Below are 72,089 nucleotides of genomic sequence, written 5' to 3' on the forward strand. Positions count from 1 at the left end.
GGGATAGTGAGGAGAGAGGAGGTAAATGGGCAGGTATTACATCTCCTGCGATTGCAAGGGAAGGTGCCCTGGGACGGGGACGAGGTGGTGGGGGTAATGGAGGAGTGGACCAGGGTGTCGCGGAGGGAACGATCCCTTCGGAATGCTGACAGGGGAAGGGAGGGGAAGATGCGACTGGTAGTGGCATCACGCTGGAGGTGGCGAAAATGGCGGAGGATGATCCTTTGGATATGGAGGCTGGTGGGATGAAAAGTGAGGACAAGGGGAACCCTGTCACGGTTCTGGGAGGGAGGGGAAGGGGTGAGGGTAGAGGTGCGGGGAATGGGTCGGACACGGTTGAGGGCCCTGTCAACCACAGTGGGGGGAAATCCTCGGTTGAGGAAAAAGGAGGTCATATCAGAAGCACTGTCATGGAAGGTAGCATCATCAGAGCAGATGCGTCGGAGACGGAGAAACTGGGAGAATGGAATGGAGTCCTTACAGGAGGTAGGGTGTGAAGAAGTGTAGTCGAGGTAGCTGTGGGAGTCAGTGGGCTTATAATGGATATTGGTAGACAACCTATTCCCGGAGATGGAGACAGAGAAGTCGAGGAAGGGAAGGGAAGTGTCAGAGATGGACCATGTAAAGGTGAGAGAAGGGTGGAAATTGGAAGCACCTTAAAACTTATGGAATTATGGTCACTGTTCCCGAAATGCTTCCCTACTGAAACTTCGACCACCTGGCTGGGCTCATTCCCCAATACAAGGTCCAGTACGGCCCCATCCCTAGTTGGCCTATCTACGTATTGTTTCAAGAAGCCCTCCTGGATGCTCCTTACAAATTCTGCCCCATCCAAGCCCCTAGCACTATGTGAGTCCCAGTCAATATAGGGGAAGTTAAAATCACCCACCACTACAACCCTGTTACCTTTACATCTTTCCAAAATCTGTCTACATATCTGCTCCTCTACCTCCCGCTGGCTGTTGGGAGGCCTGTAGTAAACCCCCAACATCGTGACTGCACCCTTCCTATTCCTGAGCTCCACCCATATTGCCTCGCTGCATGACCCCTCCGAGGGGTCCTCCCGCAGTACAGCTGTGATATTCTCCTTAACCAGTAATGCAACTCCCCCACCCCTTTTACATCCCCCTCTATCCCGCCTGAAGCTCGAGGTTCTGTTTTTTAACTTTCTACCTAACTCCCTAAACTCCCCCTGCTGGACCTCATCACTCTTCCTGCCTATGTCGTTGGTACCGATGGTGGTACCACAACCTCTGGCTGTTCACCCTCCCCCTTCAGAATGCCCCCTGTCCGTTCAGAGACATCCTTGACTCTGGCACCAGGGAGGCAACATACCATCCTGGAGTCTCTTTCACGTCCACAGAAGCGCCTATCTGTGCCCCTGACTATAGAGTCCCCTATAATTATTGTTCTTCTGCGCTTTGTCCCTCCCTGCTGAACAACAGTGCCAGCCGTGGTGCCACTGCTCTGGTTGCTGCTGTTTTTCCCTGAAAGGCCATCTCCCCCAACAGTATCCAAAACGGTATACTTGTTAGAGAGGGGAATAGCCACAAGGGATTCCTGCACTGACTGCCTGCCCCTTCTAGCGGTCACCCATCTATCTGCCTGCACCTTGGGTGTAACCACGTCTCTAAAACTCCTGTCTATGAAGCTTTCTGCCACCTGCATGCTCCTAAGTGCCTCCAGTTGCCGCTCCAACCGATCCATGCGGTCTGTGAGGAGCTGCAAATGGGTACACTTCCTGCAGATGTAGTCCTCCGGAACGCTAGAAGCATCACGGACTTCCCACATCTCACAGGTGAAGCACTTCAACCCTCTAACTGTCATTTCTAATACTAATTAGTTAATTAATATAAAATAAATAAATACTTATTAAATCCTTACTAAATTGTTATAATTAACTATATGGTCCCTAGTGCTAGATTTCTACTATCAATATTAAATGCTAACTAAATACAGTAATCTCCTCCCTCTGGTTTAGTTACTCTACTTATTAATTAGTTAATTCGTGCTTTAATCAATTTTTATCAGTTTTATTTTCAAATTCGGTACAGATTCCCTACCAGCCAATCAGGTCACAGCTTTCCTGTGACATCACATTTTCAGGTTTTTTTTCCCACCCGAGGTAACTTACCGCTCCGGACCTCCGCCCTCCGAGTCTGCTCCGAGAATCCCCGAGGTAAGTCTTTGCTTTAACAATAACTGAGAATTTACCAGCAACAGTACAGAAATGGATTGAAATCAGAAATTTGCAGAAAGAAGCCGAAATATGCAAAAGTATAAGAGAATACTGTCAAAATGGTTGGCCAGAATATATGCCACACAATCCAGTTTTAAGGAAATGTCATGAGCAAAGGAGTCATCTAAGTATTGTGGATGATTTGTTAGTCCATGATGAAGGATTGGTCATCCCAAGAGCATTAAGACTGGATATACTGGAGAAATTGCACCAAGGTCATTTAGGAATCACTAACTGTAGAGCAAGAGCCAGAAACTCAGTATGGTGGCCTGGTATGTTAAAAGAGATCAAAGAAATTATATCCAAATGCATCACATGTGCTACTACCAGACAAGAGAAGAGAGAGCCATTCATGTCATCTTCGTTTCCTTCTAGACCGTGGAGTGTCTCGGAATGGATCTTTTTCAGCATAAAGGGAAGATGTTCCTTACTGTCGTTGACTATTACTCAAGATGGGTTGAAGTTAAACTATTACATGGCCAGAGTTCAGAGGCTGTGATCAAATCTTTGAGAGAAATGTTTGCTACGCATGGCATTCCAGATATTATGATATCTGACAATGGGCCGCAATTTGCAAACAAAAGTTTCCAAGAGTTGACTGAAACATACTAATTTGTTCATGTCATCAGTACATCAAGGTACCCTCAGGTCAATGGAGAAGGAGATAGAGGTATCTGAACTGTGAAGATATTATTGAAGAAAAACAAAGATTTTCAACTGGCACGGTTAAGCTATTGATCTACACCAATTCCCATGTGAGCCGCATGGAAGATGGCAGGATCCCCAACGACACATTGTACAGTGACCTCGTCACTGGTATCAGACCCACTGGCCGTCCATGTCTCCGCTTTAAAGAAGTCTGCAAACGCGACATGAAGTCCTGTGACATTGACCATAAGTCGTGGGAGTCAGTTGCCAGTGATTGCCAGAGCTGGCGGACAGGCGGGGCTAAAGAGTGGCGAGTCGAAGAGACTTAGCTGTTGGCAGGAAAAAAGACAGCAGCGCAAGGAAAGAGCCAACTGTGTAACAGCCCCGACAACCAATTTTATCTGCAGTGCCTGTGGAAGAGTCTGTCACTCTAGAATTGGCCTTGATACCCAGTCCAGGCGCTGCTTCACAAACCACTGACCACCTCTAGGCACTTACCCATTGTCTCCCGAGACAAGGAGGCCAAAGAAAGACACCAATTCAGAATGGGTTATCCCCATGCGAATTGTTAATGGGAAGAAGGTTGAAGACACAACTTCCTATACTCCCAAGTACACTAAAGCCACAAATTAGTGCAGAAGACTTGGAAAAGGTGAGGGAAAGAGAGAATAGAGAGCGATCAATTCAAGCAGAGAATTATGATAAACACTACAGAGTGAGAAATCTGCCAGACATCCAACCTAGAGAATCTGTTTGGGTTAAAGACCAGAGTCGTTAGGGAGAAGTGATAGAGGAATTACCATATCCATGATCATACATTGTCCAGACTGATCAGGGGATGATAAGAAGGAACAGAAGATCTGGCACTGGCACCCAGAAGAAACAAATGGAAGAAAGGCAAGACAATCAGTCATCGGAGAGACTTGATGAACCAGTGATGCTGTAATCAACAGATAACCCAGAGGACAACAGGAATGGAGAACCTGAGTCATCAAATAGTTCCACTCAAACACAAGAAAGTGAGGAAGAACTAAAAGACTCAAAATCTCAAACATTTTCAAGTGAAAGGAGAATGAATTGCGACGGAGTTGTGAAAACGCCACAGCATTACTTAATTTGATGAAGTCAGAGACTTGGGGGTCGGGGGGTGGGGGGGGGGGGGGTTGTTGGGAGATGTAGTGCAATGTGGTACTGGCTGTTGCTGGGTAGATTATGTAAATAGACTGTAAGCATCTTTACAGGATGTGGTGTCATGGATTGGGCATAACCTCCTGTGAGTATTGTCGTGGAAGACCAGATGCTAGATGGTTGTAAATAAACTCCAGTTACCATAACCCACAGACTAATATCTTTATTCAGGACAAAGAGTCTGGAAACCCGGATATTACAGTCAGCATGACCTCAAATTGTCCTGAGACCACCTCCTGGCAGGGTTGCCCACTGCTGGGGCATCAAATTGGTATCTGACACATTTAAAACTGTTTTGCCTTGATATCTAAGTGGCAGCATAACTGCAGCCTAAAACACAGATCCAATAAATATTTGGTGCAATTAAGTAATGGCTATGAATTTAAACCCCCAGAAAATGTCCTGTAAACTAACCCAATGCAGCGATGTTAGTTGTACAGTTAGTGGAGAAAATATCATAACGAATTCTGATCTTCCAACTTTTAAAAAAGTGATGTTGAAGACTCAACTAAGTGTCGTTGGTGCCAGATGTAGCCACATATGCAGAGGATTCAGCGCAAGGATTTAGAGCTGAGAGACCCCTTTAAACAACTGGATTGTGGAATTCGTAATTTACTGTATTTAACAATAAATTAACTAGTGAACTCAGCAGCAAGTGCGCGTCCAATAATATTGCGTGTGATTGTCTCAAAAGATAGTTAGCTGGAAGGGCAGTGAAGGAAAATAGGAACATAGAGGAAACAGGAGCAGGAGTAGGCCATTCCGCCCCTCGATCCTGCTCCGCCGCTCAACTAGACCATGGCTGAAAACACCACATCAAAGCAGTTTATATCCGTTCAAATTAAGTGTGCCGGGGAAAATAACTTAAAAGTTACGCACACAGCATTCTGCTTCGTATGTGAAGTCGAGTAAACTTAATTGCTGCCAAAATATCGCAAATTAAAAAAAAACAATTTTGAAGGTTACAATACAATTGATGACCTCCCCAAAACAAAATGACAGTTGGACCAAAAGCTGTGTTGGGGCATTTTTCTGCTGTTGTTTTTAAATGGCGGGATATTTGGTTTTCCTTGGAAGTGTTAGGTTTGCAGCAAATGTGCTGCTGCCAGATTACTTTTATCTCGCGCTGAAGGCCAGCTCGCGGGGGAGGCGGGGCTTGGTGGAATGCCCACCCAGCTGGGGTTGCCATGGCGAGGGGCAGCGGCGGCGGCGGGCGGGCGGCCCGTGCTCACAGAAGATGGAGACAGGCGCGGCCCGGAGCGGCTTCCAATGGAGATAATAACCCATCGCCACTCCAACTTGTGCACTCGCTGATCCGGCCCGGCCTCTTATCCATCGCCAAAAAAACAAAAACATGGCGGATAACGACAACTCATCATCTGTAAGTCTTCTCAACTTTTTTTAATGATTAAAAAGTGCAAAATAGCTGGGGTTAGTCATTTTTTTTACAAAAATGTGGTAACTTTGACACGATTGTATCTCTCCCCCCCCCCCCCCCCCAACTACCCGATCATCTAAACTGCGGTCGTTTACTTTTCGATCACCTGGTTATTAAAGCGCGGAAAATACTTTCTGCAAACTGCTGATTCCCATTCAAACGCTTGACATTTAAGCTGAGCTTTCGCGGCAGACTCAGCGATCGCTGCTGCACTTTGCTGCGGAATCTACCCACTTACAGCTCTCTGCCAGCTAAATTTAAATTCCTGCTATTGCTCCTTTATTCAAAAAAAGACAGATTGTAAACTTAGCACGTGTTCGTATTTGGTTGTATCTGTTGCTGACCGGAAAATTGGTTTGTGATCGAATATCGCTATGAATATAACTGATATATATTCAGTTTGTTTATCTACGTTTGTCTCAGTTGGGGCAAAGCCAATGTAAATGGGAGATCTTAACCAGTTGCTGCAATAAGGCGGCTGTGTTTACCTTTTGCACGTTGCAGGTTCCTTTACAACCGTCAGATTGTTCCTTTAAAGAGAGTATTTTAAAGGCGATCATAGCCAACCCTGAATCAATTAAAATGCACTGAAATATTGTTGAGTTTGATGTTGCTTTTCAAATTGACATTGTCGGTTGCAATTTACAGGCTAAGCCCTTTGTCGGTGAGATCAAAAGTGGGCTGAAACCGTCCATGAAGATGAGCATTATGGGGATGGTTCATTCACACCCTAACAGGTAGAGTGAGCTGGAACACCTCTTTGACACGCCACTTTGGACTCGGTAATTCTCGTACATGTTTGTCCTGCAGCTCAGCATTGCTGCATAAACAGTGCACTGGCTGGATCCCGTACATTGATTGTTAATCATTTCAGCCCCAGAAGGAGTAATGTGTTGCTCTCGACCTCTTATCAGAGATCCATACAATGGGAGTGGATATTTAGATGCAAAAATGTGGTTTGGGCAACAAGGGTTTAACTGGTTAAAAATTAAACTACCCTTTTGCAAAACAGAATAGTAAAGGAGCTGAAAACAAGTGTTGTAAATAACGAATGGAGCCTGTGTCAAAGTTAGGGACCAGAAATACTTGAAATGTTTTCGCGAAGTCCAATGTCTAAAAATATTCTGTAAAATGATGTAAACAGCAATACATTACACACACACACCCTTTGGTCACTGCACTACCTGAGATTGTGGTTCAATCAAGGCATTCAAGAGGGAATTGGATTGTTATCTGAAAAGGAAGAATGTGCAGGGCTAGGGGGAGAAGGTGGGAGTGGCACTAGGTAATTTGATCTTTCGGAGAGCCAACACAGGCACGGCTGGCCAAATGGCCTTCTTCTGTGCAGCAACACTTCTGTGATTCTTTCTTATGAAAATAATTTTAGTTGGTCCTTTAATGGTTTTGATCTTTGGCTCCAAGAGTTAATTTGTGAGCCAGTCACGTGGAGTGCTGCAGTTCACTGTGAGTCCTAGAGTAACTGGACAGGAATGTTTTCAGGGAAACAAGCTTTGAGGCAATTATTTAAAGAGCACAAACATTATACTTTTAAGAGTTTCTCATTTTGTTGCATACATTGTTTAAGTCCTTTAACAGAAAATGGTTGCTATTGTGCAGAGGAAAAGAGTGGATCTTTTTAATTCCAGTACAAAGAACAATGAAAGATGACAGACAGATAGTAAGGGTTACAAAAAGGGAGCTTAAAAAGAAACTTGCAAGCGGTATCAATGTTTCTTTTTACAATTACACTGGGAAAATGAGGGTGTTGGGGCGGCGCAGTGGTTAGCACCGCAGCCTCACAGCTCCAGTGACCCGGGTTCAATTCTGGGTACTGCCTGTGTGGAGTTTGCAAGTTCTCCCTGTGTCTGCGTGGGTTTCCTCCGGGTGCTCCGGTTTCCTCCCACAAACCAAAAGACTTGCAGGATGGTAGGTAAATTGGCCATTTTAAATTGCCACTAGTATAGGTAGGTGGTAGGGAAATATAGGGACAGGTGGGGATGTTTGGTAGGAATATGGGATTAGTGTAGGATTAGAATAATTGGGTGGTTGATGGTCGGCACAGACTCGGTGGGCCGAAGGGCCTGTTTCAGTGCTGTATCTCTAAACTAAACTAAGAGCTGTGAACTATGTGGGCCCCTTAAATAATGGTGATATTGTAAGTGAAAATAAGGAAATGTTGAATATGTTAAATAATTATTTTGCATTAGTATTTACAGTAGAGGAAGAGGATAGTATGTCAAACATTCAAGAAAATTAATTTTGAATCAGGGACATGGAACTCACCATAATTAACGCAAGGAAAATAACAATAAAGAAAATAATGGCACTAAAGAGTGACAAATCCCCAGGACCAGATCGTTTCCATCAAGGTTTTAAAGGAAGTAGGTGACAACATTGTAGATGCCAACATTGTAGATGCCCTATAATCTTCCAAAGTTCTCTTGATTCATGAACTGTTTCATTTAAGTTTGGAAAATTTCATATCACCCTGCTATATCAGGAAGGTGAGAGAGGGAAACCAGGGAATTATAGATCAGTTAGTCTTTCATCTGTTGTCAGGAAATAATTAAGGATAGAATGACTGAGCACCTTGAAAATTTTAAACTGATCAGAGAGCTGATGAACGTCATTGAATCTTTTTTAAAGAGGTGCCTAAATTAGTGGACTTGGGAATGTCTATGCATATTACTTAAATGGACTTCCAGAAGCCATTTGATAAAGTTCCCAATAAGAGGTCATGACCTGGTTACAGAATTGGTTCACAGCTGGAGACAGAGTAGGGATAATTGGCAGGATGCGGCTAATGGTGTCCCACAGGGATCCGAGTTGGGGCCTCAACTGTTCACCATATTGTTTAACGACTTAGATGATATGATTGAGAGCCACATGTTCAAATTTGCTGATGACAAAGATAGACAACATTGTAAGCAATGTAGATGGAAACATAAAATTACAAAGGGATATTAATAATGTTACGGCCACATGGTGTGACGTGGGTGGTTCCCACTGTTCAACTCCCCAGCAGCAAGTGTATTTGTGTTGGAGTTTAGCTTTGTTTTATATTACAAATAAACAGACAGTGACAGGTTTTCTTGTAGGTTTTTAAAAACAAAGTCAATTGTTTATTAATCAACACGCCTTATCCCGAAATTATCACAAACGCGTCCATTCACGCCTTACCTTGTACACACACACACACATACACGAAGAAACAGATAGAGAAGGGAAAGAGGAAGGTGATTTTTAGGGCAGAAAGGTTACGATAAACCTGTTGAATTCTCTTGAGAATCAAGTTCTACATGGATGCAGGCCTGAGATGATTGTAGATTTCTCTCTTGATTGAAGGTTCTGTTGAAGATGGTGGGTTACTTCTAGTTGTTACTGCTGTATACTATAGTTGTCAGATTTTTTTCAGCAAGGCACTGTGCTTCCTGGCTTGGCTGGAACTCAAGCTGTTACAAGTAGCTTCACCTTCTGGCTTTCTTTTTTAAGGTAAAACTATGTCACCTCTCACCTCCTGGTAGGAGATATTTTCCTCTCATCCCCATGGTGATTGCGCAATGGTTCAGGACGTGGCTATTTCACACCTCCTTTGTTTCAGAAGAAGACATTCAATTCTGGAATGTTTCTAGGATAGATGTAAGATGGTTTCCATTAACATCTTTTGGCTTTGAAGATTTGTCCTATGTCTTTGTTAGACAGTTCGAATACACAAAAGGTCAATCCCCTTTTCTTTGGGGGCCATTTTGGGCCATTGTTCACTTTTTAAAACAAAAGTTATTTTTTGAAGACAAAATCTGTTTTTCATAACTCTTTCAGAGTTAGTCCATGATTGTTGTATCATCGCACTTCTGGTGTGCGTGACAATAGATTAAATGACTGCACAAAACTGTGGCAAATGGATTTCAGTATAGTCAAGTATGTGGTCATCCACTTTGGACCTAAAAAGGATAGATTGGAGTACTTTCTAAATTGTGGAAAGCTAGAAAAAGTGGTTGTCCAAAAAGACTTAGGTCTTTCATGTACAGAGATTGTTAAAATGGCATGGGCAGTTACTGAAAATCCAGAGGACGAGAATATAAAGGCGTAGAAGTCATGCTTCAGCTATACAAGGCCCTGGTTAGACCACACCTGGAGTGCTATGAGCTGGGCAGCACACTTTAGGAAGGATATGGCCTTGGAGGGAGTACAGCGTTAATTTACTAGAATGACACCTGGACACCAAGCATTAAATTATGAGGAGAAATTATGCAAACTATATATTGCCTGGAATTTAAGCTTAAGAGATGATTTTAACAAATTTTTCAAGATATTAAGGAAACTGAAGGGTAGATAGAGAAACTATGTCTGCTAGTTGAGGAGTCTCAGACTAGGGGGACATAGCCTAAAAATTAGAGCCAACCTTTTCAGGAGTGAAGTTAGAAAATACTTGTACACAGAAACGGTAGAAGAAGTTTGGAACTTTCTTCTCCAAACAGCAGTTGATGCTCAAACAATTGTTAGATCTATCAATTTCAGATTTAAAATTTTGTTAACAAAAATATTAAAGGGATATGGGACAATGGTGGGTATGTGAAGTTAGGTCAGGGATCAGCTGTGATCTTATTGAATGGTGGAAAAAGCTCGAAGGGCCCTACTCCTGTTCCTAGGATTGGGCTGTGGTTGAGGAGAGCCTTGTCCTTGAGATAGCGAACATTTCAATGGGTGATGTGGAGTGGGAAGGTTGTCGAAGATTTGTTAGATGGATGAAAGAGCGAGTGAAGGAGAGTGGAATGGAGTGGACCTTTATGAGCTGCCCCAGAGGAGCATGACTGATGGGAAAAGTATTGGGAGATGGGAACGAGACAGATGGGTAACCACTGGAGAAAAGGTCGATGGTGTACGCCACTTTGAACAAGACAGGATTCCCAGATTGAGGCAGAGAGAGAGATTATGAATGAGTCCAGTAGAAAAGAGGGCCTAAGGTGGCAAAAGCATTGGAGTTTTTTTTTACAGAGAAGTAATAGTGACTAGGGCTGGAACAATTTGGATGGCGAAGGAGAAGAGGAAAGATATCGAGTGCTGAGGATCTAGTCCAGTCCTCACCAGATATCCACATATATGCATATTCAACAAAGGATTGGAATCAGAGCAGGAACCAAGTTAGTTTATCACAGCTAAATGGTCGGTAAGCTATCTCAGCACAAAATAAGTACCACACCTGAAACCTTCCTAGTCCTTGTGGCTCAGCTACTCACTGGATATATTCACTGAGCGATAGGGGAAACCACTTTAAATATCCATTCTTGCTCCAAGAGACAATTTCACAAATTGGACATAGAGATAAGTGGGAAGTAGCTGGACAATTTTGCCATTCTGACTAAGTCAGCAAAAAAATTCTTCATGTGGGCCAAATTGAAGCATTCCAGTGTACAACAAGGCTGCTAATAAGATTAAGTAGAAACTTAATCTCAACTAACAAATTTGGGAATGAAATGCTACTTGCTGCAGGAATAGAGGGTAAGGGGCCAGGAGGAAACAGTAGCGATTTCTTCATCTCTATTGCACTGTGAAAAACAGGCAACAAAAAATGACAAGAATCAAAGAGGAAAACAATGCTCACATGTGATGTTGGAGTTCTTGGCACAGGAAGAATTAGCATTCCCCATTCTTTTGTAAACATGCCATGTATATCGTAGTTTACTTTCTCATGGCCCTGGGGAAGAGGATAGTTCATAGCAAGAAAGCACAACATTCCCAAGGCTTGATCACTAACTATTTAAAAACTGGTGATTCATCTTCAGTCAAAAATCTTATATTTCTCCTCATTTCCAATTTTTATTTATACTCTTTTACAACAGCAGCACAAGTTCTCACCAAATATAGGTTAATGCAAAACTAGCAGAGACCTGCAAAATATCTGTGGTGAAATTGGTATTTTTATTACAACAGTATTTCTTTAAATCCCTATCTCATGCCATTCCATTCTTCCCATGCCATCCCTCTCATGCTATACCCATCCCATTCCTTGCATATCAGCTCCATCCTATCCCCCATCCCACCCCTTCTTCCTATGCCATTGCCACTCCCATTCCATCCCTCCCACACCATCCCATCCCCATCCCACGCCTCCCATGCCATGTCCCCCACTCCCCACCATGCTGCCACCCCCATCGTTCCCTCCCCCTCCCATGCCGTCGTTCTCCCCTTTCATATGCCATCCAATGACCGCCCTCCATGCCATCTCCCCCGCTGCTCCCACCCATGCTGTTGTCCCTCCTTTCACATGCCATAACCCCCCAACAGGCTGTCCCTCCTCCCACCGCAATGCTGTTTTCGCGGCCCCCCCCCCCCCCCCACCCTGCCTAATGTAGAATGTAGAAGGATTTGATAGGGTTGAAAGAGACTAATTATTTCAGCAGGTGGAGGAGGCCAGAACAAGGGGGCATAACCTTAAAATTAGATCTGGGCCATTCTGGGGTCACTTACTCATAGGTGTTATGACCAAGGTGTGAATAATGCACTGTTAATTCAGTCCCACTACTCCACAGGTCACAGCATATTAGTAAAGTTTCCCACCTACCAGAGAACAGTCAAATTAAACACTCCATTTGTTCCCCAGAATAAATCACACCAAACCAGGTTTCTTTAAACTACATTAACTATTTATTAATAAACTAAGTCTTAAACAATAATTAGATAACTCTATGTGTGAAAAGATTCTTTTTAAACTTCTTATTCGTCCTAACCCTCATGCACACACACATATATTTTTAAAAACTGGTTAACCAGGGAAAAAGGCTTTTTCGGTTTACAACTGTTTCTTAGGAATAAAATAAATGGGTTGTCATGGTCTGGTATGATATTTCCGGGTCAGTGAGGTATCCCAGAGTCAAATAGTCGGATGCCATTCAAAGTTTCTCCAGATTGATGAACAGTCTGTGATGGGTAGGCTTTCAAGGCAATTTGTCTGCAGCAGGCATCACACAGGTCTTTCAGCAAAGGGGTGTAGCAACACGTCTACTTGGGTTTTGAAGTAGCAGTCTAGCAATTGAAGCTTTCTTGAGATTTCAGGATCACCCAAAACACAAGAGGCCACAGGAATCACTCTTGAGGCAGGGACTTTTCAGAGACTGGAGGCAACAGGAATCTGCTACCTTTAAAATGAAGGGCTTCCTCTCTGCAAAGCAATTTTCCTCCACAGAGAGCAGCAACTCCTCTTTTCCTGGGTCCTTTCTCTCCCCAGGGGTCTATTTCTCTCTCCACGCAGACCACAGCAACACTTCAAATGTAGGATTTCATTCCAAGAGATGCAAGTCTTCCTTTTTAGAGAGAGTTCTTTTTCTCTGGTCTGCAAGCAACTCCCAACCAGTTTTTAACTGCCTCCTGTCTGTCTAGCCCACTGGTCTCACAATGCAGAAGTGAAACCAAAACTGTAACTAAGACATGTGACCTGTCATTTCCCTCTGCTGAGTTGTTTGGAACAGGTGTCTTGCAGTCTGTCCCACTCATGTCAAACACCAAGTTTCAGCATTCAATGTCCATAGAAAAACGTTTTTCTCAGTTTTTAAACACACACAGAATTCTTAGTTTTCAAATAAAAAAACAAAGGCTAGTGGACATCTGGAACTCTTGCCCCCAAAAAAGCTGTTCAGGCTGGGGGGTCAATTGAAAATTTCAAAACTAAGCTTGATAGATTTTTGGTGATGAGGGTATTAGGGATGTGGAACCAAGGCTAATGGAGTTAAGATACAGATCAGCCATGATCTAATTGAATGGTGGAACAGGCTCAAGGGGCTGAATGGCCTATTATTTCTGTGTACATACACTTTGTCTTCTGTTTGTCACTTCCCAGTAAAGGATGGACAGAAACAAATGACCTGCTCCCTGGTATGTGCCACGAGTGAGGACATGTGTAAGTGCATGTGAGCAGCCCAGTTTGAAGTTCCTCACATTTTACTTAAAATTCTGGCAGCCTTGCCACAATTAGGAATTTGTTATGCTGGAAATTACATGTACAAACTCTTAAGTCTTATAACCCCAAAATATACCATTATATTGTGCCAGTAAACAATTTGCTACAGCAACAGTTTTTGATTCATCTACATGGCCAACAATTAGACATTATGTTGATTTTTTTTTAAAAACATGAGAAATCTGCAGGACAAATCAACCTTCATGAACTTGGATGTTGCATTTTGTACCTTCATGAAAATACCCTGCTGCAGAATATTATGTAAATAAGCTTTTTCTATAAGAGGATATAAATCTGCAGGGGGGAATAATGCAAAATTCAAAAGTACTTAAAAAGATTAAACAAAATGCAGAGCAAACATGTGCATGAGGCCAGCTGAGATTGCTTACTCTGTTAGAGGTTTTTAAAGTATCACAACATTTTCCTAAACATCCGTTTTTCTTTTATCCATTCTTGGGATATGAGCGTCACTAGCAAGACCAGCATTTATTGCCCATCCCTCATTGCCCTTGAGCTGGTGGTGGTGAGTCGCATTTTTGAAATACTGCAGTCCATGTGGTGTCGATACACCTACAATGCTGTCAGGAAGGGAGTTCCAGGATTTTGACCCAGTGATGGTGAAGGAACGGTGATATAGTTCCAAGTCAGGATGGTGTGTAACTTGGAGAGGAACTTGCAGGTGTTGATTTTCCCATGCATCTGCCACCCTTGTTCTTTATGTGGTAGAGTTTGCAGGTTTGGAAGGTGCTGTGGAAGGAGCCTTGGCAAGTTGCTGCAGTGCATCTTGGAGATGGTACACACTGCTGCCACTGTGCGCCGGTGGTGGAGGGAGTGAATGTATAACATGGTGGATGGTCAGGTGGGCTTCTTTGTCCTGGATGGTGTCGACCTTCTTGAGTGTTGCTGGCGCTGCATTCATCCAGACAAGTGGAGAGCATTCCATCAGACTCCTGACTCCATTTTGGAGCACTGTACTTTGTTGTAATAGAGGTTCCTGCCAACTCCCTTATTCATCACTCTGAAGCTTTCTTCTACACGATTTTAAAAAAAAATAAGGAACCTGTGCTCTAGTAATCTCCTCAATGCAGTTTCAATTTCACTACAGAATTTAGGCCAGTCTTGACAGAAAGTCTTCCACCCATAAAATGTCCTTTACAAATGAGACTGAATGAAGCATTTAGTGATGGCAGGAGCAAATACGCCTTGAACAGAACTGGGAAATTTAAAGTTGAGATGTCCAGATATTAGTAATTCATTGACCTGGTCTCAGAATGCTGCAACTTCTGAAAAAAATTTGTGAGAAGGCGGATTTGTGGCTCCTCATCTAAAAATATATACTGAGTGATTCAACAAGTGGAATTATCTTGTGACAGTGTGGTGCTAATTGTTCCAGCATGTAGCAGTCCTTCCATTTTAAAACACTACTTTGTTGTAATGGAGACTCCTGCCAACTCCCTTATGCATCATCCCCAAGCTTTCTTTTCTGTTCACCTCCTGCTTCTGCATGATTTTTTAAAAATAAGGGAACCTGTGACCTTGTAATTTCCTATTTTTTCAGCTTAAGCTACATCCTTAGGAGCTGACCTGAACAACCCATTTAGAATAATCAAAGGGTTTCTGAATGTAGTTAATGTTCAGTTTACCAAAGAGTGGGCTACAGAAATTAAGCATTCGCTCTCTACTTCTAGAGTAGTTATATGTTAGGATAACTTGAGGCCCTGTCTACCCGTTAAGGCGAATGTAAAAGATTTCACAGCATTATTTGAAGAAGAGCAGGGGAGTTCTCCCAATATCCTGGCCAATATTTATTGGCTAATATAACCAAAAACAGTTTAGTTGGTCGTTTACCTAATTTCTGCTTGTGTAAACTTGCAATGCACAAATTGGTTGTTACCTTTGGGTATCATGAGCATGTGAAAGCAAGTTTGTTCTTTGTAGTACATGTGAATTAGATTTTAGTATTTAGTGTAAATTTCTAGAAGGTTGTGTTTTAATGCATGAAAGAAAACCATCTCAGATCACTCCCCTTGTCAGAGGGTCAAGCCAATATTGAATTCCCTCTCACCCTCCTTCATTGTTTTACATTCATCATTTTCAGGCGAGGGGAGGAGGATTTGTATACTGGCACCTCCATAAATGTTATGAATGATTCTGGTTAAAATCATAAATTTTCTTACCTGAAATATCAGCCTGAATTTTACCACGACCATCAGGACCCCGATGTTGGGGTGAAAAGCGGGTCCCGAGCCTGCAGTTACTGGCAGAGTGATTGGCTCGGCAATTTTACCACAGGTGGCCTCCTAATTGGCTGCCTGCAGGTCCACCGTCCAATTAAGAACGACAGGCAGGCTCCTGATATTGCCAGCCCGGTGGTCAGAGGAGAAACCCCTCCAGGGCGATTGTTGGGGCTGCGGGGACTGCCTTCCCTGCCCACGGGCCACTCTTTGGGCCATCAAGCCTCCAGCTCCAACCGCCCCTCTGGGCATCCAAAGGAAGACCACCTCCATTAAGCTGGCAGATTCACCACATGGTGGAGAATCGCCCCCATCATTGGCAAAATGCCAGCAGCCTCCCAGCCCACTACCCGGGGGCCATTAAAATTCTGCCCATCAAGTGAGTGGCAAGGGATGCAAGTTCAATCCCCACAGCACTAAGCTTCCAACTTTAGCTACCTGTGGCGTGCAAAAAAGAGAAAGGGAGAGTGCCCACACCATGGCCTCCACTAAGTGCCACTCGTCAGTCATCCCAACCTTACTGACCTACATTCCCCACACCCCACCATTGAATCTAAAATTCTTAAACTATATATTTTTCCATTGCCTTGCTCCACTTACTGCTGACCTCCAGTAGCCTTAGGTGCCCACTGACTTGTCTTCTGTATATTCCTCCTCTGCTGTACTTTTGGTACCAGGGCCTTCAGTTCTCTTAGTCCTACTCTTGGGAATACCCCAAAAATACAGAGTTTTTGTACTCTTTCCACCTTCAAAAGTCTCCTGAAAACCTCCCTCTTCAACCAAGCCTTTGGTCATCTCTCAATGGCTCAGCCTCAGTTCTTTTGTTTCTCTGAAGCACCATCGAATGTTTTATCTACATGCTATGTGAATGTAAGTTATTGCTACTGTTGTTGACAGAGAGAGAAATCTGTTGTGTGTCTATTTGTAGACAGCTCATTATAGCACTCATGGGCAGCTCACTTCCCCTCTTAGCTACAGTAGAAATAAGAGGGATTCATAGCACATAAGAACGCAAGTAATAGGAACAGGAGTAGAGCATATGGCCCATCAATACGATCATGGCTGATCTTCTGCCTCAACTCCACTTTCCCACCCACTCGCCATATCCCTTGATTCCCCGAGAGACTAAAAATCTGTCTATCCTAGTCTTAAATGTTTTCAACAATGGAACATCCACAGCCCTCTGGTATAGAGAATTTGAAAGATGCATAACCCTTTGAGTGAAGTAATTTCTCCTCATCTCACTCCTAAATAATCAGCCCCTTATCCTGAGACTGTGCCCCATGTTTTAGATTCCCCAACCCAGTGGAAACAATCTCTCCGCGTCTACCCGATCCAACCCCTTCAAAATCTTGTATGTTTCAATGAGATCACCTCTCATTCTTCTAAACTCCAGAAAATATAGGCCCAATTTACTCAGCCTCTCATTAGAGGAAACCCCCCACATCCCAGAGACCTATTTAGTGAACCTTCACTGCACTGCCTCCAATGCAAGTATATCCTTTCTTAAATGTGGAGACCAAAACTGCACACAGTATTCCAGATGTGCCTCACATCATAAAAATTTATATCTTCCTCTGCATTGATTTCAACTAATTCATAAATGTGTTGTTTGTAAACAAATTTATGATTTTGCTAAGACTGACATGTTTTTGAATCACTTAAAACTCATGCATTAAGGACAATATTAAAATATACACAACTTTTTCCTTCTGCCACACTTGGGTTGTCATTGTTACACATGCAAGCTTATGTCACACTTGCCTTTATTTTTATATATAAAACTTTATTTAATCAGACTTCTGGTTCACCTGAGGTTCACATGAGGATCTGCTTAAGAGCGATTAGTCTCTTATTGACCTCAGGCAGGCACAGCAATTAGACCTGCTGCCCTTAAAGTAACTCACAGCCCAACTTCAGCAGCAAAACACATTTATATTTTATATACTAATACAATACTCCTGCTATCTCCAGAAAACAGCAGATTAATTGATTTATTGTGAGCAACAACATGGGAGATCCACTAGTGCATATAAAAGTTTTGGAATGCGTCTGTCATACATGTAAATTTCTATGCCATATTGGAAATACAATAGATAATAAAGCAGTAATTTCCTGAATTTATGGACCCTCATCAGTGACTGAGCTTTCAACCCGTGGTCAACATCAGGTGCTGAGGTGTGTTAGCCCTCCCATTTCAATGCAGTGCACCATCTAATGGATTGAGGAGCAGTTTGAAAATATGATCAGCCAGAAGTACAAGGTCCTTATTGTTGAGAACAAATTCAAGATTAAGGCTGAATTTTACCGGCCCCTCGATGCCGCGGGTCGTGGCGCAGGGGCCGGTAAAATCATGTGGGGAGAGGCCTGCCTTGACCTGCAACGTCGAGAAGGGCCCGCCGCATATTACTGGCAGCGGGGGAACCTTGGTGCAGCCCCACCCCCCCTAGGCGGCGGGCCCTTCATATACATATGCAAATCGTACCAAATGAGACACAAATAAACATAGCTGCAGGCGGCGGCCATCCCATGCCAATATTACAGTATTCATGCTCCACACGCCTTCAGAACTCCGCACAGAATTCCAGGCGAGAACCTGGTGGGGAGGGGATAGCAATAGAATTTTCAGGGAGGGGTGGAGGAGCGGGGAAATCAATTTTAATTGGATGTGGGGATGGCGGGAAGGGCAAAAGATTGAAGGTTGGGGGGTAAAGTTCGGGTATTTGTAAAATCAATGGATGGTCATTTCGGGCAATGAAATGACCATTGGGGAGGGGGGGGGGGGAGTTGGGGAAGGGCCTCCATCACTTATTTTTGCGTTTAATAACACTTGACTACATTTTGCCTTTAAACATTGAAATTATTGTAAGGGCTTAAAGCCCTTTAAAATGGCGCTGGCACCTGCGCGGTGGTGCCAGACGCCATTGCCAGGGACACAGCAGCCACCCCCTTATGTCATTGGGGGCGGCCACTTCGCCCCCTCTATTTAAATGAGCCCCCACGCGTAATATTGCAGGGGCTCAGGGACGGCGCATCTGCAAGGGAAGCACGCTGTTTTTAGAGTGTGCAGCTGCGAACTACAGCGTACTCGTAAAATTCAGCCTTGAATGTGTGGAGGAGAACCCTGGAGAATTTCAGAAAATGATGGCACAAAAAATGTAACATCCCTTTTCACCGACTTGAAAAACAAGGAATTAATGCTAGTTACTAGCAGAATTTTTTGTAGCCAAAGGAAGAGAGCCTTGCCTCTACATCAAATCAGCCTTACTGGATTGGTCTAGCTGGCTAGAGCAGCTAATCATCATGGGATACCTAGCCTAGTCTTCCTGGAAAAGGCAAATGAGTTTGTCAAATCAGATCTGACCCAGTTTCTGCATCACAAATCAGTGACTTCAAAAACTGCCATGCATTCAACCACCGGCGGAGAGGCAAAGCAGCAGTCCCACATATGGCAGAGGTCGAAGAGCCAGCCCCAAGAACAACCATGGCATCCCCCACTATCAACATCCTGGGGGCTTACCATTGACCAGAAACTGAACTGGAGTAGCCATATAAATAACATGGCTACAAGAACAGGTCAGTTGTGAGGAATCCTGTGGTGAGTAACTCACCTGCTGACTCCCCAAAGCCTGTCCACCATCTACAAGGCACAAGTCAGGAGTGTGATGGAATACTCTCCACTTGCCTGGATGGGTGCAGCTCCAACAACACTCAAGAAGCTCAACACCATCCAGGACAAAGCAGCCCACTTGATTGGCACCCCATCCACAAACATTCACTCCCCCCACCACTGATGCACAGTGGCAGCAGTGTGTACCATCTACGAGATGCACTGCAGCAACGCACCAAGGCTGCTTAGACAGCACCTTCCAAACCCGCGACCTCTACCACCTAGAAGGACAGGGGAAGCAGATGCATGGGAACCTGCAAGTTCCCCTCCAAGCCACACACCATCCTGACTTGGAACTATATCGCCGTTCATTCACTGTTGTTGGGTCAAAATCCTGGAATCCCTTCCTAACAGCACTGTGGGTATACCTACCCCACATAGACTGCAGCTGTTCAAGAAGGCAGCTCACCACCACCTCTCAAGGGCAATTAGGGATGGGCAATAAATGCTGCCCCAGCCAGCGACGCCCACATCCCAGGAACGAATAAAATAAAATTATGTGCATATGTTAAGGAGGACAGCCAAGCTAGGTGTCCTGATGGAACATTTCTCTGCTCTAAATAGAATGGACAATTGTGTTGTCAGCAGAGAGCATACCCAATCCAAATATTTCACAAATATCTGAGCTTGCGCAGCTTGTACGGTGCTCAAGTTACTGTCATTTGCATTGATGTTCAATACCATTGTTCGTGTTCTTGCAGTGTTTTGGCATGCTGTTTTATATAAAATTGCTTAATTTATACATAATTCCATCTTTTGCAGTAAAATAGTGGTTTTGAATTAAGAGGAGTAGATTGTGGTGACAGAGATGCATCACTTCAAACTTATGTGTGTTATGTTTCATCTGTCATGTGCCTTCCCCTGGCAGAAATGCAAAAATTTTGATTCCATTATTATTAAATTTTAATTTTTAGGGTAGTATGTCCTTGATGAGTACCTAACTAGACAATTTCAAAACCTTTTTTGGTGTAAAATAGATTCTATGCACTTAAGAGTACTAGTAATTAGAAATTCTGGTCTATTCAATTTTAATTAGTGTTTATTGGTGAGTTAATATTCATTATAGTAATAATGGTGTCAGTACCCTTTAGCATCCATCTGCTCATATACTGAGAACATGTAAGGTATAGTGGAATACTTCAATTAAATTACCTTTGACTCATTCAGGATAGACCCTCATATACGCACTAACAGTATGAGTTGGTAGCTGAGACCTAAGGCTGAATTTTACCAGTCCCTCAATGCCAGGGGTCGTGGCTGGAGGGCCCGTAAAATTCTGCTGGGAGAGGGCCGCCATGATGCCCGACGTCGAGAAGGCCCCGCCGCAAGGCGAGACACTGGTAAGGGGGGGGAGAGGAATAAAATTATCAGGACGGAGGTGGTGGGGGGGTGGTGGAGGGGAGTGGGGAAATTATCCCTATTGGTTGCAGGGATGTTGGGAAGGGGTCAAAGGGAATAAATTCCGAGGGGGAAAGTTCGGTATATAAATAAAAGTTTTTTCTGGGAGGAGAGGGCAATTTATATATAGATTACCCATTGTGGGGTGGGATTTAAAGTTGTATTAAAATTTCATTTTTATTTCCTGGAGAACGGGACCTTTAAAAATTTAAATGTCACTGAAGGGCTTGAAGCCCTTTAAAAATGGCACCTGCGTGGTGGCAGCGGATGGCGTTGCCAGGGACGTGGCGGCCACCCCCTCTACGTCATCAGGGGCAGATACTCCACTCCCTCCATTTAAATCAACCCCCACGCGTAATATCATGGGGGCTGTGCGGTGGCACTTCCATGTCGGAAGGCTGCTGCCTTCACAGCGCGCCACCACGGAGAGCGGCACGCTGATAAAATTCATCCCCTAGTTTTAATGCACTGGAATTGGTTTTATCCTGATCACAACTAATGTTTCCTCTAATCTGCACGACCGTGCAGCAACTGGACATTCCCACGCTGGCCAAGCGCAAGTGGACCTCTAGGTTACCGTGCATGCGCAGCCGTGCAAAAAAAATAAAGATCCCACACATTTTAAATGAATAGGCTGCGCACAACAAAAAAAATTAGAGGAAACATTGATCACAACCCTCAACCATCGTAAACTTTTAATAATCTCCTATTTTGATATATTAATAACATGGACTTTGGTGTACAGAGCCTGATTTCAAAGTTTGCAGATGACACGAAATTCAGAAATATGGTAAACAATGAGGAGAATAGTAACAGATTTCAGGAAATGGGCAGATACAGATTGGTGAAATGTGCAGACAAAGATTGGTGAAATGAACAGGCAGGCGACAGATGAAACCTAATGCAGAGCAGCGTGAAATGATACATTTTGGGAGGAAGAATGAGGAGAGACAATATAAAGTAAGTGGTAAAATTCTAAAGGAGATACATAAACAGAGGTATATGTGCATAAATCTTTGAACGTGGCAGGACAACTTGAGAATGCTGTTAAAAAAGTATCTGGGATCCTTGGCTTTATTAATAGAGCCGTAGAATACACAAGCAAGGAAGTTAAACTGAAGCTTTATCAAACACTGGTTAGGCCTCAACTGGAGTATGGCGCTGGAATTTTGTAAGCTCGCTGCCAATCCCGGCGGTGAGCTTCAAAAATGGCGGACCGCACGACGCAGAGCCGCCGCGATATTCAGCGCGGCACCTCATTTAAATGGCCGGGGCAGACCGTTTCCACCCCCCCGATGACGTGGAGGGGGCAGGCAGTCTGTCCCCGGCAACGGCATCAGGTGCCACTGCGCAGGCACCAACGCCATTTTTAAAGGGCTTTGAGCCCTATTACTTACAATTTAAATTTTTAAAGGGATATGGGTTGTAAAAAATTTAATCAATTGATCTAGCCCCTCTCTCACCCCACCCCCAACAACCATAGATTTAAGTCTTTGCTCTCTTCCCCCCAAAATACTTAACTTGTGCACCTGACCTTCCCCCCCCAAAGTTTACAAACTTTAATCTTTAACCCTTCCCACCATCCCATGCACCAATCAGATTAGTTTGACCCCATTACTCCCCCACCCCCGCACTGAGACACTTACCTGCTCCCCCCTCCCCACCAGTGTCCCGCATCCGATCTCCAGACGGAGATCTGAAGGCGCGGGAGTAATGGCCACTGGCACCAGTATTGGAGCGGGACGGATGACGGGAGCGGGTAAGTGATTAATTCATTTATTTGCATTTTTTTGAATATGTAACTTCTGTTCCCGTCACCGAGCAGCGGGGGTGGGGTGTGGGGGGGGGGAGGTGGGGTGGTGCCGCCATGAGGCCTTACTGCCGCCGGCAATATCGGGCTGGGCTTTCCCGGTATCAAGGCCCATGGCGGGCATCTGCCGGAGACATTTTCTGGCGCCCCCCCCCCCCCCCCCAGCCAAGACCCCAGACTTCGGGAGGGGCTGTAAAATCCAGCCCATTGTGTTCGGTTCTGGGCACTACACTATTGGAAGAATGTTAAGGACTTAGAGAGGGTGCAGAAGAGATTGACTAAAATAGTACCAGTGCTGAGAGACTTCAGTTATGTGTCGATGCTGTGGTTGATCTCCTTAGATCAGAGAACGTTAAGAGGAGATTTACTAAAGATGTTGAGAATTATGAATGGTTTTGATAGAGTAAATAGAAAGAAACTCGTTCCAGTGGCTGGAGAGTTGATGACAAGAAGACACAGATTTAAGGTGATTGGCAAAAGAACCAGAGGAGACAGAAGGGAAAAATTTATACAGTGAGATGTTGTGATCTGGAATGCACTGCCTGAAGGGGTGCCGGAAGCAGATTCAACAACTTTCAAAAGGGAATTGAATAAATACTTGAAGTGAAAAGGAAAATACAGCCCTGTGGGAAAAAAGCAGGTGAATGGGACTAATTAGATAGCTCTACCAAACAGCTGGCACAGGCATGATAGGCGGAATGATCATCTTGTGTGCTGTATCAAAAGTGCCATTCTGTGATTACTTTCAAATTGAAATTTTCATCTATTGTGATTCAAAAAAGTCATGGTTAGAATACTTTAACATCCACCTGATGTTTTCATCGAATCACAGAGTACATCATAGAAACAGGCCATTTTTAGTTTTACTCCAGCACAGTGACTGCAGCAGAGCCCCAGCTGTCTTGATCCTGCCTTGATCCTAAATGTTGTGTGGTACTAAAAAAGACAGACGAGGACGATCCCAAGTTCAAGCCTTGATCTGTGCACGGTTGACTGATCACAGGGGTTGCTATAATTATTCTCACTGGCCCTGGTTAGGGAAGGAAACATTTAGTCAGGACTTTCACTGTTAGCAATAGCAGCTGAAAATGTATCTGCCAGTTGAGGCTAGAATGAGATTTTGCCATTTGTGGACCAGTAATCCAGCATGACTTGCTGCTTGGAACTGCAGTTCAAAGAGAAAGTGAGTAGAAAACAAAACGACTTTTCAAGTGTGACTTTGTGATCACGTGTGGTTAATGCTTGTACTTGTCATCATCCAACAGCTTTGTACTAAGTCTCATCAGCAACCCTTCGGAACCAGAGACAGACATAGGCCTTGAAGTGACTATTAACTTCCGGGATCGCTCAGTTGTACGGAATGCCAAAGTTTCAGGAAAATGGGGAAAAGAAGAGAAAAACATACCTTATTTCCCATTCACTCCTATGCAGCATTTCAAGGTGAGTGTTAAGTAAAACTACATAAAACCTGCACCATCTTTAGGTAGAATCCTAATGAAATGTGAAAAACAAGACAGTATAGATAGGCAATTTGTTTTAAAGTATGTTACGAACAGGTGAGGAGGGTTTGCAAGGCTCTCCTCTTGTCCTTCCTCTTGTTTGACCGCAGCAGGTTTTATTCTTTTTGGTAACGGTGGCTGTGCTTACAACTTCAGTGAGTGTTTCACCTTTTACCTTTGTTGTGATCGTAAAAGAACCAATCAGGCAGGTTCTCTTGAGTTTAAACAAGAGGTGAGTTTATTGTACCCAACCAAAAAAACCAGATCTAAATAAAATAATAAAATTACGCGACACTTTCACTCACTCACACGAAAATCACACACACCAATAGATTACAGAATGGAGAAGAAGAGTACTTGAGATAGAGTTTGGATCAATTAAAAGGAATATACAGTCTGTGGTGTCTTGTAATTTTAGTGGTCTTCCGGTTAAATTGGTGGTCCTGAAGTTCTGGGTTGATAGTTGTTCTTGGAGACAGTTGAGCGGAGGGTTTCCTTCCCAGGGTCTTTGTCTTGGATCGCAGCCGGCAGCCAGGTTTCGCACGCCCCGCACAAGGTCTTCTGGAGAGAAAGACAGAGGCACACCCCTTCTGGCTTCTGCCCAGAATAAATCTCTGGCTTGTCTGTCTGTGCAAGGGAAACTCCCAGCTTTCACAGATGGACAGACGGTCACATGACTGTCTCAGTGTATTCTCTGGTGCCTTCTAATGAGATTCAACTTTAGGAATTTCAATCTCTCTCAGGCCTCATGATGTCAATATTTACCTCTGTGGGGGGGGTTGCCCTTTCAATGATGGCTTTGAATGTCTTGCCAATGAAAGCAGTCTCAGGTAGTTAAATCAATTGGGAAAACCGTTGTTTTGGGTAAAGGCTAATCAGACATGCGTCTCCACTTTGATACCTTGGAATATGAAAGGTGTTCAAATGCAAATGGTGGAGGCCATTTTTAGCTGTGGCAAAGTCTTTGAAAACGTTGGCTGTAATATTCCAGCTTTTTTAAAAAGTTTAATGTAGGTTTCTAATCGATGAATTAAAAATCCTCGTTCGGCATATCACGTCTTCATAACAAATGAATGGCCAGAGAATCAAGCTAGTGAGCGCATTAATGGAATTTTTATTGTATTGTACCCAGGCAAATGTATAAATGTAATTTAATACAAGAATTGCAGTAGTTCCTTTCTACCAATTCTATGCATAATAAGTGCAGTTATATTCAAGATCATTGATCCTTGTGTTTTGGAATCTTCAACAAATTCATGCAGTGAGCAGCTGAGACATGTTCAGGCTTAACCCCTGATCTATGTGACGTTAACGGGCCAGAGTAGCATTGAGAGTACAACTAGCATCAATGCCCTTGCGTTAATGAAGAGGATAAAAACAAAATTGCCACACTGATTGGTAATTCTTGATCTTAGCTGGCTCTTGGTTGATGTTGTAGGTTAGATACTAACCTTTAAAATGTGGAATCTGGGTTCAAATCCAGTACGGACTTATGGGGATGAAAGGCTGTGTTTGGGGAAAGAGCAAGAAGGTAGGACTAATTGATAGCTCTTTCAAAGAGCCAGCAGAGGCACAATGGACTGAATGGCCTCCTTCTGTACTGTATGACTGCATGTGAGTATAAAGGATAGGTGAGACTGACATCAACTGGACCACAATTGGATAACTGTGTGCACTTAAGTATATGTAAATTGTAATTATAAATGTTTGAGGTGCTTGGAGTATAGGTGAATATAAATGTCTGGGATTATATGCCAGAAATGTGTATGACAAGAGATCAAACATGATGGCTGCTTGGTCTTTATAACATACTATGAGGCATGTGATCAGTAGGAGATAATCCCGACGCTGGGTCAAAATCCTGGAACGAACTCTAGAACAGCACTGAGTGTACCTACACTAAATGGGCTGCAGCTCACCACCATCTTCTGAAGGGCGATTAGGGATGGGCAACAAATGCTGGCCTTGCCAACGATGCCCACATCCCGTGAATGAATAAAAAAAGGTTCAAATTCAATACAATTCCACAGATGTTTAAAATTTTCACACCCTTGTCCCCAAACATCTACACTTGTGCATAACTAACTTCATATATTGACTTCAGTTCATTTTCTGGTAATATGTTGTACCTTTGCAAGGGCAAACATTCTCAGACCCTGTCATTAACTCCAGAATAAATGCCACAGTCCATTCCCCTTCCACCTGCGTCTCACCATGAAAACATTTTCAGACAGTGGTGAAGTGGGTTTGAATGATTGTTCTGTGAACAACTGTAAATAGCTGGCAATACAATGAAAGCTGTAACTCTAGCTTTGGGTTCCAATGCTTTGATTAAAAAAAAGTGAATGCTTTACTTTGTGACTTAATGCCAGATATCAATGATTCTGTATAAAACACACATTATTGATAGCAGACCATTTTGGTGCTTTGATTTTGTTCATTGAACCAAGACATCTGCTCAGTAGCACTCAGGCCCTGAACTGCAGTCTGCTAAGTTGCAGTTTGGAAAGAGAGGCAACATAAACAAAATGATACATTTAAAGGGGGTGTAGGAACAGAGTGACCTGGACTTTCACATACACAAATCTTTGATGTTGGCAGGACAAGTTCATAAAGATGTTTTTAAAAAAAATCCATGGCTTTATTAGAGGCATAAAAAGCAAGGAATTTATACTAAACCTTATAGTCATTGGTTAAGCCTCAGCTGGAGTATTGTGTCCAATTCTGGGCACCACACTTCAGGAATGATGTGGTGCAGAGGAGCTGTATTAGAAGGATAACAGGGATGAGAAACTCCATTTATGTGGAGAGACTAATTAAGCTGGGGTTATTCTCCTCAGAGCAGAGAAGGAGAAGACGCAATAGAAGTGTTCAAAATCATGAAGGGTTTTGATAGAGTAAATGAGGAGAAACTGATAGGTGGGTCGGTAACCAGAGGACATTGATTTAAGATAATCAGCAGACGAATCGGAGGGGAGATGAGGGGACATTTTTTCTTTTAAACTCATTAAGTTATGACGATCTGGAATGCACTGCCTGAAAGGGTGGTGGTTGCAGGTTTAGAAGTAACTTTTTAAAAGGATTTGGATATATACTTGGAAAGGAAACATTTATAGGACTATGGGGAAAGAGGTGAGTGAGACTAATTGGATAACTCTTAAAGAGCACAGGCATGATGTTCTGAATAGCCTCCTTCTGTGTTGTATAATTCCATGATTGTATAATTTATGACATTTTAAAATATTTGTTTTCAGATGGAAATCCTGTGTGAACACCAGCAATTCCGGGTCCAGGTCGATGGTCAGCAGCTATTTGATTTTACGCATCGCGTCCAGCAACTACAAAAACTAACAGCTTTAAAAATTACAGGCGATGTTCGACTGACAAAAGTAGTTTGATCTTTGTAGTAATAGTTCTAAAATAAGACAACTTAAGAAGCAAGTGGTTTCCCCAGGTTTTACAACTAAGTTAAGATTTTTCTTTGAAGTATGCAGACTCTCTGATGCTGCACCAACTGGCCTTCCGAGCAGCAGCATAATTTTTTGCAAACATTGGAAAAATGTACTTTAAAAAAATAAAAATTAGCAAGATTTGTTGACGATGGTTCTGTGCACTCCAGTTTTTCAAAAATTGAATTTGACTTTTAAAGTGTACCGACAAATTGGACCAAGTTAAGAACTTTTTCCTTTCTGTAATTAAATATTTCTGATGTTGAGGTCCATCTGCATTTGCTTTTCATTGTTTACATCACATTGCAAACAGTCAGCCTTTCCATTGCCTTAACAATGGTTTTCTGTGTCCAATTATTTGGAGTAGGTCAGAGAACGCTTCCAGGTACAATAAAGGGCATATACTGTCCCTGTTTATCTCAGACAGCCACTACATTGGGCAAAAGGCACTAAGTATTTGTCATCATCGTCGTGGGCACTGCTTAGCAGGTATTAAGTGGGCCGGCTATCTCAGCAGTTCAAGCAGCTGTTAGCACCTTGCAGCTACCTGTCATGTAACCATCCCCCACCCTACACTGGCTTCTAGAACTCTCGCTACTTCTGTAGGTCCTTCTTGCTGGCTTGCTATCGGCTCAGTTTTAAACATTGAGGTTAAATATGATCCAACTTGAAAACAACGAATTGAGGCAACACTTGAAGCTCTGCTTTAAGATGTGAAAGCACACCCAGCCAGTTTAACTCATCCTCCTACCTGATGGTTCTAGAGCTTTAAATCTCAGCCAGACTAACAGATACATCAGTTTTCAGTGCAGACTTCTGAATCACCCTTCCTGCGCAGCGTTTTTTGCACTTCCATTATTTCTCACCAATGTTCCCTGTAAGCTGTGCACATGGCTGTGCAGCAACCCAGAAGACACCAAGCAGGCTGCTCACAAATTATCCCCTTTAGGATACTGTGCCTGCACAGCCACACAAAAAATGTAAAGGTACCCTGCATTCAAGTGAACAGGCTAGACACAACAAAAATAATTTAGAGGGGACATGGCTTCACAGTTGTTATATCAGGGAAATTTTGTTCACACAAAGGCAGCTGCTATAAGTGGTGGGGAACTGTATAATTACTGACAATACATTTGCAGCACCCCACTAACACTTCAGAAAGAAAGAAAAAGCCAGCTAAACTTTTGTGATGCCAACATGAATGTTGAGTAAGCAATTTGACAACATGGAGGTAGTAGAGAGGTCTAGAGAAGTAGAGCCAAGAGTTGTCAGCATATATGTGGAAGCTGATGTGAATGTCTGTGATAATGTTGCCAAGCAGCAGTATCTAGAGGGGAAGGAGAAGAATAAATAGATCCTGGCTGGGGACTACGAATGTAATGATGCAGGGTAGAAAGAGAAGCCAATGTTGGAGGTACCTATCCAATTGTAGCCACAGTAAGAGTCTAAACAAGCGAGGGCAGCCGCACTTGAGCTGGACAATGGAAGAGAGTTGTTGAAGCGGGATGACACAACCTTACATTGGACTCTGGGCCATTAACATAGTTCAGCTGCTCCACAGTGTAGTTTTGGGGATGACTTGGAGTTCTCACCATCTGTATCTGAGGATCAGTTAACTACTCACACCTCAATCTGATCATTGTACAGTGAGCAAAAGTAACACAGTATGAGTTGCAAATAGGCTTATTCTATGGGAAATATCAGCTCCAGATTATATATATATATATATATATATATAGTGATAGTCAAAATTGTAACAAGCGCAATGCAGTTTGCTGAAGCACTGGACCTCCTGCAAGTACACCAGGTAATCAGTGCATACACTACATCTGGCTGCAAATACAGCTAAAGCCATAGTACGGTTTTTTCCCAATTGCTTTCAAGTCAAATATGAGAGTTCATTCAATTTCTGATGTTGAAGTGTTTACTTATTTCAGGTGGCCAGTAATAATTTTAGTAATTTTGCATTTTAAGCTAATTTTTATAAAGAAATTCCATTAGAAAAACCACAGCCTTTACTGCCTTTCCTATAACAATCCAAGGTGATCAAGACACAGGTACAAATAATTTCAGGTTCCACATGTTAGGTGTCTGAGGCTGAGCACTTGACACAACTCCAAAAGAGCTAGTCAGTCAGGGCCACTTTGTGTTTTAGAAAAGAAACTTTGCTTTTTAAGCGTACATAGAACATTACAGCGCAGTACAGGCCCTTCAGCCCTCGATGTTGCGCCGACCTGTGAAACCATCTGACCTACACTATTCCATTTTCATCCATATGTCTATCCAATGACCACTTAAATGCCCTTAAAGTTGGCGAGTCTACTACTGTTACAGGCAGGGCGTTCCACGCCCCTACTACTCTCTGTGTAAAGAAACTACCTCTGACATCTGTCCTATATCTATCACCCCTCAACTTAAAGCTATGTCCCCTCGTGTTTGCCATCACCATCCGAGGAAAAAGGCTCTCACTATCCACCCTGTCCAACCCTCTGATTATCTTATATGTCTCTATTAAGTCACCTCTTCTCCTTCTCTCTAACGAAAACAACCTCAAGTCCCTCAGCCTTTCCTCGTAAGACCTTCCCTCCATACCAGGCAACATCCTAGTAAATCTCCTCTGCACCTTTTCCAAAGCTTCCACATCCTTCCTGTAATGCGGTGACCAGAACTGCACGCAATACTCCAGGTGCGGCTGCACAAGAGTTCTGTACAGCTGCAGTATGACCTCGTGGCTCCTAAACTCGATCCCCCTACTAATAAAAGCTAACACACCATATGCCTTCTTAACAGCTCTATTAACCTGGGTGGCAACTTTCAGGGATTTATGTACCTGGACACCAAGATCTCTCTGCTCATCTACACTACCAAGAATCTTCCCATTAGCCCAGTATTCTGCAATCCTGTTACTCCTTCCGAAGTGAATCACCTCACACTTTTTCGCATTAAACTCCATTTGCCATCTCTCAGCCCAGCTCTGCAGCCTATCTATGTCCCTCTGTAACCTACAGCATCCTTCGGCACTATCCACAACTCCACCGACCTTTGTGTCATCCGCAAATTTACTAACCCACCCTTCTACACCCTCATCCAGGTCATTTATAAAAATGACAAACAGCAGTGGCCCCAAAACAGATCCTTGCGGTACACCACTAGAAACTATACTCCAGGATGAACATTTACCATCAACCACCACCCTCTGTCTTCTTTCAGCTAGCCAATTTCTGATCCAAAGCACTAATTCACCTTCAATCCCATACTTCTGTATTTTCTGCAATAGCCTACCATGGGGAACTTTATCAAACGCCTTACTGAAATCCATATACACCACATCCACGGCTTTACCCTCATCCACCTGTTTGGTCACCTTGTCAAAAAACTCAATAAGGTTTGTGAGGCACGACCTACCCTTCACAAAACCGTGCTGACTATCTCTAATGAACTTATTCTTTTCAAGATGATTATAAATCCTATCTCTTATAACCTTTTCCAACATTTTACCCACAACCGAAGTAAGGCTCACAGGTCTATAATTACCAGGGCTGTCTCCACTCCCCTTCTTGAACAAGGGGACAACATTTGCTATCCTCCAGTCTTCCGGCACTATTCCTGTCGACAATGACGACATAAAAATCAAGGACAAAGGCTCTGCAATCTCCTCCCTGGCTTCCCAGAGAATCCTAGGATAAATCCCATCTGGCCCAGGGGACTTATCTATTTTCACACTTTCCAAAATTGCTAACACCTCCTCCTTGTGAACCTCAATCCCATCTAGCCTAGTAGTCTGTATCTCAGTATTCTCCTCGACAACATTTTCTTTCTCCACTGTAAATACTGACGGAAAATATTCATTTAACACTTCCCCTATCTCCTCCGATTCCACACACAACTTCCCACTACTATCCTTGATTGGCCCTAACCTATCTCTAGTCATTCTTTTATTCCTGATATACCTATACCGCTAAGTGAAAATTTCTTAAATGCAAACAGAAAATGCTGGAAAAACTCAGCAGGTTTGGAAGCAACTGTGGAAAGAGAAACAGGTAATGTTTAGGTTGGTAACATTGGGCTGGATTTTATAGGGTCGGATACCAGGAACGGTGGTGGGGAGAGGGCGCATGAAGATCGCTACGGATGAGGCCCGCCACCAACCCAGACACCGGCAGGGCCCATCCCAACCTCAAAGGAGGCGGAGAGGCCTCGTGGCAGGACTCCCCCTCCCCCCACCACCCCCAGCTTAGCGACAGGAACACAATTTCCATATGTAAATAAATTAACCTACCTGAATTAATGAAAGTCCAGTCGCCTCTTGATTTACCACACTGATCTTCATTTTGACGGCCAGCAATGCCACGCCTTCAGATCCCTATCCAGGGAAACGATGCCCAACTCCTGTGGGTGGTGGGTTGGGGGGGGGGGGGGGGAGGAGGTACTTTGCTCCATGCAGGAGGGGGAGAGTGGGGTCAAACTCTTCGGATTGGTGGGGGGAGTGATGGGAAGGGGTAAAGGACAAAGGTTCGGAACTTATACTTTCCCATATATTCAAAATATTGCATCAAACATCTTTGTTTCTATCCCAACAGTATTAATATGACCATCTGATCAGATCACTACATTTCACAGAATCAGAGAATTATTAGAGTGCAGAAGGAGACCATTCGGTCCATTGTGTCTGCACCGGCTCTCCGAATGAGCAGTTCACCTAATGCCATTCCCCCACTTTCTCCCTGTAACCCTGCACATTGTTCCTTTTCAGAGAACAGTCCGATTCCCTTTTGAATGCCTTGATTGAACCTGCCTCCACCACACAATGGGTTGCAGGGTTATGGAGAATGGGCAGGAAAGTGAAGTTGAGGCCGAGATGAGATCAGCCATGATTGTATTGAATGGTGAGGCAGGCTCGAGGGCCTGAATTGCCGACTCCTGCTCCTAGTTCTTATGTTCTTTAACTTTGGGGGGAGGTGGGAACAATCATATATTCATGGTAGGTATTCCAGGGGAGGGGGGGGGGAGCGGGGAGTGGGTGTCGGGCAGCGGTGAAGGGCAAGAATGATGTGTAATGCCATTGAGGGGTGGGAGAGGGCATGGAAAGATTTTTTCATTCATTTTTATTACTTTTACATTCAAAATTTAAATGCTCATTGAGGTCTGTAAGCCCTTTAAAAATGGCACCGGCGCGTACGCATTGGCACCAGATGCCATTGCCGGGGACGGCTCGCCCGCCCGACCCTCCACGTCATCGGGGGGGGTGGGGGGAAGGGTTCAGCCACCTTGGCTATGCTAATGAGCCGCCGCATTTGGAATCGCGGTGACTCCTCTATGTGCGTCCCATGTGTGTGGGCTGCCATGTTTTTCGCCCGCCGGCTTTCAAAATACGGCCCATTAACTCTTTCTCTCTTCACACATTGCTACCAAATCCGCTGAGTATTTCCAGCATTTTTTGTTTTCATCTCAGATTTCCAGCATCCAGAGTACTTTGCGCTTGATAATTTCTTTACTTGGTGGGTAACAGGACAACCCAGTACAAGGCAGTCATGTGACAGAGCATTTGGTAGTCAGTTTGAAGGTTACGAGTCTACATATGCTGGACTCCAGTCTCTACTACACCATCCACAGAACTGGTCAAATAATAGTTTGTACATCAGTCCTAGCCAAGTGTTACAACTGAGTTCAGCAAGTGAACCATCCTGGCCCACTAATGACTTCTGCTTCATTAAAGTTTACAGCACAGCAAGAATGTATTCAGTCCATTATGCCAAAACTAGATCTTCACTGGAACAATTCAAAACTAATCCCACTACCCTGCTGTCTGCCCAAAGCCCTGTTGCTCCCTCTACTTCAGGTATTAGTCCAATTTTCTCCTAAAACATACAGCCACTCCCAGTGGAATAACAGTCCATGTTCCAACAACCCTCTATGTAGAGACATAACTTCTCACTCCTCATTCTCATCAGACCTTGCTATTTTAATTTCCACAATAGCAAAGTCAGAGAACACCTAAACACTACCTATGTAACTAATTATCAATTCAAACTAGCCCACAGTTGAGTCATCAAATAAATAAATTCAAATAGCTCCATGTGTTGAGATAAGTTAAACTCAAAATACCGAAATAAAGAAATTAAAATTTCAGTACCTGGGTCACAATCCATCTTTCTGATGCGACGTTAAACCAAGGCTCTGTGTGTCCTCTCTGTAGGACATAAAAGATACTATGGCACTTTATCAAAGAGCAGGGCAATTCTCCCTGATGTCCTGGCCAATATCTATTCCTCAACCACCATCACCTAAAAAGTAAAAAGTTATCTGGTCATTATCACATCGTTGTTTGTGGGATATTGCTGTGCACATATTAGCTGCCATGTTTCTTACATTACAACAAGCTGTTCCAGCCAAGCTGTTCCAGTACAGCTACAACACTGGCATCTACCCTGCAATGTGGAGAATTGCCCAGGTATGTCCTGTACACAAAAAGCAGGACAAATCCAACCCGGCCAATTACCACCCCATCAGCCTACTCTCTATCATCAGTAAAGTGATGGAAGGTGTCATCAACAGTGCCATCAAGCGGCACTTGCTTAGCAATAACCTGCTCAGTGATGCTCAGTTTGGGTCTGCCAGGGCCACTCAGCTCCTGACCTCATTACAGCCTTGGTTCAAACATGGACAAAAGGGCTGAACTCAAGAGGTGAGGTGAGAGTGACTGCCCTTGACATCAAGGCAACATTTGACCGAGTATGGCATCAAGGAGCCCTAGCAAAACTGAGGTCAATGGGAATCAGGGGGGAAACCCTCCACTGGCTAGAGTCATACCTAGCACAAAGGAAGATGGTTGTGGTTGTTGGAGGTCAATCATCTGAGCTCCAGGACATCACTGCAGGAGTTCCTCAGGGTAGTGTCCTAGGCCTAACCATCTTCAGCTGCTTCATCAATGTTCAGCACCATTCGTGACTCCTCAGATACTGAAGCAGCCCGTGTAGAAATGCAGCAAGACCTGGACAATATCTAGGTTTGGGCTGATATGTGGCAAGTAACATTCATGCCACACATGTGCCAGGCAATGACCATCTCCAACAAGAGAGAATCTAACCATCTCCCCTTGACATTCAACAGCATTATCATCGCTGAATCCCCCACTATCAACCTCCTAGGGGCTACCATTGACCAGAAACTGAACTGGAGTAGCCTTATAAATAACATGGCTACAAGAGCAGGTCAGAGGCTAGGAATCCTGCAGCGAGTAACTCACCTCCTGACTCCCCAGAGCCTGTCCACCATCTACAAGGCACAAGTCAGGAGTGTGATGGAATACTCTCCACTTGCCTGGTTGGGTGCAGCTCCAACAACACTCAAGAAGCTCAACACCATCCAGGACAAAGCAGCCCGCTTGATTGGCACCCATCTAAAAACATTCACTCCCTCCACCACCGATGCACAGTGGCAGCAGTGTATACCATCTACAAGATGCACTGCAGCAACGTACCAAGGCTCCTTAGACAGTACCTTCCAAACTCGTGACCTCTAACACCTAGAAGGACAAGGGCAGCAGATGCATGGGAACACCACCACCTGCAAGTTTCCCCTCCAAGTCACACACCATCCTGACTTGGAACTATATCACCGTTCCTTCACTGTCGCTGGGTCAAAATCCTGGAACTCCCTTCCTAACAGCACTGTGGGTATACCTACCCCAAATGGACTGCAGCGGTTCAAGAAGACAGTTCACCACCACCTTCTCAAGGGCAATTAGGGATGGGCAATAAATGCTGGCCTGGCCAGCGTCGCCCACATCACACGAATGAATAAAAAAAACAACATTCACAGTAAGGCACTTCAGGACAACCTCAGGTCATGAATGGCACTATATAAAAGCAAGGGTTGTTCTTTTTCGCACAATCACTCCCACTGAGCTAAACTCCACAATCTCCAGGTTATTTCCACTACCTCAACAGCTCAAAGTTGATGGCAGTACTTACATGGGCTGGGATTTATAGTATCTTAACTTATATTAGCCCAATTGCTACAGAGCAAAAAAACCAGTCAGACGATACATCTAATCACACACCCATAGAAACAATTAATAAACATATTACCAGCACAACAATCCACAGTTATACCACTAAGTCAACAAGTTTAAACACTTCCTAATATTGGGTAACTAAAATGAGTTAAACTCAAAATACAGTAAAGTAAATAAATGATAATTTGAGTACTTAGGGTGAATTTTATGCTTATTTGGAAGATGGGTTTTTAGGTGAGGGGGGAGTGGGTGGAGAATCGGCGAGGATCCCTCCACTACGGAACTCGATGCCGTAATGCTACGTTCCAATTCTGGCGGAGGCAGCAAAGTGCTGTGGTGGCACCTCCGCACCGCCGTGATGGCACTGGAATTTACATATGTTAAATACTCTTTAGCGTACATCTGAATCTAATTAATAGCGATCTTACCAGGTGTTCACAATCTTGTGTTGGGCATGCAGCACTCATGCCTTCAGTTTCGTGTCTTTAAAAAGCTGGCGGCACTGAGGCGAGAGTCCTCGGTGACTTGAAAGGGTAATTTGCTTTACAGCTGTTATCTAGGGAAGTGGTTGGTTGGATGAACTTGGGAACTGCACGCCTGGGAGTGGGAGTGGGAGTGGGCGTGGGGGGTAGCGGGTTGAGAGAACTCTGCAAGTGTAGAAGTGGTTTTTTTCGGAAGGCCTGTGCCGGGCACTGAAATATTTGTTTACTTATGATGGCTCACACTTTTGGAAATGTTATGGGGTCCAACACCAATTTATACCATGGAGCTAATGTCGGCTTCCTGTAACCAAAATTCAAACATCTCTTTGCACAGATAGGTAAACTTAACGTTTGAAGGAAGCCAAAGGTCCAAGGAGGATAGAGATGGGTATGATTCATCCTCTTTTCTTGGATCCCCGTGCTGTGTTGAGGTGAATCCGCCAAAGGCGGGCCCAAGGGGCAGCTGCAGCGCAAGAGGAGCCTCCCAAACGTAAGCAGCAGCAGCCAAGACACAACGAAGAGCACAGATACAGCAACAAGGATATAGAACTCACCTGACATACCTGCAGATATCTGAGTGGAACTGCCAGAGAAGACGGCAGCTGTCCAGAGAGGCTGCCACAACCCTCTGCGCGCTGCTCAATGATGATTTGTGACCAATGGGTTTTGGTGGTCACCCTGCACCTGTGGCCCTGAAGATTACTGTGGCCCTAAACCTTTATGCCTCTGGATCATTCCAAGGATCCACCAGGGACATACGAACATACGAATTAAGAGCAGGAATAGGCCATGTGGCCCCTCAAGCCTGGTCCGCCATTCAATAAGATCATGGCTGATCTGTTTATGTCTCGAATTCCACACTTTCATCTACCCCTGATAACCCTTGTATCCCTTGCCTAACAGGAATCTATCTACCTCTGCCTTAAAAATATTCAGTGATCCCGCCTCCACCACCTTCTGAGGCAGAGAGTTCCAAAGTCGCACAACCCTCTGAGAGAAAAAATTTCTCCTCATCTCTGTCCTAAAAGGGCAACCCCTAATTTTAAAACAGTGCCCCCTAGTTCTGGACTCACCCACAAGAGGAAACATCCTTTCCACATCCACCTTGTCTAGACCGTTCAGGATCTTACAAACTTCAATCAAGTCTTCCCTCACTCTTCTAAACTCCAGTGAATACAAGTGGAGTCTGTCCAACCTTTCCTCATAAGACAACCCGCTCATTCCAGGTATCAATCTAGTAAACCTCCTCTGAACCGCCTCCAAAGCATTTATATCCTTTCTTAAATAAGGAGACCAAAACTGCACACAGTATTCGAGATGTGGTCACATGGCCAAGGCGAGGGTTTGCAGGTCATGGTACAATGTGGCTCTCCAAGAGGGTCACCAAGCTCTCAATGGATGAAGCCATGCACTCATCTGTCTGGGACATGGCAGCAGTCATGGCATGGATGGACTCCCCCACCATCTGCTCAAGGCTATGCATGGCCTCTGGCATCTCCACCAGATGTTGCCATAACTCTCCCTACAACTCCAGCATGCCCTGTGCTGCCGAAACCAGAGGCTCGTCATCAGCCTGGGGCTCAGCTTGGGCCTGGCCACACACAGTCCTCCGACTGTTAGAGGCCTCAGCCGTCTCAGCTTCAGCCAGCTGCTCGGGTGCGTGTGTTGTGCTCTCACCAGCTTGTGACCCCGATTGTAAAGCCGAGCAGATTCCCACCAAGGTAAAAGTATCAGGACTGGTGGAAGGTGCAGGAGAGTCATGGGACAGTGCATCCTCTGAGTGTTCCTTGTCCTCAGAGTTTGTTGTCAGTCTCTCGGGGTCTGTGGTCTCCTGCGAACGGCGATCTGCAAGATATAATGCAAACAACATATGTGTGGGTTAGGCTACACATATCCCATTAAGGACAGCATGTCAGAGCTAATTCACCATGACTATAGCATTTTTATCTGATCAGCAATAATCTCTCTCTTGCACTGGGACCCCGAGTTCCACGTCTGAGATGGCATGTCCTCTTTGTCTCCTGGCTAGTTGCAGTGCCTCCTCTTCAGCTTGACTTAAAGGACACAGGTCAGGCACCCCACCACCGGTCCTGGCCACCTCCCTCCTGTTATGGGCCCTCTTCTCCTTAAAAAGCAAGGATGCAGATGTTGAACATTGCCAAACTTCAACATCATGGTTATAGTAACATGGTTCAACATCTGAGGGATGCTTTCTCTGTCATACTGACTCAACCTGTCATGGGTCTATCTTGCTCTGAGGAATTAACAAGGAAGACTTAATTCACATATACAGCAAGTCATCTGTCATCAATCTGCTATGGCCTCCCTATCTTTGAAATTGCAATGGCACCCATGTGGCATACCATGTAGTGACATCTAGATCACACCAAGCAATCTTGGAACGTGCCACTTCCCTTTACTGAACCCAGGAAGTCATTGACCCGCTTCCTACACTGGACCCAGTTTCATCGGGTGACCCCACGGTTGCTGACCTCCTCTGCAATCTCCATCCAGGCGTGCTAGGTCAGTGGGAGGACCTCTTCCCTCATCTTGCTATCGCTGAGGAAAAGGATCTCCCGCCTTTCCCTTGTAGCTTGGAGGAGAATAATCAAGAGGCATCACTGAACCGTGAGACCAACCTTGCTCGGGCCTCTGACATGATCAGAAGGATGCTCAGTGAGGCGGCTTGCTGAGTTTTAACTTTTTGGAATAGCACACGTGTTGCTTCAATAAGATTCTATAGAATGCAGGGAGGGAGTGAATGTAGGGCTGGCAGGCTTTTAAAGATGGCGCTAGCACTTGGTCCTACATCAGGTGACGATGTGAATGCTGTCTCCATTTCTGCCCCCGCCACATGGTTGGAGGGGACGGCCGACTCCATTATACAAAATGGCCGCCCACCACATAATCGCATGGCATGGCCGATCACGGAACAAGTGAGAACGCCACTGTTTTTCGCAACCGCCACTGCTTCCGGCAGCATGATCATAAAATTCAGCCTCTTATGCGCCAATCACTCCCACATGGTCCACCCTCCCCTGGCCCTTTCGCAGCTTGAGACTGAACTCGCTGCTCCATTCAAATTTATACTGTCAACACTGATAGTGGCAAAGGTGGCAACAGAAATATTTCTTCCACCTTTCTCACCAACCTGTGGGTGTGGAAAGGTTAGTGCAAAAATAAAAATAATGTTCTTTAAACACATTTGATTACTGATAGGAACATCCCTTTACTGAAAAGTTAGAGACACAAGAGCATTGAACAGTAAGTTATTATGGGGCTTCCTTTTTTGTGAAATCGTATTAGAGAGCTCACAAAACAATTCAAAGAGTTGTCATTTAATCAACATTCTGTTGAGACATGCCTTAAAGATGTTCAGGTGCATGGAAGTGGGATACGTGTTAATCCAAGGATCAACAGGCTTTGATACTGTGGAAGTTGGGTGTAAGTCAGCACTTCATTATGTGCGGTGAAGATGAAGGAAAGGCCTGGATCCAGAACAGTCAGCTTATTGCGTATTGCAACTGCTCTTCATGAAGCAGCAGACATGCCAAGTGCTGCTTCAATGAGTTCAACTTGAGCACAGATTGGTAGTAACATCAAAACTATACTTTTGCATGTTGAGACTCATCTTTGGACAGCCTGAGAAATAGACAGCCAAACTACATATTGAATAAAGTGGTACCAGTTGAGGTGAATATACCTCATGCTGTAACCAGGTAGAATCATTCCTTCATTTGAGAAAAGGCAGAATTCCTTATTTGGCCCAGCAATGTATTAATGCATATGTATACAAAATTAGGCTCATGGGATTGGGACTATTATATTAGACAATTGGAATAAACAGGACATTTTGCAGGTTGGCAGGCTGTAAGGATCAGTGCTTGGGCCTCAGCTCATTTTTAACATCATTGCATTCAATATAAGAAGACTCTTCTATGGTCTGTGTCTCATTCATTGTTCTGATTTGGTGCCAGATCCAAAACTTACACTTTTGTTTATTAATTTAGGTTTTATTTTCAATCACGACCTTTTTATATTTTGTGATCCACATTTGTGAAACATCTATGCCCTTCTATTTTTAAATCTTTATTATGTTCTTTTGAACCCTTTTCTAAACACTTTAGTTAAAATTTTACAATCAACATTGAGAAATACGATAGGCCTTTAATTCTTCACTTCCTCTGGATTTCCTTTCTCCTTCATTAAAGGTCATTATTGAAGTAGTTAATTACTCCTCTTCCAACATTTCTCTGAACTCTTGACTTTCCTCTTTCAAATTATCCCAACATTCCTAAATATATGCCTGAAACCCACTTAGTTCCTGGAATTTTTGCCTTTTATCAAAGACTGAAGAGGTTATCTTGATCTCTCTCAAAGAGCCATTAAAATGTTCCGTCTCTGCTTCTGAACAGCGTTAGTGGAGAAAAATATCCCAAGGCCCTTTATGTGAAGGGCAGTGGCGGTGGGGAACAAGCAAGCATGAATTGGGAAAAAAATAAAAGGAAATAACCAAAGGAAGGGATGAAAGATGTTTTGAGGACACTTGTGAAGGTAGGGAGAAAGAAATGAAGGTGAAGGGGGTCAGGATGACAATTCCAGAGAGACGGCTGAAGGCTGTGCTGCCAATTGTGAAGCAGAGGATGAGAGAGTGGGCGATAAAGATGCAGGAGGTGAAATGGGTATTTGGTGGTAATGCAAAACTGGCAATATCCAATCGGCAGCCAGTTTTTCATCTTGCCCAATTTTCTTTTCTGTTGACTTCAATGTAAAATGGGATGCCAATTGGCTCTTGCACATTTTGCACCACTGCTATAGATCAATTCACCCTAGCTAGAATTTAGGGTTGAGGGAAGTTAAAGTGGTATGATGGAGCAAGGCCAAGGAGGGATTTATAGATGAAGATTTTGAAAATCAATTTGTTGGTGAATGGAGATCCAGTGGGAGTTAGTGAGAATGGACACAACAGATGAGCAGGACTTAACATGGAGTAGAATGTGGGTAGAAGAAACCAGAATGAGCTGCAGTTGTGTAGGGTAGGCCTTGGAGCTTTGGAGGCCGAGATGGAGCAACTAGGAGAAATCAAGCCTGAGGGTGACAGCAGTGAAAGAAGATTTTAGTGGCGGTTCAGGTGAAGTAGTTTCAGAGATGGGCTATGCTACCGAGGTGCAGATTGATAACCTTGATAATGGAGTGGATGTGGAGTTTGAAGCTTCAGTCTGACAGAGTCTAAAAGCGCCAAGTCCTATCCTGTACAAACCGTAATACCTACTGGGTTGACGGAGCTCCAACTTGTTGGATCCTGAGGTGCACACATCAAGATGTGGCCCTGGTTCCTTCAAAACTTATCCTTCTGCTGACTGGAAAAGAGGCAAGGGATGCGTCAAGAAACCATTTGCTGGCTGATGACAAACCATTCCTCCCGCATTCAAAAAGCATGAAAGCATGGCCTATGCTTGGTCCATGAATCCTTTCTCTTCAAAACAAGCCACTGAGGAGGCTGGCAGAGATTTGCGGGAAACAATACCAATGGTCAACCCAGAGAGTGTCAGACAACCTTGAGACAACTCTGACCTTTGAGGAGTTGTCTTCCTCCTTCCCTTTCTGTTTCTCTCCTTCTATCTCCCCCCTCCCCCTCAAGAGCTTCCCTTCCCTCCATCCAGCTCTTCCTCTGGTCCTCCTTCTCCCTTTCCCTCCCCCCTTTATTCCTTCCTTTTCCTCTCGTCCTCCTGCTCACTTGTTCTTCCCAATCCGCCCTCTTTCTCCCCAGTACCTTGGAAGAGATGCTGTATTATTTAGAAAAAAATCCAACATTGTGGAATTCTATTAATAGTTTTAGAAAGAAAAGAAAAAATACTTGGAATTTTTAAGTACCTTTCATAACCACAGGATGTCCCAGGCACTTTATAGCTAATGAAGTGCAGTCAGTGTTGTAATGTAGGAAATACAGGAGCCAATTTGCACACAGCAAGCTCCCACAAACAGCAATGTGATAATGATCAGCTAATCTATGTTAGTGATGTGGATTCAGGGATAAATATTGACCAAGGCACCAGGGAAAACTCCTCTTATGCGACCTTTTACAAGGGCAAATGTGATATTGATTTACCATTGAACAACAGCACCTCCAGCACTGCCGCACTTCCTCGCAATACTGCACTGGAGTGTCAGCCCTGATATTTGTGCTGAAATTGTGGAGTGGGACTTGAACTCCAAATCTTCTGAATCAGAGGTGAGAGTACTATCAACTGAGTCATAGATGACACCTATCATTTTTGTAATGACAGCACTGAAGTAGTCTACATTATTTACATATCCATCTGTAATGCTAGTGGTCGTAGCTCATGTCGCATTTCAGACCGGCCACTCACCTTTTGGCTGTATGTCTTATTTCAGGTTACAGTGAATGGAACAAGGAGGTTGAAGGACCTTCCTGTAGGTCTGCTTCTGGAGTTGGCTAAATCAACTGATTGCAAATACATAAATTACAAATCCATAAGATCTATGGACAGGGTATCTCTGACTGCTTGCCCATATTTGGTATGCTCCAGGTGACCCTGGAGTTACTGGGTCTACAGAAGCCTTCTGCCACTAGTAGGCACCAAACATGAACTGTCAATTGTAATTTTAACTACTTTATATTTATTTTGCAACTTTAGTTTGGGTAAGTCTGTTTTATTGCTACCTTCGCCCAACCCCACAAATTGACAGTACAAGATAGTGTACATTTATTTTCTTATCAATCTCTTTCACACGCAAATGATAGGGGCCTCTCTGTTTTTCTTCTTTGATAATCTTTATTTTTGGTTTCAGGATGTGCAAGCGAATATCAGTCAGGGTGCTTGCTCCTTTTTAAAAAATTCTTTCATGGGATGTGGGCGTTGCTGGCAAGGCCAGTATTTGTTGCCCATCCCTAATTGCTCTTGACAACTGAATGGCTTTCCAGGCCATTTCAGCGGGCATTTAAGAATCAACCACATTGTCTGGAATCACATGTAGGCCAGACCGGGTAAGGACGGCAGATTCCCTTCCCTAAAGGACATTAGTGAACCAGATGAGTTTTTACGACAATCGATGATAGTAATGGTGCCATGAAACTGAGAGTAGTTTTCAATTCTAGATTTTTATTAATTAATTTACTTTAAATCCCACCAGCTGCTGTGGTATCCTGGGCCCCTAGATTACTAGTCGAGTGACATTACCACTACACTACTGTCTTCCTTCCAGTGAACCTGCTGGAACCACATTAGATGAGGACAGAATCAGATTTGATTCTGATGAACCCTGTTGAATGCTATCAACAGCCTCCTCCAATGAGGCAGGGCAGGCATGTGGATGCTGGTTGAGAAAAGGATGAGCTCAGTTCTTGTACTTCCATGGCTGAATAGACTGCCAACATTTACTGGACTTGCACATAAATGGCCAGGTGGGCAAGCCACCAGATGTGTCTGTGGTACCATACCACATAGTGAGCAGTCAACATTTCAGGAGAGAAGAAAAGCATTTCCCTCCCTGATCCGCTCCCCCCACTCTGATACAAGCGATTGTCTGCAAAAAATGTTTTATCCTCCCTTCTTCTAAAGTGTGGATTCCTTACTGAGGTTTGGTTTCACAGGCACTCTCCAGTGCCTTACCAAACTGATGATCATTCAAACATTAGCCTTGACAAAGCATGTCAGCATACCATTCACCTGTGGCAGGGTAGTGGAGGAGGGCAACACAGGGGAGTTTCAACCTTTTCTTTACTTCACATTCACTTTGAGCAGGAGTTTCTGGACAGTGATAAGAACCTTGGCCAATTATCCCCCCTGTAAGTCAAGGCACCAAATTCATGCCCCTACTACCACCCTTGCTCAGATCAACCAACTCAGCACAGAGCAGGGATTAAAGCTGGGACTTTCCTGGTCTGTCCAGCATCAGCTGCTCACTGGATAAACTCACTGGACCTCTAGCAAGGACAGAAAAAAACTTCCAGTGAGGACTCCTTTAGCCTCTTTGTCTTCTGCTGTCACTGATCCCATTTTGATGACAGTGGAATCATGCTGAATAGAGTTTCACACATATCAGCAGCTCTATGGTTCAGTATATTTTTTTGTTCATTTGGGGGATGTGAGCGTCACTGGCTAGGCCAACATTTATTGCCCATCCTTAATTGCCATTGAGAAGGTGGTGGTGAGCTGCCTTCTTGAACTGCTGCAGTCCTTGGAGTGGAGTACGCCTACAGTGCTGTTAGGAAGTTCCAGGATTTTGACCGAGCGACAGTGAAGGAATGGCGATGCAGTTCTGTCAGGATGGTGTGTGGCTTGGAGCGGTATTTGCAGGTGGCAATGTTCCCATGCATCTGCTGCCCTTGTCCTTCGAGGTGGTAGAGGTCGCAGGTTTGTAAGGTACTATCTAAGGAGCCTTGGTGCGTTGCTGCAGTGCATCTTGTAGAGGGTACACGCTGCTATCACTGTGCGTCGGTGGTGGAGGGAATGAATGCTGAAGGTGGTGGATGGGGTGCCAATCAAACAGGCTGCTTTGTCCTGGATGGTGTCGAGCTTCTTGAGTGTTGTTGAAGCTGCACAAATTCAAGCAAGTGGAGAGTATTCCATCACACTCCTGACTTGTGCCTTGTGGATGGTGGACAGGCTTTGGAGAGTCAGGAGGTGGATCACTCACTGCAGAATTCTCAGTCTCTGACCAGCTCTTGTAGCAATGGCATTTATGTGGCTGGTCCAGTTCAGTTTCTGATCAATGGTGACCCCCAGAATGTTGATAGTGGGGGATTCAGCGATGATAATGCCATTGAACGTCAAGGGGAGATGGTTATATTCTCTCTTGTTGGAGATGGTCATTCCCTGGCACTTGTGTTGCTCGAATGTTTTTAGTTTAGAGATACCGCACTGAAACAGGCCCTTCGGCCCACCGAGTCTGTGCCGACCATCAACCACCCATTTATACTAATCCTACACTAATCCCATATTCCTACCACATCCCCACCTGTCCCTATATTTCCCTACCACCTACCTATACTAGGGGCAATTTATAATGGCCAATTTACCTATCAACCTGCAAGTCTTTGGCATGTGGGAGGAAATCGGAGCACCCGGAGGAAACCCACGCAGACACAGGGAGAACTTGCAAACTCCACACAGGCAGTACCCAGAATTGAACCTGGGTCGCTGGAGCTGTGAGGCGCTAACCACTGCGCCACTGTGCCGCCCTAGCCACTAGCTGTTACTAGCCACTTATCAGCCCAAGCACGGATGTTGTCCAGGTCGTGCTGCATATGGACATGGGCTGCTTCAGTATCTGAGGAGTCATGCATGGTGCTAAACATTATGCAATTATCAGCGACCATCCCCACTTCTGATCTTATGATGGAGGGAAGCAGTTGAAGATGGTTGGGCCTAGGACACTACCTGAGGAACTCCTGCAGTAATGTCCTGGGCCTGAAATGATTGACCTCCAACAACCACAACTATCTTGCTTTGTGCTAGGTATGACTCCAACCAGTGGAGAGTTTTCCCCCGATTCCCATTGACTCCAGTTTTGCTAGGGCTCCTTGATGCCATACTCAGTCAAATGCTGCCTTGAAGTTAAGGGCAGTCACTCCCACCTCACCTCTTGTTTTAAGCTCTTTTGTCCATGTTTGGACTAAGACTGTGATGAGGTCTGGAGTTGAATGGCCCCAGTGGAACCCAACTGAGCATCAGTGAGCAGCTTATTGCTGAGCAAGTGCTGCTTGATAGCACTGTCGGCATCCCCTTCCATCACTTTGCTGATGATCGAGAGTAGACTGATAGGGCGGTAATTGGCCGGGTTGGATTTGTTCTGCTTTTTGTGTACAGGACATACCTGGGCAATTTTCCACATTACCGGGTAGCTGCCAGTTTTGTAGTTGTACTGGAACAGTTTGGCTCGGAGCGCCACTAGTTCTGGAGCACATGCCTTCAGTACTATTGACGGAATGTCTCAGGGCCCATAGTCTTTGCAGTATCCAGTGTCTTCAGCATTTTCTTGATATCGTGTGGAGTGATTCGGATTGATTAAAAACTGGCATCTGTGATGCTGGGGACCTCAGGAGGAGGCTGAGATGGATCATCCACTCGCAATTCTGGATGAAGATGGATGCAAATGCTTCAGCCTTGTCTTTGGCACTGATTTGCTGGGCTCCCCCATGTTGAGGATGAGGATATTTGTGGAGCCTCCTCCTCCTGTCTGCTGTTTAATTGTCCACCACCATTCATGGCTGGATGTATGAGCTGAGACAAGGAGCATGATCAGACTATTTGACTATGGGAATATCATAGCGAAGCCTCGCATGTTCATCTTCCCGGCTGTTGTCACTGGATAGCAATCCATTTAATTCCCTTCCTCCCCATCAGTCGCCAGTCCAGGAGCACAATCATTTGTGCCTACTGGCTGCAATTAGTTGACTTAAGATTGACTAGAGATGAGATAAACAACTTCAAAACATCCAGCTTCCTCCTTTAAATTAAATTTTTATCCTTTCAATTACGCTCAAAATTGCAGACCAACTTTAAATGGTGCTGAATAATATTTTAAGAGAAAAACAAAATCCAAATACATCAGTTATTTCCTCAAGATATTTATATTTGGGTACAAATTAAACCAATAACATGACAAAAAGGAACTGCAAAATGATATCTAGAAAAATAAAGTACATAAATAATAATTTGGGAAATTAAATACAAAAGGCCTTATTTTCTATCTCGCCTGAGATTTCATTGAAAGGTATTGTTTCTGTACAGCATGGCTATCGGGGGTTGTTGAGTGCCATGTTATCAGTCTGGTAATTCTGTATTCATAAAACATTAACAGATGGGCAAATAGCAAATATTAATCCAAAACCTGGAGATTATAACCTTCGGCAGTCCCTGTTTCATTTCCAAAGTCTGTCGTGTTCACTCAGTCTTCCAGCAACAGAGAACGCAAAGCCAATGGGTAATTTATGTTGACAACGTAGATGTATGTGAGAGTAGGTGAGAGAGAAATAATAACTGACAACTGTTTTCACATTCAAGACTGCCTTCTCTGGTGATATATCACTGCTTTGAACAACCAAATGCCGTGAAATAGAAGAACTTTTAGAAATTCTGTTTCAGTTCATTTCCTCTGTTCTTTCCAGATCCAACTGAGGGCATTTTTGCAACAAGTTTATGTCACCTGTTTGATTGCCTGGATCCACTCTGACCTTTCAGCACGGGAGCCAGCTTGAATGTAATAATGCACGTCATCTGTGGTTATGATCTTGAAGAGATTACCCTGAACATTTCCCTTTATTCCTGAAAGATTAAATCAGCAAAAGGATAAAAGTTTATATTTGTTATGTTAAAAAAGCACCTCTTCTGCATGGGAAAAACAAAACATTAGGTGAGCCAAGTCTTCACAGCTCCGTAACACAAGCCGTCGCTTTGAAGGAATCTATAAATTTCTACATGAAAAATAAAAAAATACTTGCATTTATAGAGTACTTTTCATGACCACTGGACATCTTAAAGTGCTTTACAGTCAATGAAGTCCTTTTGAACTGTTGCTATGCAGGAAATGCAGCAGCTAAGTTGCAAACCACAAACTCCCATATACAGTAATGTGACAATGACCAGATAACCTGTTTTGTGATGTTGATTGATGGATAAATATTGGCTAGGCCACCAGGGATAACTGCCCTTGCTCGTCTTCGAAATAGCATCTTTTACATCAGGATTGTCCAACACATGGCTCGCAGGCCAGGAACTGGCCTGCCAAAGGTTTCCATCCGGCCCGCGGATGTAAGCTGTACCTGGCCGTTCCTTGTCCTCGCTAGGGGTCGGCAACATGTCAGTGGTAAAAAATGTTGATGTCTGTGACTGGTAATTTGCGGAATGAGAAATTTCCCAATGACGTCTTCTGTCCGACCACAATGGTTTTTTAAAAAATATCGCACTATCAGTTTCACAGCTGAATTGGAATTTCGAAGCTCACTTCTTTATCTAATGCTCATAAACACTCCTTTCCATATTCATAGCTGACAGGTGCTAAGAGCAGGAACAGCAGCTTCTGAACTTCGGACAGCTTCGGGGTTTTCTGGCAGGTTCCAATTTTTTTTAAAAGCCTGCCGGAAAACCACGAATCTGTCCGAAGTTCGGAAACCGCTGTTCCCGCTCTCAGCAATAGTCAGAGTGAGAGAAAGGGGGCAGAGAGAGAGGGGAGCAGAGATAGAGAAAGAGAGGGGTCAGAAGGAGGGGGGCAGAGAGAGGGGGGAGAAAGGGTGCAGAGAGAGAGGAGGGCCAAGAGAGGGGGCAGAGAGAGGGGGGCGTGGAGGAGTGGGGCAGGGAGAGGGGGGAAAGGGAAAGGGGGCATGGAGGAGTGGGGCAGGGAGAGGGGGGAAAGGGAAAGGGGGGCACGGGAAGAGAGGGGGCCGGGGAGAGGGGGGGCCGGGGAGAGGGGGGGCCGGGGAGAGGGGGGGCAGAGAGAGGGGGGGCAGAGAGAGGGGGGGCAGAGAGAGGGGGGGCAGAGAGAGGGGGACAGGGAGAGGGGGGACCGGAAGAGAGGAGGGCAGAGAGGGGAGGGCAGGGAGAGAGGGGAAGGAGGCAGGGGACAAGGGACCGGGGGCAGGGAGAAGGGAGCGAGGGGGGTAGGGAGAGGACAGAGAGAGGGGGGCAGGGAGGGGGGGGGGCAGAAAGAGGTGGGGCAGAGAGAGGTGGGGCAGAGAGAGGTGGGGCAGAGAGAGGTGGGCGGGGGGCAGGAGCGTGGGGGAGGGAGAGGGGGGCGCAGAAAGAGAGGGGTACAGAGAGAGAAAGGGAGGACAAAGAGAGGGAGGACAGAGAGAGGGGAACCTGGAGGGGGACAGAAAGAGAGAGAGGGCAGAGAGAGAGAGGCAGAGAGAGAGAGAGGGGGACAAGAGAGAGAGCAACGAGAGAGAGAGAGAGAGGGACGAGGGAGAGAGAGAGAGGGGGGAGAGAGAGGGGGGAGAGAGAGAGTGAGGGACAAAAGAGAGTGAGGGACAAGAGAGAGTAGGGGACAAGAGAGAGTGGGGGCACAGACACAGAGAAGGGGGGCACAGGGGGGAGGGGCACAGAGAGGGGGAATGGGGGGCACAGAGAGGGCAGCACAGAGATGAGGGCCACAGAGAGAGGGGGAGGACAGAAAGGGGGGGACAGAAAGGGGGGGACAGAGAGAGGGGGGGACAGAGAGAGGGGGGGACAGAGAGAGGGGGGGACAGAGAGAGGGTGAATGGAGAGGGGTGCAGAGTGAGGGGGGACAGAAAGGGGGGACAGAGAGAGGGTGAGGACAGAGCGAGGGGAAAGGACAGAGAGAGGGCAAGGACAGAGAGAGGGCAAGGACAGGGAGAGGGCAAGGACAGGGAGAGGGGAAAGGACAGTGAGAGGGGAAAGGACAGTGAGAGGGGAAAGGACAGTGAGAGGGGAAAGGACAGTGAGAGGGGAAAGGACAGTGAGAGGGGAAAGGACAGTGAGAGGGGAAAGGACAGTGAGAGGGGAAAGGACAGAGAGAGGGGAAAGGACAGAGAGAGGGGAAAGGACAGAGAGAGGGGAGGACAGAGAGAGAGTGTTGCCAGGTATCTCACTAAATCAGTGTCCAACATAGTGAAGAGAAAGTAAGTCAAGAAATTTGTCTTTTCATTTAAAGCTGCTTCACAAAAATACATACTTGTTGTTTTGATTAATAGCAAGATGAATTTTTAATGCCTTTATCTTTCTGTAATTGTCTCACCACCCCCCACGTAAGACAAAAATTGTAATGTGGCCACCCCCCCCCACCCCCACGTGAAAAAGTTGGACAACCCAGTTTTACATGCACCCAAGCAGGCGGATGGGGCTTCGGTTTAACATCTCATCCAACAGCCAACACTGCTGATGGTGCAGTACTCCTTCAGCATCAGCCTTGCTTTTTGTGCTCAAGTCCCACTCTGGAACCCGAAACCTGCAGACTCAGAGACAAGTGTGCCACAAACTGTGTCATGGCTGACACATGAGCAACATGATGATCACTGGGTGATTTACAGAACCTTGGGAAAGCCTATACAACTGTCAGTTGTTTTTTCCTTTCAGCAATGTTCTGCCATTTGTGGTTGGAAAAGACAAAAAACATAGGACAACCTTCTATTTTCAAACTTATATTGTGCATACTGCTCATTGCAACATCGTCCTTGGGCATGCTGTCCTTTCATCTCCCCTAATTGTTTGGCTGAGAGCTGCCTTTTCACAGGTGAGGTAATCGCGGGCATAATCTTTAAATTCAAAAATAAAGTGTGGTCTGCATTGCTCCTTTATATGATCAAATGAAACCCAGAAGTTTTGCATTTTGCAATCATGCTTTTGATTAAATATCTTAAGACAGTTGAATGCCAGCATAGCCTCTGGTCAATGCTTGCTACCAACATCTGTCTGTAGAATTAACTTTTCATAAATTTTTGTTTTACAATTATTTTATTTGTTCTCAAGATGTAGGTGGCCCAGCAAGGCTTTGTTTATTGCCCCTAGTTGTCCCAAGAAGGTCGTGGTGAGCTGGGCATTCTTCTTAAGTAGTAGTTGTCTTAACTACTGAGTGGCTTGATAGCCCATTTCAGAGGCAATTTCAGAGTCAACCAGGTAGCATGAGACTGGAGTTACCTGTACACCAGACTGGACAGGGGTTGCAGGATCCCTTCCCTTTAGTAATTTTTATGATTTCATTGTTTTCCCTCTTTCTGGTGCCAGTTTACAAATGACCAGCTTTATAGTAGTTGATTAAAACATGACCTCTGCTGCTAGTCCAGTACCACAACCAGTACCACATTACTGTACTATTTTAAGCACCTCACAAATGTTGCCCAAGGTTTCATTGGCCAATTTGCTGAACTGATCCCTCTATTTTCATCTGTTTCTAATAAAGAGAAACCAAGCCTCACCTGGTGGGATTCCATTGTCTTCCAAAGCAGACACCAAACAGCCTCGAAGTGACAAGCCACCAACAGGCTGATCATTTTTTTCCTAATGATGGAAAACAGTTACTTCAGATCAGTCAAGAACACTTCTATCATTTACTCAAAATAATTGTATGGAATTAACTGCAGCTATACTGTAATCTCTATTTTGAATATCACACAATACATGAGACACTTCAGGCTCGAAATTGTACATGAGCGAAATGTTCATATGATGTTCCTTTCTTTTCTATTTTAACAGAGCCGTTAATCCTAGTCCTCTGCTTGCCATCTACCTTCAGTGATGTGGGTGAGATTAGGATCTCAGTGGTGTGGTTCAATGCAATAAGCGTGTTAGATATAATTTACAAAAAAATATCGGAACATTCATTCTTGGCTGGATTTGGATATAAGCAGCAGGGGATGTCCAAGTAACGGGGAAAAATTTGAGATGAATACCTCATTCTGCTATGTGCACCCCTCCCATCACCTGATCCTGAAGTGACATGACAGAGACAGATGAAGCTGGAGACATATTCTCACAGAGAACGGGAGTTAAAGCACCAAACATTTACCTTGCAGGGATCGTAGTAGTGCAGGTGTGAAGGTTCTGCCCTCAGAACAAATCTTCTCACTTTCCAATTCTTCCTTTTGTGTCCCTAAGCACAAAGAAAATTCCCAATATTTAGGATCTTGGAAGTGAGAAAGATAGCTACAGAGATAATATAATTTGTACAGCAGATCTTAAAATATTTCACATTATGTTAAAAACCAGAGATTATCTTGAATGCAGCACAAACCAAAACTTGGCAGCATTTTCCAGCTAAGGACATAAAACCATCCAGTCTGACAGTGTCACTGGCCCTTCAGTGGTTAAATTAACAAATTTGACTTCACAATCTGATGGCAAAAATTGAGCTTACATGACAACTGCAAACATGGCCTCTATTCAAAGATGCTCTAATTCAAAACATCATCTGAGCTCGAGCGCATTTGAAGCAGCTCTATGGAAAATTGCGTGGAGATTATGTAATAGAGTTAAAATCTGGTAATAATAAAAGAGCAACACATGTATTTATTTATCAAATCAACCAGTGCAGTGGTAATAAGTCAAAATGTGCACATCTTCTACACCATTCCCAGTAGTTCCCATCTACTTAAACAAGGCAAAAATAGTTTAGAAAAAAAAAAGCCAAATCCACCGCTTGGAAAATTTGGGTTGGATTTTCCTAGGCCCATGGAGACAGGATTGGAGGCAGTGGAGACTGCGAAAATAGTGGGGAACTGCATTAGGATTGTTCCCCGATGCATTCCCACCATTGGGAAAGTTTCCCAGGGGCGGGTGGGGAATTGGATCGGCAGCCAATTAAGATGATTAAGGCCCCAATTAGGGGCAATTTTACAGCCTTGTTGGCATTTTGCCACTGGCAGAGTGGGCTCCTCATCACATACAGAGGTTGCCAGGTCCATGGAGGCAACCTCCCTGTGGCAGGCTGGGGGTCTTCGGAGCTGGAAGCTTCATGCCCCAATGATGGGGTGCGGGCAGGAAAGGCCACATTCATGGCCCAAACTAATCTTCCAGAGCGATTTCCCTCCTCTTCGAGGAGCCTTACCAGCTTCGGTCCTCATCACTTATAAATTTCATGAACCCCTCTGAGGGTGCCTCCATGTTGGTCGACAACCTGCCTCAGCAGCACCCACATGGAGAGGCCAACACGTTTCCAGCAAGCGCGGGCCCATGACCCCCATTTGGGGTCAGGATCCTGAAGCCCATAGTAAAATCCAGCCCTTTATTTCCCCTCATGATGCCCACACCCCACATTCCCATTAACTTTCCTCTTCCAATTATGAAGACAGTGGGGGTAATGGGGGTAATTTTGACTTTGGGCGATAGTGTAAAATGGGTAATATCAGATCAGCCACCTATTACACATTTTTCCTGATTATTGTTTCCACTGAGGTCAACTGAAGTGAAGATCAGGAGAGATGTATAATGGGCAGCTGATTCGATATTACACATTTTACACTACTGCCCAAAGTTAAATTACTGCCACTGACTGATGCTGGGATACGATACCAAGGGCATCAGCTGGTCTCTGGTACCATGTCCAATTGCCCATTCTTTATGTTTAAGGCTACCAAGTGTGAGGTGGTTGTACAACCAGGCCTGATCCTTTCCTTAAATAACATTTGCACTTTCCAACAAGGGATCACTGAATAATTGGTCACTGGTTAATTTTTCCCTTGACCAGGTAGCTCAGCACAGATCAGGGGTTAAACCCTGACTTTTCTGGTGTGTATTACTCCATTAACAAATTCACTTTAAAACTATAGCAATCAATATACCAATTCTGGGAAACATTGTCATTGAAGGTATTCAGGGAGCATAATTAATCACATAATGCAACTTTTCTGAGAGATCACCATGGTTCTTCAATCACAGGGTTTGACAGAACCAACTTTTTTTAAGCCAAATGAAATATGAGATTAGGAACCAAGTTACCTGCTTCATCAAAAACCCTTGCTTCACAATCTTGCCACTAAGCTCCACGTGAGGTATTTCAATCTTATCACTCGGACTATCCGTCTTCCTCTCATTTTTTGCCTACAGAAAATGCAAAATACAGGAGTTAAGTTGTTGCTTCTCTTCCAGCATCTCCTCCCACCACCCCATCCCTTATGACTGGGATAGGAGTTAAAAATGTCATTGGTTTGTCCTTTAGGAGTCACAACATAGCGTCAAAAACTAATGGAGTCAAACTGACATCTAACGTTCCTGTAAAGTATTTTAATACTGAAGCTTGGTGGTGCAATCACTGATGGCTCTGCCTCATTTCACAATTTAAAACCATCCTGAGACGATGACCCAACCAGGTTTTCAGTCTATCATACCAGGAGAAACTGTTTCCACCGGCAGGAGGGTCGGCAGCTAGAGGGCACAGATTTAAAATAATTGGCTGAAGAACCAGAGGGGAGATGAGGAGACATTTACTTTACAAGGGCAAGTTGTTATGATGTGGAATGCACTGCCTGAATGGGTGGTGAAAGCAGCTTCAATAGTAATTTTCAAAAAGTAATTGGAGATATTCATCAAAAAGAAAAAAATTGCTGGGCTGTAGGGAGAGAGTGAGGGAGTGTGACTAAATGGATGGCTCCTTCAAAGAGCTGGCACAGGCACAATGGCTGAATGGCCTCTTCTGTGCTGTATGATTCTATGATTTCCAACCCCCACAAACAACAGACACACACAAAGATTGGATGTCTGCGTTCACATGTTCACCAGTCACAGATTCAATAATTTACATTCATTGGCATTGACTTGTAACCCACAATTCCAATGCAAAGATTGAATAGCATGCAGTCACGCAAATTAGATATTTTCATCCTCAACAACAAAAGTTAGCAATGTTTGGAAGCAAAAGAGGAAATAAAGCAGCAGCAAAGCACTGAGAAATATTTGAGGTCACAGAATGGAGTTTAGAATAATATTGATCCTATCAGTCATGCTTACAGAGTTAGGAATAACATCCATACTCAGATTCTTTAAGTCCTCAATGGCAGTCACCCATTCAACTCGGCACTTAGGTTTGCTTGCAACCAAAACTTATTTTTGATTTGAGGAAAAAATTGTTTCCCTAGTAACAATTCAGTTGGTCAGAAGCAACAAAAAAAAATCTAATGATGGGATGGTTATTATAACCTACAGCCAAAAACCCCATTTGGTGTCCAGCCCTGTGCAGTGTAGTGATGTCACCAAGCTGAAGGATGTTCTGCAGGGACAGTTGCTGACATTGCAGAGCCAGAGGGATGCTAATGCAATAGGAAATGAAAAGGATAAAGTTCTCTCAGGCTGCTAGCACCGATGTCCGGGAGATTCAGGTCCCATTCCAGGACACTCCAGGGCAATTCGAGAGCATTGGTAGCCCTAATTTGAGTGGGGTACTGGAGGCACCCTGACACCATTGGAACCATATTCCAGCAAAGAATAAAGACCTTTAGAAGAGGAGAAAATGAATGGGAACAAAAGAGAAACAGCAATGCTGTGCACTACAGGAGACTTACAAAACAATAAAGTGCTGTTGAATCGTCGAGGAACTGATCTGTGCCGGCAATATTCCACATAGCTTTTGTGCTTTTATCCCCGACTGGTTTAATGAGATCATCTTCAATTAGAAGAGAGGCTAATGTGACGCCATCTGAACGGGAATGGACAACACTTCTGGACACCAGCCAATCAATCACTGTCGAGCCTTTAGACAGGAGAATAAAAATATTAAATAATTAGCTCCACCCACTAGAATTAGTCTAGAGATTGACAAAACACAAAGACAACATTCTGCTCAGTGAAGATTCAGAGCTCTCCAACTTGTCGAGTGAGAGACTGCGGGCCTACTATCTAAAAAACATGTGTAAAACCATGGTTTTGGTGAAGGAACCATAATGCCAAACTACCAGTGGGCAGGATTTTCCAGTCAGCCAACCCGACAGGGCCCAGCGCTCCAGGCAGGCCTACAGGCCCTCCCTGCTCACCTGGGTGTGGGTGCAGCCAAACACAGGCCTGCAGAGGGATTTCCCACATCACCACAAACCCCCCCCCCCACCACAACCCCAGTGGTGATCTGGCTTCCTTTTCTATTTTTTTGAATTTTTAAAAAAAGTTGGTGGGTGGGCACCTTCATTTTGAAGTGCCCTCTCTGTTACTTACCCTTTACTGCAGCTGTTCCACTGACACTGGAAGGTATCTGATTGGCCCTCCAATGCTTTGAGATCCTGCCTGCCACCCTTAACTAGACAGGGAACCTGTCTCCACGCCATCACAGTCAAAATCTCAATGAGTGACCGTTTCCTCCCAGGGCTGCTTCAGGACCTGGAAATAGTCCCGATTCCTATTTCCCGCCTTCAAAACTAAAATTCAGCCCAGTGTTTTCATTTTTGTTCCCTGTTCATTTTTTAAAAGGGCCTTCTGTTCCCAATGTGATATTAGTCTTGCCATGGAAATATTTTCTTGAAATCGACTTTCTGAGGAGTTCTCCTGACCCTCCATCTCTAAGGGATGGCTATGCCCTTCCTCACTAGTTCTGAGAGAAATCTCCACCCATTTTTCCAGAGGCTCACTGTGTCCTTTCTCTCTAGTTGGCTAACTAAAATGATGCCTTTGTTGATCAAAAGGCAGAAAAAAAGATACTTAGATCCGAGTTAAATTGTTTCACACTGTGCCAAAAACTGTAATATAATAAAGTCTTGATATTACACTCAAGCTCATTGCCCAAATTTCAGATCTTATGTTATATAAATATAAAAGGGTAATTAGCATCAATTGGAATTGGAAGTCCCTTTAAAAATAGTTTTACGTTCCTGTCCTTTCTTGTAGTACTATCATACTAAATAAACATTGACATGTATTAGAATGAAGGATAGAAAAATAAAGTTATACTGAAAGGAACAGGATGCAGATGTTTACAGAACCCAGGTCTGCTTGACACCACTTGCTCCTTGGGCTTTTCTTTGGACATGTTCAGTAGCAATCTTTTCAAGCATCAGTTCCCACCTCAAAACAAACATTATGAGCTCGGTGTATCAGAAACTGGCAGAAAGCAAAGAAGTCAAACTGGTTGCCAAGCGACACTACAAACACAACAGGAGAATTATAGAGGCAAGTGCGAGTCAAAGGACACATAGACTTTAACAATCACCAGTGAAGGTCAAGTTCAGAAATAGCAGGTGGCAGACAGGAATCTTGTCCCACAGGGTAATGAGAAAGAAACAAATTTCACAAAGTGTAGCCCTACATTTTCAATATTCCTGATTTATTGTCACCTTGCACCTCGCTTGACCATTCACAATTTTTCCAATTTTCACATAAGGTTTACACCCTTTCCTAAGAAAAGACATTTTTTCCACATTTACTCAACCAAAATTTTACCTGTAAATGAATTTTTTGGTTTCCCAAAAAACCTTTGTGTTCTTTTCCTGCTCTAGTTTCTGGGTTACAATACCTGCCTTTTACAGAGACTACACTGAGGGTGAATACTGATGACGTATAACTTTTTCAACTGTTAAAACCATTTTTTCTCTGATTTCTGCCAAACTTCAGTCCTTTTTTAACCTGTATTTTAGGAACATAGGAATTTAGGAACAGGAATAGGCTGTATTGCCCCTGTTCTGCCATTCAATAAGATCATGACTGATCCATGACCTAACTCACAGACCCACCTTTATCCACTTTTGAAAGTTTCAAAATATATCCCCAGATATTTCCATAACTTTTTTTCCAAAAATAAAAGTTGAATACATGGAACTGTAATTACGAAAAAGATTACCTATTGTACCTTACCAAATATAATTGCTCTCCTTAAACCTTTACATTGGGAAATTACAGTTCCCTATTCACTTGTGCCTATACTAAGAAAATGTTTGCTCTATAAATATTAAATGGCTCACATTGTGAAATCACAAGTTATAAGAAAATGAACTGATTTTCAATTTTAAGTGAGTCAAGTTTTTTAATGGAAGTTTGTTCCTTTACAGGGAGAACAGAATTCATAGTGTAATGGTGATTTTACTTAAAACCTTCGTAGGACCACAGCTGGAGTACTGTGTGCAGTTTTGGGCTCCACACTATAGGAAAGATATCAAGGCAGCATAGTGCGATGCCACCTGGAATGAGGAAATACAAATACTTTCCTATTCTTTCATGGGATGTGGGCATCACTGGACAGGCCAGCATTTATTACCCATCCCTAATTGCCCTTGAGAAGATGGTGGTGAGCCACCTTCTTGAACCGCTGCAGTCCATGTGGGGTAGGTACACCCACAGTGCTGTTAGGAAGGGAGTTCCAAGATTTTGACTCAGCGACAGTGAAGGAACGGCGATATAGTTCCAAGTCAGAATGGTGTGACTTGGAGAGGATGGTGTGACTTGGAGAGGAACTTGCAGGTGGTGGTGTTCCCATGCATCTGCTGCCCTTGTCCTTCTAGGTGGTAGAGGTCGCGGGTTTGGAAGGTGCTGTCTAAGGAGCCTTGGTGCATTGCTGCAGTGCATCTTGTAGATGGTGCACACTGCAGTCACTGTGCATTGGTGGTGGGGGGGTGGGGGAGGGGGAATAAATGTTTAATGTGGTGGATGGGGTTCCAATCAAACAGGCTCCTTTGTCCTGGATGGTGTCGAGCTTTCCTGCATGTTGTTCAAGCTGCAGTCATCCAGGCAAGTGGAGAGTATTCCATCACACTCCTGACTTGTGCTTTGTAGATGGCGAACAGGCTTTGGCGAGTCAGGAGGTGAGTTACGTGCCACAGAATTCCCAACCTCTGGCCTGCTCTTGTAGCCACAGTATTCATGTGGCTGGTCCAGTTCAGTTTCTGGTCAATGGTAACCCCCAGGAGGCTGATAGTGGGGGATTCAGTGATAGTAATGCCATTGAATGTCAAGGGGAGATGGTTGGATTCTGTCTTGTTGGAGATGGTCATTGCCTGGCACTTGTGTGGTGCGGATGTAACTTGCCAGGGTCTTGCTCCATATGGACATGAACTACTTCAGTATCTGAGAAATCACGAATGGTGTTGAATATTGTGCAATCATCAGTGAACATCCCCACTTCTGACCTTATGATGGAGGGATGGTCATTGATGAAGCAGCTGAAGATGGTTGGGCCTAGGACAAATTGGGGCTGTTTATTATTAGAATAAAGGGGGATTTGATGGAGGAATCTAAAATTATGGATGGATTAGACAGGGTAGACAAAAGCAGACTGTTTCCAGCAATTAAGGGCTCTGGAATAAAGAGGAATTAGATATAAGATTAAACATAACAGAATTAACCTGAAAGCAGGATAAACTTTTTGGCACAGTGGGTTGTGAGCTAATAGAATCTGTTACTGGAGTTAATGATTGAAGCAGAGTCAATGTCAATATTTAAAAATAGGTTCGAGAGATGATTGAAGGAAAGGGAATAAAGGGTTAGGGAACCAGAGTGGGCATATGGGATTAGGTCAATGTGATTCTATTTAATCTTGGTGTTTTATCCAAAAAAATTCTTGTGGTTGAAACCTTACAGGGAAGAAAATATCACCATTCAAATTAACATTAAACTTTGAAGGGTTCAAAATAGTCCTTTATATTATTAAACCAAAATGAGTGAGTGCCACTCGAAATGAGCGACATTTGGCAGTACATTAGTGAAAGTGGTCACGGAGATTCCTGTGACCCTTACTACACTTCTGGATAAAACAAACAGAAGCACGAGGGAGGGGAACTAGCCAAGATTCCTTCCCCCGATAGCTTATCAAGTCACTGTAACTGTAATGTGTACATATTAGATGTCAGGTGAGAAGAATATGGGGCATAGCTGTGATCCCCACCACAGTTAAACAGCCTCTTGGCACTCATTGTTAAAAGTACTTGGGGTGTATCCAGAAAATATTTGTTTGCTGCAAAAAGTACATGGCAGGTAAAATGAAATGGAAGGGTTGTGAGGCAAGTCTATTGAAGGAAACTGATCTCGTTCGCACTCTTTGTATTTGGTGCTGTTTTGAACTGTTTTGTAATGTATTTTTTTAACAGTTTTTTTTACAAATAAAGTATATTTTGGAAATAAAAAAAAAGTTAAAAGTACACATGTGAAGAATGGCCATTTGGGCCTGGTACCAGAAAACTGCTGTGGAACTCTGAGGTCTGGGGCAGATAAGCCATGATCTTATTGAATGGCGTGGCAGGCTTGAGGGGCTGAATGGCCTACTCCTGCTCCTATTTCTTATGTTTTTATGCACCCAGCAGGAATCACCATCTCCAGACAGGGAGGGGAGAAAATTGGAAAGAAAGAAAATAGCAAAACAAAACTTGAACCTTCTCCAGGTTCCCACATTCCCTTGCTTACCTGTGAAGCACAGTTTGTATGTATTCCCGTATTCGCCATTTGTCATCTCCTTAATCCCACTGTTGGTTTCTTGCATGTCAATGCTTAAGTGACTATAAATGAAAAAGGTGGGATTATTTATTCTATTTACTTAATCATTTTTGGGTGTGGGTGCTGCTGGCAAGGCATTTATTGCCCATTTCTTGTTTCCCTGAGAATGTGGTGGGGGCCTTCTGCTTGAACTGCTGAAAATAGTTTTGATACAACTGAGACCTTATTAGGCCACTTCAGAGGGTAATTAAGAGTCAATCACGTTGATGTGGATCTGGAGTCATATATATAACAGACCAGGTAAGGACGGCAGGTTTCCTTCCCTGAAGGAAATTAGTAACGCAGTTCAGTTTTTATGACAATCCAGCAGTTTAACGATTATTTCACTGATACCAGCTTTTTTTTTTTCAAAACTAAATTCAAATCCTTGAACTGCCACAATGGGATTTGAACTCACATTCTCTGGATTATTAGTCCAGTAAGATAACCCCCTACACGAACGTACCCAATATTGCAAACTAATACAGTTTAATGAGATTAATCTTAATAGTTACAATATTAATTTCTGGGTCCCTGATTCTATGGTTAAACCAAATATTAGTAAAAGACTACTAAAATTGTATTGATTAAACAGCATCAGAAGCAATGTGCAATCCGATCTACTTTACCTTCTCCTTACTGCATAAAATAAAGTGGGGATAATATTAGACTTCCTAAGCATACAATGATTTGTGGCATTAAGCAAAACGTTTCCTTCAGATTTTGTTGAGATGGTCACAAACAGCAGCATTAGCTGATTCAGCTGCCACTGATGCACCTTAATTGAGGCTTGACCATTTTCCCAGTTGTTACAATAAGAAATAGATAACATCAAGAATACACCCTTATAATGCACATTTCCACAAATCACTGTATTATAGGGGTCAGCATTAATATTTTTCAAAACAGGTGGGTAAGTAAAGTGCTTCTATAACTTCTCTGAAAGCTATTATTATGGCATCCCTGATGGCTGAGATTGTATGAGCCATACAGATCACAAGGATCGTGGGTTTGATGCCTGGACTGCACTCAGCTAGATAATCTCAGCCAGGGTGATGTTACGTCACCAGTAACCTGTCTCTCGATGCAGAAATCAACAAGTGCATGGGAAAGGCTTCCACTGCTATGTCCAGACTGGCCAAGAGAGTGTGGGAAAATGGCGCACTCACACGGAACGCAAAAGTCCGAGTGTATCAAGCCTGTGTCTTCAGTACCTTGCTCTACGGCAGCGAGGCCTGGACAACGTATGTCAGCCAAGAGCGATGTCTCAATTCATTCCATCTTCGCTGCCTCCGGAGAATACTTGTCATCAGGTGGCAGGACCGTATCTCCAACACAGAAGTCCTCGAGGCGGCCAACATCCCCAGCATATACACCCTACTGAGCCAGCGGCGCTTGAGATGACTTGGCCATGTGAACCGCTTGGAAGATGGCAGGATCCCCAAGGACACATTGTGCAGCGAGCTCATCACTGGTATCAGACCCACTGGCCATCCATGTCTCCGCTTTAAAGACGTCTGCAAACGTGACATGAAGTCCTGTGACATTGATCACAAGTCGTGGGAGTCAGTTGCCAGCAATCGCCAGAGCTGGCGGGCAGCCATAAAGGCGGGACTAAAGTGTGGCGAGTCGAAGAGACTTAGCAGTTGGCAGGAAGAAAGACAGAAGCGCAAGGGGAGAGCCAACTGTGTAACAGCCCCGACAACCAATTTTATCTGCAGCACCTGTGGAAGAGTCTGTCACTCTAGAATTGGCCTTTATAGCCACTCCAGGCGCTGCTTCACAAACCACTGACCACCTCCAGGCACTTACCCATTGTCTCTCGAGACAAGGAGACCAAAGAGAAAAAAAACGAATCGAGTTCTAATCATCTGGAATGCCCGCCTGCAAGGATGGTGGAAGCAAATTCAATAGTAACTTTCAAAAGGAAACTGGATATATATTTGAAAAGGAAAATTTTGCAGTGAAGAGCTGGAGAGTGGAATTAATTGGATAGCCCTTTCAAAGAGCTGGCACTGACACAATGAGCTGAATGGCCTTCTTTTGTGCTGTACAATTCTATGGTTCTGTGATTCCTTTGACAGTGATTCGAGCTGGAACATGTGTATAGATATCAGATAAAGACAGAATCAAGCTTGCCCATCATATGTCATGTGGTTAAATAACCTGCTGGCATTCACAGTCCAGGCTCACACCAATAGAATGGCCAATGGTCACTTGAGTGAGCTATTGCAGAACTGTCATCCTGTATAGAGCTATATTCCAGAATAAGTTAGCAACTTAGAAAATTCTCGGGGGGAAAACAGACATGTGACAGATTGTGAAACAGAGCAACAGCACTTACCTGAGGCAAATGTTTGCTGGGATTTCAAAGTTCATGTTTGAAGAGTTCAGTTGCTCTTGACGCTCTGGGTTGGAAGCTCTGATCATTTTTTGAATGTCTGCAGCCCAGGAATCTCGCTGCTCACGGGAAGAAGCTTCCAGGAAATGCTCAATAGAATTTTTTGCCTTCAATTTAATCACCAGCTGGCAAAATAGGTAAACACACATTCAAGCTTGATTTTAAAACTCTTTCACTGGAATGACGGAGGTGGAGGGGCGACATGATAGAGGTTTACAAAGTTATAAGCAGCATGGACAGAGTGGATAGTCAGAAGCTTTTTCCCAGGGTGGAAGAATCAGTTACTAGGGGACATAGGTTTAAGGTTAGAGGGGCAAAGTTTAGAGGGGATGTGCGAGGCAAGTTCTTTACACAGAGGGTGGTGAGTGCCTGGAACTTGTTGCCGGGGGAGGTGGTGGAAGCAGGTACCATAGAGACGTTTAAGAGGCATCTTGACAAATACATGAATAGGATGGGAATAGAGGGATACGGACCCAGGAAGTGCAGAAGGTTTTAGTTTAGGCAGGCATCATGATCAGCGCAGGCTTGGAGGACCGAATGGCCTGTTCCTGTGCTGTACTGTTCTTTGTTTGTTGTTCTTGTTCTCTGTTACAAAACTTTCCAACAAGAGAGAGTCTAAATACCTCCCCTTGTCATTCAATGGCAATACCATCGCTGAATTTCCCCCCCCCCACCATCAACATCCTGGGGCCATCATTGATCAAAAATGTAACTGGACCAGCCATATAAATATTGTGGCTGGAAGAGCGGATCAGAGACTGGAATTCTGTGGTGGACTGATCTCCTGACTCCCCAATGCCTTACCACAAGGCACAAGTCAGAAGTGTGATGGAATACTCTCCACTTGCCTGAATGGGTGCAGCTCCAAAAACACTCAGGAGTGGGTGGTAAAGGCAGGAACCCTCACAACATTTAAGAAGTATTTAGGTGAGCACTTGAAATGCCATAGCATACAAGGCTACAGGCCCCCAAGTGCTGGAAAATGGAACTAGAATAGATAGGTGCTTGATGGCTGGCACAGACACGATGGGCCGAAGGGCCTGTTTCTGTGCTGTATGACTCTATGACTGTATGCCACCATCCAGGACAAGGCAGCCTGCTTGAATGGCACTGCATCCATCAACTTAAACATTCACTAGCTCCACCACCAGTGCACCATGGCTGCAGTGTGTACCATATACAAGATGCACGCATTCACCAAGGCTTTTTTGACAGCACCTTCTAATCTTGCAAATTCTACCACCTAGAAGGACAAGGGCCGCAGAGGCATGGGAACACCACCACCTGCAATTACCCCTCCAAGTCACGCACCATCCTGACTCGGAACTATATCACCGTTCCTTCACCGTCGCTTGGTCAAAATCCTGGAGCTCACTCCCTAATAGCACTATTGGTGTACCTACACCACATGGACTGCAGCAGTTAAAGAAGATGGCTCATCAGCACATTCTCAAGAGAAATTAGGGATGTTGACCTTGCCAAAGACTCCCACATCCCATGAACGAATAATACTGATAAAGTACCACAATCATGTATTTTGCATTCTTTAAAACAACAGAACAGAGTTGCCTCAAAGCTAAGTATCTAAATGCACCAAGTCATGTAAAGCAATGTACTATGGATCAAGCAGTTCCCAGATTTGATGTCTTGCATGTGCTGTTAGCTTATCTCAGTGAAAGTGGTAATAGAGGTGCTGCAATTGGCCTGAAGTGACCCTGGGAATGGTGGGGAGAGGAAAAGCAATCAGGGATCCTGCTCTCGATTGTAAAGTTATAGAACAATACAGAGAATATCAGAAAGGAATGCTGCAATTAGGATCTTAAACTCAGTTGTAAAATTGTACAATTGAAAGCAACAAACTCATGGGCAAAAAGCACAGGAACATGCTTTATAATTCTTACCGGCCTGTTTTCATAATCCATGCAGGGACAGTGGAGAGTACATCCTTCCAGAGGAATAATGCGCCTGGGGCGACTCTCCTTCTTTCCTCCTTCAATTTTATAGTAGAGAAGCTGGTCCTTGGACAATACAAACCATCGCACTTTCCAGTTGTGAACAATGTGACCCTGAAATTAAACGCTCATCTTAAAATCCTCTTGACAGCAATCCCTAAACAGCAGAAACACCCTTAAACGTCACACAAGACCATTGCAAACATTTGCAGACAATAATAATTTTTACACACAAAAATGTATCTATCAACATCGGCACTGAATTTTCATAACTTTAGGACTGGAGGAACATTCTTTTATGATGCAATGTTCGATGACACATTAAACAAACCAATGGAAAAGGAATTTTGTTCCCAAGCAGGTGGTTATAACTTTCGAGTCCCAGGCCGTTGTCTGTTACACTCACATAATCTGACTGAATTGTGTCAATTCTTGGTCTATCTGTTCTAATCAAAACCTCACTGATATAATGTGATCAATCTAAATAAAAAATAATGCTAAACCTTCCCAATAGCTTAATAGAAAAATTCACGGGCAACCAAATATAGAAGTAAGGGACAGGTCATCACAATCTATCCATATAATAAAATGGTTTACATTGAGCACATATCTGTAAGCTGGGGGGGGGGCGGGGGGAGGGGAAGAGTCTGTTACACTTCAAAGTGTGATCATTGTACTTGTAAATTATCACATGTCAAACTTGAAATCCTGATTAATTAATATCATATTTAAATATCGATTGTATAAATCACTGTAATTTGGACAGGACTAAATGCATCAAATATGACAAGATAGAGAAGAAATATCAACGAGAACCTGTAAGTAGCAAAGAAATGACCAACAAACCTAGCAAGAAAAAGGACATTCAGTATAATTTTTTCAAGTTCTCTTTGATTGCCATCTTGGTTTCTCAGTAACCCGAGGACATGGTGCTATAACACAACTTGGTGAATTGGTATATTGAACGGACATGTGTTGAGGGCAAAATGGACTTTTCTTGTCTTTGACTTTTTATTGCGTACACCTTGTGGTGTGGTATTAAGTCATTCAGACCAAAAAGTTCCCCAACTGATTGGAGTTAACTCATCTCAGCAGCTGGGACTGCAATTGGCCTGCTAACCAGCAATGGCGGGAATTTGGTCAAGATTGCTTCTGGTTTGGACCCACTGACTCCAGCAGAAAGTGCACGTGCATGGAAGTTGGGTAAAGACAAGATCAGGCTTAGCTGCGATTCCTTCCACAGTTGAATATCCCCATTGGCACTCTGTGCCTTGGCTCACATGTGAATAAAGGCCACTGGAATGAGACTCCTGAGGACCTCTAGTGCTCCTGGAACTGTTGTCCAGCAGTGATAGCCCCTTCAGGACAGCAGCAGAGAGAACTGGAGATCATAGAATCAGGGAATACAACATGGAAGGAGGCCTGCACTAAATAACAATGAAGTTCTAATACTGCCCATGTCACCTTACTTCAATCTTTCCATGCAGAGTGGTAACAGCAGTGGCACGAAAGACTACAGTCTTTCCATCCTTAACAAAGGAGGCTAAGCTGCTGTATAGAAAAAGATGGGGATAAATAGTTTTTTCAAACAACTCATTGGTGCTTTATTTTCTTTGCATCCTGTGATTTAGTATCAAGATTGTTCATTAAAAAAAAAGATCTTGGTATCCTCAGCATCACTTCATGGAAACAGCAGGAAAATACAAGAGTCTTTAAGTTCAGACAAAGGTGGCATCGGAAGGATGCTTCCCGAACAAAGGAAAAAAATTACTGGGTGAGTGTTATCATTTCCTAACTTACAGATAGTTAGTAGTATTGTGTGTGTGTGTGCGCCCAAGGGAAGCAACACTGTGGGGAGAAACAAATCTAAAGATACCAAAGGAGGGGGTTAAGGAGAGGATAATAAAGAGCCAAGAATAAAATGTCCCAAAATATTTCAGTCTGAAAGATTCAATAATTCTTACACAACAGAATTTTTATAGACTTTACAATACACTGAAAATTTTCTCAAACATATCATGGCACCATTTACTCATTAGAAACAATCATGATTTCCACTGATTCACTATTAAGTCTATCACTGTAAATGTCAAGAAATATTGACACAGAACTTACTTTACTGGGTGAAATTAGATATACAGTTTAAAATGAATTAAGCTTTCTTACCCTTTTGACTAAGAATCCCTCCCTTGATATGGCAGTTTCTCCTTGCATGTTGACTGCTAAGTGTCCAGACTCTCTCTCTGTGTTCAGCACCAAATTGCTAGGCTTTAAATACCTCAGGAAATGCCTCACCAAGACATGCCGATGAGTCGCCCGCCCCCTCCACACCTTGGGTGCAGTCAGAATGACTAATTCTGAGTAATGCTTGCCTGCAGGATAATTAAGGCAGTAATTTGGCCAGCAGATGCTGTAAATAAAACATGCTCTGCGGCTGTGGAACAAACTGCAAAAATTCAGAAGTGCATAGCTGCCTATAACATCTCCAAGATAAATTGAGAGGTTTACATAAACCTTCAGCACAGGAACAGAGTGAGATCCTTGGATTTGAGGGCAATTTTGCAAAGACCATACATCTTAGATACTTCAAAATGATTTTGCAGACTATTTTTTGTTTGTGCGGGAAAGGACTGCATGGTTTGTGCTTCATTTTTGGTATAGCACCATCAGGTGCAAATGACGGGATGACACATTTCAATGTCATTTATTGCACTTAATTGTAAAGAAACAAGAAAAGGTTCAGTACAGAACATGCATTTATATAGCGCCTTTCATGAGCCATTGAATTGCTTTCTGAAGTGTTCTCACTATTGTTCTACAGGAAAACGTGAGTCAATTTGGGAAAAATGACCAGTAGGTGCCCTGTTCAAATTCACACGCCAGCCACGTTTCTGTGCCAGTTTCTGTTCTAACTGTACACTTTGTGAATTAACAAAGCAAATTTATTGACCCAAACTCAGAGGGAGAACAGATTAGAGATGGCATAACAGTATTCCAGCCTGGAATCACTGAACCACACTCCCAGAGTCTGTGTTTAGATAAACTGAATGTGGGGTGCGTGGAGATTGGAGAGGTGGGTTAGAGTCTGATTGGATGGATTGAATGTTGGGTGTGGGTGAAGACTGGAGAGGTGCCTGTACCAGTCATGGCCCTTAGCAAAGTCACAAGTAGCATCCTGTGTAACAGTGGTTGTGGTAAACTATCCCTCCTCATTTTTTCAACTGGTCTGCAGCCTTTGACATGATTGACTACACCATTCTCCTCCAACACATCTCCACTGTTGTCCAGCTGGGTCCTGGCCTGGTTCCATTCTTATCTATCCTGTCACAGCCTGAGTATCACTTGCAATGGCTTCTCATGCCGCTCCCCTACCGTTACCTCTGGTGTCCCCCAAGGATCTATCCTTGGCCCCCTCCTAGTTCTCATCTACATGCTGCCCTTCGGCGACATCATCTGCAAGCACAGAGTCAGTTTCCACATGTATGCTGAAGACCTCCCAGCTCTCCTCAGAACCACCTCTCTTGACCGTCCACCAATGTACCCTCGAAGCCACGTGGCCACACAGCAACCCAAATGTGGCCATGCAGGCTGCACACAAGTTGGCCACTTTAGGTTACTGTGTGTGCACAGCTGTGCAAAAATAAAAGGTCCCACACACTTATACGAATCATCTGTGCACTACAAATGAAAATTAGAAGGTAGCTACCCTCTAAATTGTCTGATTTGTCAGACAGCTTGTCCAAAGTTCAGTTCTGGATGAGAAGCAATTGCCTCCAACTAAATATTGGAAAGACTGAAGCCATTGTCTTCAGTCCTCACCACAAACTCCAATCACTAGCTCCTGACTCCAAGTCTCTCCCTGGCAAGTGTCAGAAGGTGAACCTGACTGTTTGTAACCTAAGTGTCATATCTGACGCTGAGATGAGCTTCTGACCACATATCCATACAATCACCAAGACTGTCCATTTCCACCTCCAAAACATTGCCTAACTCTGTCCCTGCCTCCGGTCATCTGCTGCTGAAACTCTTATCGATGCCTTTGTTCCCACTAGACTTGATTATTCCAATGCTCTCCTAGCCGGTCTCCCATCTTCATTCCTACAGATCCTGGAGTTCATCCAAAATTCTGCTGTTTATGTCCTAACTTGCATCAAGTTCCACTCACCCATCATCCCTGTGCTCACTGAACTACATTGGCTCCCAGTCCGTGAATGCCTCAATTTTAAAATTCTCATTCATGTTCTTAAATCCCTCCATTGCCTTGCTCCTCCCTATCTCTATAATCTCCTCCAGCCCTACAAGATATCTGTGTTCATTTAATTCTGGCCTCTTGACCATCCCTGATCTTAATTGCTCCGCCATTGGTGGCTGTGCCTTCAGTTGCCTTGGCCCCAAGCTCTGGAATTCCCTCCCTAAATCTCTCCACCTCTCTACTTCACTTTACTCCTTTAAGACACTGCTTAAAACTTACCTTTTTGACCAAGCCTTTGGTCATCTGTCCTAATATCTCCTTGTGTGTCAAATTTTGTTTTATAACGCACCTGTGAAACACCTTGGGCCATCTTATTACATTAAAATGCTATATAAATACAAGTTGTTATTATTTATTTTTTTAGTCATGCCCTCTGGATCAGATTACTTAAGCATGCAGTGTATATGGGTGCCCTACAGTTATTAAGATTCACAGTTGTTCATTTGTTTTGATGGTGTTGGTTGAGGGATAAATATACACCAGGGGGACACTGCTACTCCACTTTGAATAGTGCCATGGGATCATGGATGGGAAATAACATATGCAGCGGCTGCAGCATTGTATCTGAATCTGTCTTTTGTGAGAACGCAACCACTTGGACCTTTTTTGGAGTTCACACAAACAACACAACAAACTTGCATTTCTATAGCCCCTTTCACAACCTCAGGATGCCCCAAAGAGCTTTACAGTGTAGTCACTGTTATAATGTGGGAAACAATTTGCACACAGCCAGCTCCCACAAACAGCAATGATAATGTTCAGATAATCTGTTTCTTTAACGATGTTTGTTGAGGGTTAAAAGTCAGCCCAGGACACCGGGAAGGACTCCCCTGCTCTACCTCATATAATGCCATGGGATCTTTTACATCCAGCTGACAGGGCAGACGGGGCCTCGGTTTAATGTCTCATCTGAAAGGGAGCACATCTGACAGTGCAGCCCTTCCTAAATATTGCACTGGGATTGTCGGTCTAGACTTCAGAGGTCACATCTACCTGTTCCAAGTAAAAGCACTGGTGGGTAACATCTGAAACTGTCCCGTGTGGCCACTGCACCATTGGAAAATCCCAGGGACTGAGGCCCAATGTTCAGTTTTCCCGATTATAGTAATAATGCTTTAGAGCTGGTTCAGGGCGTGTAAACAATCTGACATCAATCAGGTACTAATTATTTGATAATTCGCTTAAATGAAAAAGTGGAAGAAAATTGGTGTCACACTGGATCAGAATCCATTCTTTCCTCTCTGGGTGTGGTTTAAGATTTGCACAAAATTCACAGACTCTGCCTACACTGCCCCTGGGTGCCCAGAAAAGAACACCAATCGAAAACTACCATCGCCATTTGGTACAATTAATTTTCCCAGACACACTTGCCCAAAACAAAATTGTGCTCACGATTCATACCAAACACCATCCTGACATTAATGCAAACAGTACTACACCGTGCAATCCACCTCACTGCAGGCAATTATTTTAGCATTGTATCGGTCTGGAAATAACCCATGACCATTTTTGGAAATGCACTGTGCACATAGCCAAAGTTGAATGACAGCATTATCAACTGGCTAGTCACAACAAGACGACAGCACATTCCTTCAGGTTGCGAAATTCAGACAGTCACGTGGTAGGGCTCTTGATCAGCAACAATTACAACAACAGGCAGGTAAAGGCAATTGCTTCTGTACTGATAAATTCCTGAGGGTTAAAGGTGGGTGGGTAGAGTCAGTTGTGGCGAGACTGAAAAAGCAATCAATATGAGCTCATGAGTTCAGAGAATTTGATTATGCTTTCAATGGATTAGCTAGGGAATTTTTAGTACTAATTATAAAAAAAGAGCATACTTAAACCACCTTGATTGGACATGAAATGAATATCAAATAATACTGAGACACCCATGCTTCTCACTATATATGTACACAGAACCCGACCACTTCACGTAATTACATGAGCAGAAAAAAATTAACTTCACTGATGATTTTTCCCAATTCCCCCTCAGCCACCTTTAAGAACTGACAATTATTCACGTGCACCTTGACAATGAACTGTGAGATGTATCAAAGCATCGTCTGAATCTGTCTTGAACTGACATTCACTAAGTGCACTTACAGAAGGGGTTGTTGGAGATCCAATCGGTCCTAAGCTGACCATCCTGGTCAAACTGCAGATCAAAGAGCCTGCCTGTGGATTATAGACAGTTGAGCTCTGGCCTCCATCATGTAATTTAATAAGGAAAGATGATTTCCATCATAACTCATTATTTTACAAAAAATCATCCATTATTTCTAAAATCATAAAATATATGTGTGATGCAGAAGATTTCGTAATTTGATGCAGGAGGATAGCTAAACTTTTGTTACGGAAACCACTGCTGCACAAAATTAGTCACAAGATGTTTCAGGACTAAAAATACAGTGAGATGAGCAATCTACTTAAATGGTGGTTTATGCTACTTAATCCATTTATGTCGAAAGTGAGCTTAATTTCTTTGGATTTTTTGGCAAGACTTGATCAGGTCTAGATCAAGAGGGGTAGGAGGAGACTCTTGTGGAGCATAAATGCCCACACAGACCAGTTGGGCTAAATGGCCTGTTTCTGGGCTGTAGACTCTGCGCAATTCTATGTAATCTTACTTTATAATAGCTGTAAATGGACAAGGCTCTGAACAAGGTATTATTTTAGGCTGGTCAATCCATTTTTTTTTTATACTGCTTACTTTCCAGGTAATCTGTCACTACTTGACTGAGGTGGAAAAGTCATCTGTTAGCAATCTGTTCACCCGGAATGGGCCTTGTGTGTGTATTTGGAAGTAAACAATTCAAATTTCTCATTTTATGAACAAGATGCTTTGTAATCCCTCAATTTATTAGTGCACTCTTTCTGTACAACAGAAAGCTTGCAAAAACAAACAGGATGCAGGATAGCCATTTATGCATGAGTACTGTTGGAAATGTATTCAACAAGTAGCAATTAAGGGTGTTGCTGTATTTACATTTCCAAGAGTAGTGATAAACCAGACTGAAAATAGCAAATATTTGAATCTCATCAACCTATGAATGACAAATAGTTCTGTCTCAATTTCACAAACAGAGTAGACGTTAAGGCACTATAATTGCCCTTGGCGACCTTGGGTAAGGGAAGAGCAAAATAACCAGCCATGTTTCCTACTCCTGATTGCCAGACAGCTGAAGGTGCATGTGTGGGACATGAGGTGAGGCTATGCTACCACTATTACTCACACAAAAAACCCACTAGAGAAGATACAAAGGAGGGTGAATTAAATTAGTTCTCAGGATTAGGTCAATGAGCTGGAGCTACTTTCATTACAACTAACACAGGAGTCGAGGAGATGTGGTTAATGTTTTGAAAATTATGATGGAAATATATTTTGTCCAGGCAGATATGTTGGTTGAGAGCACTGGGAGTGGCAGAACTAGGGGTCATGCAGGCAAAACAGGTACAGCAAAAAAATTAGATTAGCTGCTCTGAAGTATTTATTTTTAGCTATGCCTTCTGAACCAGACTACTGAAGTATGCAGTGCCTATGGGTACCCTACAGTCATTCTATGGGGACCTAGGTAAGATGCAATGTTATTGAAAATACTGAGATTC

General features: G+C 43.8%; 2 protein-coding genes across 3 annotated transcripts; one reads left to right on the forward strand and one right to left on the reverse strand.

The window, feature by feature from the left end:
* The first annotated feature begins 5,236 nt into the window (after positions 1–5,236).
* Positions 5,237–27,790, forward strand: si:ch211-10a23.2 (Galectin-related protein A-like). 2 transcript variants are annotated; one of them, XM_068038369.1, is made up of 4 exons: positions 5,341–5,456; positions 6,162–6,250; positions 23,845–24,019; positions 27,333–27,789. In XM_068038369.1, the coding sequence occupies exons 1-4, from the start codon at positions 5,430–5,432 to the stop codon at positions 27,474–27,476; spliced, it is 435 nt and encodes a 144-aa protein (XP_067894470.1). In that variant the 5' UTR covers positions 5,341–5,429; the 3' UTR covers positions 27,477–27,789. The 2 variants fall into 2 exon arrangements, with proteins under 2 accessions (XP_067894469.1, XP_067894470.1); XM_068038368.1 differs by lacking the exon at positions 6,162–6,250 and having other exon boundaries at positions 5,237–5,456; positions 27,333–27,790.
* An 18,880-nt stretch (positions 27,791–46,670) lies between these two features.
* On the reverse strand, positions 46,671–66,494 carry plek2 (pleckstrin 2). The gene is made up of 9 exons (XM_068039436.1): positions 66,398–66,494; positions 64,181–64,345; positions 62,223–62,404; positions 59,810–59,901; positions 55,000–55,187; positions 53,441–53,542; positions 51,513–51,596; positions 50,923–51,004; positions 46,671–47,317 (listed from the first exon to the last, which is right to left on the reverse strand). Exons 1-9 carry the CDS (start codon positions 66,443–66,445, stop codon positions 47,190–47,192), a joined length of 1,071 nt encoding a protein of 356 aa, XP_067895537.1. The 5' UTR covers positions 66,446–66,494; the 3' UTR covers positions 46,671–47,189.
* Between the last annotated feature and the right edge of the window lie 5,595 nt (positions 66,495–72,089).

Source organism: Heterodontus francisci, chromosome 9 (genome assembly GCF_036365525.1).
Source record: "Heterodontus francisci isolate sHetFra1 chromosome 9, sHetFra1.hap1, whole genome shotgun sequence".
NCBI classification, from domain to species: Eukaryota; Metazoa; Chordata; class Chondrichthyes; order Heterodontiformes; family Heterodontidae; genus Heterodontus; species Heterodontus francisci.

What these genes read in the sequence shown, in the direction of transcription:
- si:ch211-10a23.2 (XM_068038368.1), top strand. Translation starts at nt 5,263, where the DNA reads ATGGCGAGGGGCAGCGGCGGCGGCGGGCGGGCGGCCCGTGCTCACAGA. An exon ending in ATAACGACAACTCATCATCT is followed by an intron (nt 5,457 to 23,844) that starts GTAAGTCTTCTC and finishes ATCATCCAACAG; the next exon opens with CTTTGTACTAAGTCTCATCA. An exon ending in CTCCTATGCAGCATTTCAAG is followed by an intron (nt 24,020 to 27,332) that starts GTGAGTGTTAAG and finishes ATTTGTTTTCAG; the next exon opens with ATGGAAATCCTGTGTGAACA.
- plek2 (XM_068039436.1), bottom strand. Translation starts at nt 66,445, where the DNA reads ATGCAAGGAGAAACTGCCATATCAAGGGAGGGATTCTTAGTCAAAAGG. An exon ending in ATACAAACTGTGCTTCACAG is followed by an intron (nt 55,188 to 59,809) that starts GTAAGCAAGGGA and finishes TCCTGTCTAAAG; the next exon opens with GCTCGACAGTGATTGATTGG. An exon ending in ACTACTACGATCCCTGCAAG is followed by an intron (nt 51,005 to 51,512) that starts GTAAATGTTTGG and finishes TTCCATCATTAG; the next exon opens with GAAAAAAATGATCAGCCTGT.